The sequence below is a fragment of the Pristiophorus japonicus genome, chromosome 13, assembly GCF_044704955.1.
Source record: "Pristiophorus japonicus isolate sPriJap1 chromosome 13, sPriJap1.hap1, whole genome shotgun sequence".
NCBI classification, from domain to species: domain Eukaryota; kingdom Metazoa; phylum Chordata; class Chondrichthyes; family Pristiophoridae; genus Pristiophorus; species Pristiophorus japonicus.
Genome location: NC_091989.1, coordinates 167,994,868 through 168,066,956, shown reverse-complemented (window position 1 = coordinate 168,066,956; position 72,089 = coordinate 167,994,868). Strand labels below are relative to the sequence as shown.

At 43.2% G+C, this 72,089-nt stretch overlaps 1 protein-coding gene across 1 annotated transcript; it reads left to right on the top strand.

The window, feature by feature from the left end:
• The first annotated feature begins 16,442 nt into the window (after positions 1-16,442).
• cotl1 (coactosin-like F-actin binding protein 1) lies at positions 16,443-34,882 on the top strand. Its single transcript, XM_070897014.1, has 4 exons — positions 16,443-16,743; positions 16,855-16,937; positions 18,734-18,891; positions 34,424-34,882. Exons 1-4 carry the CDS (start codon positions 16,667-16,669, stop codon positions 34,532-34,534), a joined length of 429 nt encoding a protein of 142 aa, XP_070753115.1. The 5' UTR covers positions 16,443-16,666; the 3' UTR covers positions 34,535-34,882.
• Positions 34,883-72,089: the final 37,207 nt, after the last annotated feature.

Genomic DNA, 72,089 nt, shown 5'->3' with positions numbered 1-72,089 from the left:
AGTTCGTGAAACGCAACGGCATAAAGCATGTGAGGTCAGCCCTGTTCAAACCCGCGTCCAATAGTCAAGCGAAGCGGGCAGTTCAAACCATTAAACAGAGCCTGAAACGTGTAACTCACGGTTCCTTGCAGACACGCCTGTCATGCATACTGCTCAGTTACAGGACAAGGCCACACATGTTCACCGGGGTCCCGCTTGCGGAACTATTGATGAAGAGAGGCCTCAAAACCAGGCTCTCTCTAGTCCATCCTGACCTTAACGATCATGTCGAAACCCGACGTCGATGCCAGCAGTGGTATCACGACCACGCCGCAATGTCACGCGACATATCTGTAAATGACCCAGTGTATGTACTTAACCATGGTCAAGGGCCCAAGTGGCTCCCGGGCAATGTTACGGATAAGGAGGGTAACCGGGTATATATGGTTAAGCTCAAGAATGGGCAGAGATGCAGGAAACACATTGATTAAATCAAGCTAAGACACACTGACGAGCCGGAACAGTTGGAAGAAGATACTGCGAGTTTAGACGACCAACCAACTCACGTCCAGCCATCAGTAGAACCCACTGTGGTCAACGCCCAGCCCCAAGTCGTGAGAGACTTGGAAAGCATTGGGATTGTACTGGTATGGTCAACCAGGGAGCGAAGGGCTCCGGACCGTCTGAACTTGTAATATGGACTTGTGCCAAGAACTGGGGGGGGGGAATGATGTAATGTATGTACATAAGGTCTACCCACCAACAGGGGACTCTACCATCGGAGGTCCTAGGATCATTGGTACACTCATGCTGGGCCCGGTATATAACCTGAACTTCACCTTTGTATCTTCACTTCTGGAAGCCATTAAAGACTGACCAGGTTACACCTAGTCACTGGCTCACAGTACGGAGTTCATTGTATCATTTCATACACCACAATACCCTGTACAGTTGTAAAAGGGCTGCAGGTGTTCATGATATATTTTCTGAAGAGCTACAGGAGAGGGAAGAAGCTCAGTAACAAATGGGATAAATTCAACTATTAGATATAAGCCAGTGCCATCAAAAGGTACTATTAATCATATTAGTTCAATATGATCCAGGAATGAGACATACCATTGACAGGTAGGTAGGTAAGGCAGTCCCCCGGAGTCCAGGATGACTTGCTTCCACACTAAAATGAGTTCGAAGGTGACTGATGAGACCAACGCGGGATCTACAGTCTCTGTCACAGGTAGGGCAGATGGTGGTTGGAGGGACGGGTGGGTAGGGTGCTTGATTTGTCGGACTCTCCTTCCACTGTTTGTACTTGCCTTCCACGTGCTCCCGGCGAAGAGACTCGAAGCGTTCGGTGCCTTCTCGGATGCTTCTTCTCCATTTTGGGCGGCTGTGGGCCAGGGATTCCCAAGAGTAGATAGGGATATTATATTTTTTCAAGGAGGCTTTGAGGATGTTCTTGAAGCATTTTCTCTGTCCTCCTGGGGCTCGCCTGCCATGACGTAGCTTAGAGTAGAGTGCTTGTTTCTAGAGTTTAGTATCGGGCATGCGGATACCTTTGACAAGAGTCAGGTATATAACTTTAAAACAGATAAATTCAAAGAAATGAGGGAACAAATGGACATGGTAAGATTTCTCAACAAAACTTCAGTAAATAAAGGCTGAGCATACAGGGCAAATACATGCTGAAAACCAGAAAGCTCAGACTAAACAAACATGGCACTAAATGGATTAACAAAGAAATTAAAAGTTGTAATGAATGTAATGACTCACAAGACTTGTTACTGTAAACTGCCTCAGGTGCAAACCTGATCCAACTTTATTCGTGCCCAAACTAATCCGCGTGACATGGTACCCATGCTTTGAGATCAGTGACCGCGCACGCAAGCATACAGCCCGATGACTTCCGACAGTGGCGTGCCCTGGTGTCTGGTGACCCCAAACATAAATATATAACAACATCCCCTTTCAAGATTCTAATATCAGTCCTTTTATATATTAAGACGGTCTGGGACTTTCCGTTCACGAGTTGATCGTCTCAGTTCAACTTCAGTTCTAGGCGAGTGTTCTGAGTCAGTTGTGACTGAAGGCTGAGTAACCGATCTGATGGGAGTGGTAATGATCACATCAGAGACTGGAGGTCCAGTTTCAATAATGACAGAAAAGTCCTCTGATGAATGAACATTGGTTGGTTGGTCACTGACTGCACCTTCCTCAAACGGTTCCAGTTCATCCGTGTGTCGCAGTTTTATCTGATCAACATGGTTCCTGCATGTTTGCCCATTCTTGAGCACAACAATAAACATTCTGTTACCCTCCTTGACTGTAACAGTACCGGCGATCCACTTTGGACCTTGACCATAGTTCAGTAAACCGGATCGTTGACTGAGATGTCACGTAACATAGCAGCACGATCATGATACTCTTGTTGACTTTTGATACGTCCTTACTACACAGTATAAATGCACACGAGGCCCATGCTTGAGAGAAGGTCAGTCTGTGACCTGTCCTTTATTCCTTAGCACTCAAGTGATGAAGGTGGGTGGAGCTTCCCCTTTTATACCTGAAGGTCCAGGTTAGGAGTGTCTCCCACCTAGTGGTCAGTGTTCTCACGGTGTACAACTTAGGTCAGTTTATACATGGGTTACAATGCTGGTTGAATACATGACATCACCTCCCCCCCCAAAGTCTTATTGGGATCACAGGTTGAGTCTCTCTGGTGGTTTACGCTCCCTTGTAGAGCACCTGAGTTGGGGCTCCGGTTGTTGGGCGCTGGCCTGAGTGTCTGCTGTTTGCAGTGCCTCAGGCCTGTCTGGACTGCCCACAGTGACTGGGCTCTCCTCCCTTTGGTTCCGGTGTTCGGTCACCTGTGGTGGAGTGAACTCTATATCGTGTTCTTCCTCTGCTTCTTCTATTGGGTTGCTGAACCTCCTTTTTGTTTGATCCACATGTTTGCGGCAGATTTGTCCATTGGTAAGTTTAACTACCAGAATCCTATTTCCCTCTTTGGCAACCACAGTGCCTGCGAGCCATTTGGGCCCTGCAGCGTAGTTGAGGACAAAAACAGGATCATTTACATCAATACATCGCGCCCTCGCATTCCTGTCATGGTAGAGATATTGTGACTGGCGCCTGCTCTCGACAATTTCTTTCATGGTGGGGTGGATAAGGGATAATCGGGTTTTGAGCGTCCTTTTCATTAGTAGCTCTGCGGGTGGAACCCCTGTGAGCGAGTGTGGTCGGGATCTATAGGCCAACAGGAGGCGTGATAAGCGGGTTTGTAGGGAACCGCCTTGGAATCTGAGCATCCCCTGTTTGATTATCTGCACTGCTCGTTCTGCCTGGCCGTTTGAGGCCGGCTTGAACGGTGCCGTTCTAATATGGTTAATTCCATTGCCTGCCATGACGTCCTGGAATTCAGTGCTTGTGAAGCACGGGCCATTGTCGCTGACCAAGATGTCCGGTAGACCGTGGGCGGCGAACATTGCCCGTAGACTTTCTACCGTGGCAGAGGATGTGCTTGAATTTAAAATGTCACACTCGATCCATTTGGAGTAGGCGTCTACTACAACCAAAAACATTTTCCCCATGAAAGGACCTGCGTAGTCCACATGGATGCGTGACCAAGGCTTGGCGGGCCATGGCCAGGGGATAAGGGGGGCTTCCCTGGGCGCATGGCCCAGCTGGGCACACGTGTTGCACCTGCGAACACAAAGTTCCAGATCTGCGTCTATCCCTGGCCACCAAACGTGTGACCTGGCAATTGCCTTCATCGTGACAATGCCCGGGTGCCCATTGTGGAGTTCTCTGATGAACACTTCTCTGCCCATCTGGGGCATGACTACGCGGTTTCCCCACAGTAGGCAATTGGCCTGAATCGAGAGTTCATCCTTGCGCCTGTGAAATGGTTTAAATTTCTCAGGGCATGCCCTGTACGTGGCTGCCCAGTCCCCATTCAGGATACATTTCTTGACTAGAGACAATAGCGGGTCTCTATTTATCCAGACTTTAATCTGACGGGCTGTCACGGGTGAGCCTTCGCTTCCGAAAGCTTCAACAGCCATGACCATCTCAGCACCATGCTCGGTAGCCCCCTCAGTGGTGGCTAGTGGGAGCCTGCTGAGTGCATCGGCGCAGTTTTCGGTGCCCGGTCTGTGCCGAATTGTGTAGTCATAGGCAGCTAACGTGAGTGCCCACCTCTGTATGCGGGCCGATGCATTTGCATTTATGGCCTTGTTGTCGGCCAAAAGGGACGTTAGGGGTTTGTGATCTGTCTCCAGCTCAAATTTCCTGCCAAACAGGTACTAGTGCATTTTCTTTACCGCAAATACACATGCGAGCGCCTCCTTTTCTACCATCCCGTAGCCCCTTTCTGCCTGGGACAGACTCCTGGAGGCATAAGCTACCGGCTGTAACTGACCCTTGGCATTGACATGCTGCAACACACACCCGACATCATAGGACGACGCATCGCACGTTAACACAAGTTTCTTACATGGGTCATATAGCGTTAACAGAATGTTGGAATATAACAAATTGCGTGCTCTATTAAAAGCCCTTTCCTGGCTGTCCCCCCAGATCCATTCACGACCTTTGCATAGGAGCACGTGTAGCGGCTGTAGAGCGTGCTCAATTTGGGAAGAAAGTTACCAAAATAGGTCAGGAGCCCCAGGAACGAACGCAGCTCCGTCGTGTTACGGGGTCTGGGTGCTCTCTGGATCGCTTCCGTCTTGGATGCAGTAGGGCTGATCCCGTCTGCTGCTACCCTCATCCCCAGGAATTCTACCTCTGGAGCTAGGAAAACGCACTTCGCCTTTTTCAGTCGCAGACCTACCCGGTCCAGTCTGCGGAGCACCTCCTCCAGGTTGTGGAGGTGTTCTTCAGTATCGTAACCCGTAATGAGGATGTCGTCCTGAAAAACCACCGTCCCTGGAATCGACTTGAGGAGGCTTTCCATATTTCGTTGGAAGATTGCAGCGGCCGAGCAAATCCCGAATGGACATCTGTTGTACTCAAATAACCCCTTGTGTGTCGTGATGGTGGTCAGCTTCTTCGACTCACTCGCCAGCTCCTGGGTCATGTAAGCTGAGGTCAGGTCCAATTTTGAAAAAAGTTTGCCACCGGATAGCGTCGCAAAGAGGTCCTCCGCTCTCGGTAGCGGGTACTGGTCTTGGAGTGACACCCGATTGATGGTGGCCTTGTAATCGCCACATATCCTGACCGACCCATCCGCCTTGCGCACCGGCACAATCGGGCTCGCCCAGTCACTGAATTCGATTGGCGAGATGATGCCTTCCCTCAACAAGCGGTCCAATTCGCCTTCTATCTTTTCCCGCATCACGTACGGCACCGCTCTGGCCTTGTGGTGTACTGGTCTGGCATCCGGGTTTATGTGAATCACTACCTTGGCCCCCATGAAAGTGCCAATGCCGGGTTGAAATAATGAGTCAAATTTGTCCAGGACCTGTGAGCATGATGCTCGCTCCACAGAGGAAGTTGCATTGACATCGCCCCATTTCCAGTTCATGACAGCAAGCCAACTCCTCCCCAGTAGTGTGGGACCGTCCCTGGGACAATCCAGAGTGGCAACCTGTTCTCCGAATCTTTGTGGGTCACGACTACCGTGGCGCTGCCTAGCACCGGAATGATCTGCTTTGTGCAAGTCCGTAGCTGTGCGTCAATCGGCGATAATTTTGGCCTCCTGGCCTTGGATGCCCACAACTTTTCGAACTGTTTGATACCCATCAGGGACTGGCTGGCACCCTTGTCTAACCCCATTGATACTGGGATGCCATTGAGGAGCACTTTCATCATTATCGGTGGCGTCCTGGTGTATGAGCTGTATACGTGCTCCACATGAACTCGCTGAACTTCAGCTTCCAGTGATTTCCCCCAGTGTCCATTTCTGCAATTTCTGCAGGTATTTTGCTCATCTCTGCAAACTCCGGCTGAATGTATGCCTCCACGCCTTCAGCATGAGTTGCGGTTTGAAACAAAAGATCCCTTGCCAGTCGATCGTCCCTGACTGCCCCTGTTATTGTCCTTGAGTGCACCATTAACAGGTGTTGATGGCCCCATTACTGGCCGCATTGTCCCTTGCAATGGCGTGAATCACTGTTCAGCTTGCCATTGTCTCTGTCGAACTCCCCCTCTGGGTTCGACTACATGTTGGGGCATGCCTGACTGCCCTTGTCTGCCTGGAGAACTGTGTGCTGCTTTAACAATGTTAAATCTCTGTCCCAACCATTCCTGAACACAGTACCTCTCGTCTGTTCTGCTAGTGGCCATGCTCGCGTGGTTTAAATCCCAGTTTCTTGTCGCCATTGATATGCCCTTACTACACAGTATAAATGCACACGAGGCCCATGCTTGAGAGAAGATCAGTCTGTGACCTGTCCTTTATTCATCGCACTCAAGTGATGATGGTGGGTGGAGCTTCCCCTTTTATACCTGAAGGTCCAGGTTAGGAGTGTCTCCCACCTAGTGGTCAATGTTCTCACGGTGTACAACTTAGGTCAGTTTATACATGGGTTACAATGCTGGTTGAATATATGACAACTTTGATGTCTGTTTTCAACACAATCATTCAAATCGGGATGAACAAGAGAGAGCTTGGTCTTGAGTCTTCTCTTCATCAGTAGTTCAGCAGGGGAGACCCCAGTAAACGTATGAGGTCTGGTCTGTGTAACTGAGCAGTATACAGAACTAGCGAGTCTGCAGTGAACCCTGAGTTACACATTCATACTCTGCTTGATCGTTTGAACAGAACACTCAGCTTGACCATTAGAAGCAGGTTTGCATTAGAAGCTGATCTCACATGTTTAATACCATTGAGTTTCATGAACTCTTGAAACTCAAGACTTGTGAAGCAAGATCCATTGTTGCTCACAACAATGTCAGGCAAACCATGAGTAGCTAAACATGACACAAAGGCTCTCAATAGTAGCTGTAGACATACTGGATGACATAATAATACACTCTATCCACTTTGAATATGCATCCACCACAACAAAAAACATCTTTCCCAGGAAAGGGCCCGCAAAATCGATGTGGATCCTCGACCATGGTTTAGATGGCCATGACCAAAGACTCAGCAGAGATTCCGCTGGTACTTTACTTAGCTGCATGCAAGTGTTGCGCTGATGCACGCATGATTCCAGATCAGAGTCAATTCCAGGCCACCATACATGAGCCCTAGCAATGGCTTTCATCATGACAATACCAGGATGAGTGCTGTGTAGTTCACGTACAAATTTCTCTCTACCTTTCTTAGGCATGACAACACGATTGCCCCACAGTAAACAATCTGACTGAATGGACAGTTCATCTTTGTGATGGTTGTAAGGTTTGATCTCATCACACATTTCCATTGGTATTGCAGACCAATCACTGGTATATAAGCACGGGTACCATGTCACGTGGGTTATTTGGGTGCGAATAAAGTTGGATCAGCTTTCTACCATGCTGTAAGCTCTTTCTGCCTTTGACAAATTTCTCGAAGCATATGCAACAGGTTGTAGCTTATCCGACTCATTTGCTTGTTGGAGTACACAGCCAACTCCATATGATGAAACATCACAAGCCAATACAAGACGTTTACATGGATCATAATGAACAAGCAACTTGTTTGAACAGAGCAGATTCTTAGGGTTCTCAAAGGCTTTAACAAAGTGCTCAATCTGGATAAGAAATTACCAAAGTAGTTGAGTAGCCCAAGGAATGAACGCAACTCTGTCACATTCTGAGGCTTGGGTGCATTTTTAATGGCCTCGGTTTTCAAATCAGTAGGCCTGATGCCATCAGCAGCAATCTTTCTCCCCAGGAATTCAAATTCAGGTGCCATGAAAACACACTTCGAACGTTTTGGCCTGAGCCCCACTTTGTCCAGACGATGTAGGGCTTCTTCAAGATTGTTCAGATGTTCAGTAGTGTCGCGACCTGTGACCAGAATGTCATCTTGAAACACGACAGTTCTAGGAACGGGCTTCAACAGACTCTTCATATTCCTCTGAAATATGGCTGCAGCTGAACGAATTCCAAAAGGACACCTGTTGTAGACAAACAGTCCTTTATGGGTGTTGATGCAGGTGAGTTTCTTCGAAATGTCGACAAGCTCCTGTGTCATATAGGCCGACGTCAGATCCAGTTTAGTGAACGACTTTCCACCAGGTAGCATGACGAACAGGTCATTAGCATTTGGTAATGGGTACTGATACTGTTTCAAAAATCGGTTAATTGTAACATTGTAGTCTCCTGACAAATCCTGACAGTGCCATCACTCTTCAACACAGGAACAATAGGACTAGGCCACTCATTAAACTCAACCCCTTCACGTTGGAATCTGTCAAGCTCAATTTCAACCTTCTCCCTCATCATGTAGGGAACAGACCGAGCCTTATGATAGACAGGCCTTGCATCCGAATCTATGTGAATCTGCACCTTGGCTCCAGTAAAATTACCACTGTCCGGTTCAAACAAAGAAGGAAACTTCTTCAACACTTGAGCACAGGAAATGTCATCCACAGATGACAACGTTTGATATCATTCCAATTCCACTTGATTTTCTCAAGCCAATTCCTGCTGAACAGCTTTGGACCATTACCTGGGACGATCCATAATGGTAGATCATGAACCACATCATCATATGACACCTTGACTACTGCACTGCCAATCATCGGTATGAGTTCCTTGGTGTAAGTACGCAACTTGGCATTGACTGGACTCAGCTTAGGCTTCACAGCCTTAGTGTCCCATAGCTTGTCGAATATCGAATGTCCTTTGGCTCATTATGGTCCCTGCACTGTTCCTTGTAGGACATCATGGCCCACCTTCTGCCACAGTGAATAAGCTACCCTTTACCCATACTCTCTGCTTTCTGTCTTGAAGCCAGCTAGCCATCCATTCTGCTACTTGTCCCCTGACTCCAAATTCTCTGATCTTTTTATCAGTCTATTATTGAAGGCCTTTTAAAAATCTAGATAGATTACATCTGTTGCATTACCATTGACTACTCTCTCTGTTACCTCTTCAAAAAATTCAAAGAGGTTGGTCAAGCAAGACTTTCCCTTTTAAAATCTATGCTGACTATTCATTATTATATTTTTGGTTTCTAGATATTCTTCTATTTTCTCCTTTAGTAGGGATTCTATTTTTTTTTTTCCTACCACCAATGTTAAGCTGACTGGTCTATAATTTCCTGAACATGTTCTATCCCTCTTAAAGCTGTTAAGAAAGTACAGTGCCAGGGAAAGGGGGCAGGGAAAAAACAAAAGTGAAAGGTCTGTGATAGGGTGGTGGGCAGGAGTGATTAAATGAGGATTCTAAAGTTGGGAGAAATGGTCTGCTGTGCAGGGGCGGGGGAGGTGGGGGGAGGGGGAGGGGGTCGGGGGGAGCCTCCTTGCTGAAGAAGTGGGCATGGAGGTGAAGGTGGCAGAAGAGCCTTTTCTGTGGTGTTCTGCCTCAGTTGCCACTTCTGTTGCAAAAGTTAGACAGACTTTTTGGTGTCTGACATTCCGCTTTATTTCTTGACTATGATCATCATCTAATTGAATGGCGCAACTAGCTTGAGAGGATGCTCCTGTTCCTATGTTCCTATAAAGAGATCAAAAACCTCCCAACACAAGGGGTGTGAGGTGTTTTATCAAGTATGGAGACAAACCATTGAATTGCTTATCATTTACAATCTATGATTGAAAAAAATCTCAAGCCTAGCTTATTAGCATTTTAACTATACATCTGAGAACCCCTTTTATTTTGTAACTTAGAAACATAGAAAATAGGTGTACGAGTAGGCCATTTGGCCCTTTGAGCCTGCACCACCATTCAATCTGATCATGGCTGATCATTTTTACATCTTTAGTACCCAATTCCTGCTTTCTCTCCATACCCCTTGATCCCTTTAGTCGTAAGGGCCACATGTAACTCCCTTTTGAATATATATGGCTTCAACAACTTTCTGTGATAAAGAATTCCACAGGTTCACAATTCTCTGAGTGAAGAAGTTTCTCCTCATCTTGGTCCTAAATGGTTTACCCCTTATCCTTAGACTGTGAGCCCTAGTTCTGGACTTCCCCAACATCGGGAACATTCTTCCCGCATCAAACCTGCCCAATCCCGTCAGAATGTTATATATATTTCTATGAGATCCCCTCTCATTCTTCTAAATTCCAGTGAATATAAGCCTAGTCGATCCAATCTTTCTTCATATGTCAGTCCTGCCATTCTGGGAATCAGTCTGGTGAACCTTCGCTGCACTCCCTCAATAGCAAGAATGTCCTTCCTCAGATTAGGAGAGCAAAACTGTACACAATAGTCAAGGTGTGGCCTCACCAAGGCCCTGTACAACTGCAGTAAGACCTCCCTGCTCCTATACTCAAATCCTCTCGCTATGGAGGTCAACATGTCATTTGCCTTCTTCACCGCCTGCTGTACCTGCATGCCAACTTTCAATGACTGATGTATCATGACACCCATGGTCTCGTTGCACCTCCTCTTTTCCTAATCTGTCACCCATTCAGATAATATTCTGCCTTCCTGTTTTTGCCACCAAAGTGGATAACCTCACATTTATCTACATTATACTGCATCTGCCATGCATTTGCCCACTCACCTAACCTGTCCAAGTCACTCTGCAGCCTCTTAGCATCCTCCCCACAGCTCACACTACCACCCAGCTTAGTGTCATCTGAAAACTTGGAGATATTACATTCAATTCCTTCATCTAAACCATTAATGTATATTGTAAATAACTGGTGTCCCAGCACTGAACCTTGCAGTACCCCACTAGTCACAGCCTGCCATTCTGAAAAGGGCCTGTTTATTCCAACTCTTTGCTTCCTGTCTGCCAACCAGTTCTCTATCCACGTCAATACATTACCCCCAATACCATGTGGTTTAATTTTGCACACTAATCTCTTGTGTGGGACCTTGTCAAAAGTCTTTTCAAAGTCCAAATACACCACATCCACTGGTTCTCCCTTGTCCACTCTACTAGTTACATCCTCAAAAAATTCTAGAAGATTTGTCAAGCATGATTTCCCTTTCATAAATCCATGCTGACTTGAACCGATCCTGTCACTGCTTTCCAAATGCGCTGCTATTACATCTTTAATAATTGATTTCAACATTTTCCCCACTACCGATGTCAGGCTAACCGGTCTATAATTCCCTGTTTTCTCTCTCCCTCCTTTTTTAAAAAGTGGGGTTACATTAGCTACCCTGCAGTCCATAGGAACTGATCCAGAGTCTATAGAGCGTTGGAAAATGACCACCAATGCATCCACTATTTCTAGGACCACTTCCTCAAGTACTCCTTAAGTGTACTAAAAGTACACTTTTAACATATCAATTAGAACATGGCAGAACAGCTTGAGAGGCTGAATGGTTTACTCTTGTTCCCATGTTCCTACCGATATAATTTACAGTAATGTGCTGTTAAATCACAACATTAAAAGTAATAATTTTTTCCAAATCCTTTGGAAAATCCTCCCTCTGGAGTGTAGTCAGACTTCCTCATCTGAATCCATGTTAATTACTGTTTACTGGGTTATTGCAATACAGGTAACTCTTTGGTTTAATCTTGATAATTGAGACAATGCTAAACCTTTATAAAACAGTGGTTAGGCCTCAGCTGGAGTATTGAGTTCAATTTTGGGCACCACACATTAGGAAGGATGTCAAGGCCTTGGAGAAGGTGCAGAAGATATTTACTAGAAAGGTACCATGAAAGAGGGATTTCAGTAATGTGGAGAGACTGGAGAAGATGGGATTGTTCTCCTGAGAGCAGAGAAGGTTAAAAGGAGATTTGATAGAGGTATTCAAAATCATATATGGTTTTAATAGAGTAAATAAGGCAGAACTATTTCCAGTGGCAAAAGAGTTGATAACCATAAAACACAGATTTAAGGTTGTTGGCAAAAGAACCAGAGGCAACATGAGGAAAGTTTCTCTACACAAGGAGTTGTTGTGATCTGAAATGCACTGCCTGAAAGGGCGGTGGAAGCAGATCCAATAGTAACATTCAGAAGAGAATTGGATAAATACTTGAACGGAAAAATATTATAGGGCTAAGGGGGAAGATCAGGAGAGTGGAATTAATTAGATAGCTCTACTAAAGGACTGGCACAGGCATGATGGGCTGAATGGTCTCCTTCTGTGCTGTATCATTCTATAAATTATTTTACATGCTATTAATGCAGTTGCTTCCATTTTGAAAATAGTTACTTGGCCCCAATCATTCGGGACTTCCCAGTTTTCACTGACTCCTTCATAACAACTATCACAAATCTATTCCCTTGTCTTTTTACTACTTGTAGGTAAATACTATTCATCAATCGGTATTCGTTTTTGCTTTTCATCCTTTTAACCTGTCTGGGACTTCCATTTCATTCATGACAGTCATTTATTTTGCTTGAATTCTTGCAGTTTGGGTGGGGGCTTATTGTTCAAGTTTTTCATAGTGAATATCTGAAGGAAGTAATCATTTAATGCATTATCTATATTCTGCTTAACCTCGGTTTTAGCTCTATTAGCATCTTTTAGGGTCCTCCCCTCTGACCGCTCTGTTACTGCTCCTGAGCTAGAGAGGAGACAAAGAAATCAGCTGGGATTCTCCAGGCTGATTGGTGTATCGTGACTCTTGCTGGAACGTATGTATTTGCGGCTTTTGGTTGATGACAGGATTGGGATTGGTTGTAATGCTTCTACATGATAGGACAGCCTGTCATCTCTCAGCATCCATGGAATATAAAGGGGTAGATGTTATGGTACAGTTGTTATAAGGGTCTAGTTAGACTACATCTGGAGTACTGCATTCAGTTCTGAGCAGTGCACCTCAGGAAGGATATACAGGTACAACATCTTGAATCCGGCTGTCCAAAAACCGGAATTGTTCAAAAACCGGACATGTTTGAGGCGGCCAAGGTGACAACATCAGGCGGCGCGAGATGAGGAAATCGCTAAAAACCGGTAAACAAATACAGTGCTGGGGAGCTGTGGGCGGCGAGAAGTGGCAGGAATCGGCGGGCGGCAAGGAGCGGAGGAGTGGCATGAATCGGCGGGCAGCGAGAAGCAGAGAATCGACGGACGATGAGGAGCGCCAACAGCGAGGTCCAAAATCAGGCAAAATCCGAAAACCAGCACGATCTCGGTCCCAAGATTGCCGTATTTCAGACGTTGTACCTGTACTGGCCTTGGAGGGGGTGCAGTGCAGATTCACCAGAATGATACTGGGGATATAATGGTTTAATTATGAGGACAGGTTGCATAGTCTAGGCTTGTACCTTTTGAGAGTCAAACAAATTACTACTGCTTCATCAGTTTCCAGCTCACAACTCTTTTTTTAAATAATAAAGGGGCACAACCACCTGAACCCGCAAATTAAAAAAAAACACATTAAAAGGAACCTTAACGAATCAAATTAAAATTCTCTTCCCTGTTGTAATGATGCACTCCAGTCCCTCCAGGGCCCACTGGTCGTGGAAAACCTCGAGCGTACCGGTAGACACCGCGTGCTCCTTCTCCAGGGACACCCGGGTGCAAACATAGCCACGGAAGAGAGGCAGGCAGTCGGACAGAATGATCCCCTTGACTGCCCACTGTCTGGACCGGTTAATGGCCACCGTGGCCAGGCCCAGGAGCAGTCCTACGAAGAGGCCCACCGACCTGCCCGCACCCCCCTGCACCAGGAGCCCAAAGATCAGGAACATGAGACTGAAGTGCAGCCCCTTCAAATAATGGAAGAGGGGCTGCAACCTCACACATCCTAAAAAAACATGGAACATGGACTCCTCCAGGCCACAGAAAATGCAGGCGGCCTGGGAGTCTGTGAACTGACTTAAAAACTTATTGCACGGGACTGCCCCGTGCAACACCCTCCAGGTCAAGTCCCCAATAAAAAAAGGGAGGACTCCCACATAGAAAGCTCTCCATTGGGGTCTCCTGCCTCCTCCGGATGGCAAGATGGTGCACCAAGGCGTGTCCGGATGGCAGACGAGGATGGCAAAATGGAGGGGTCCAAGAGCTTCCCATACAGGAATCCCCTCCGCGCAGAATGAAAAGGCACGATTTCCTGGAGGAGGCTCAAGTTGAGGCGCCAGCTCCCAAGGGAGGTTTTAGGGTTTGGTGCCGATGAGGAATTCTGTCCAGATTGGGCTCAGTTTGGACCTGGTCGCCCCACGTGCTTGAGCCTCCTCAACACACCTAGTGGAGTCAGGGCCCAGTGCCACTTTTAGCAACTCGATGGCTTTGGCCACGAGCCGGACGTTGGCCCAGGACAGGCACTGCACCAGCATCTCTGCCGCTATCCAACCCGCCCCTCCGCCATCAAATAGGTCCCTGATTCTGGTCACCTTGCCAGACACAGCCCTGCCCTCCGCCTGCCTCCTAAAACCACGGTCATGGAGGTGTGGATTCCTGAGCAGCAGCTCCCGAAGGACAGCCGCCACTCCTGATGGGGGAGAGCTGCGTCTGGACCTTGTTCCAGACCCTGATCAGTTCTTGCTAGAAGACAGGCAGCCCCCGCAGGGAGGCCCTGATGCCCCCCAGGTTTGTCTAGGCTAATATTCCCTTGAGTATAGAAGATTAAATAATGATCTAGTTGAGGTATTTAAGATGATTAAAGGATGTAATAGGATAAAGAAAGACCTCAGGAAACCTCAAAGCGTTTTACAGCCAATGAGGTACTTTTGAAGTGTAGTCATTGTTATAGGAAAAACGACAGTCAATTTGTGCACAGCAAGGTCCCATAAACAGCAATGAGATAATGACCAGATAATCTGTTTTAGTGATGTTGATTGGGGAATAAATATTGGCCAGGGCACCCGGGAGAACTCTCCTGCTCTTCTTCGCAATAATGCCATGGGATCTTTTATGCCCACCTGAGAGAGCAGATGTCTCATCCAAAAGACGGGCACTTCTAACAGTGCAACACTCTCTCAGCACTGCACTGGAGTATTCCAGTCTCTGGAGTGGGGCTTGAACCCACAACTTTCTGGCAGAGGCGAGAGTTCTAACACTAAACTATTTCCTTTAGTGGGAGAGTCCAGAACAAGAGGCTGTAATCTTAAAATTCGAGTTAGGCCGTTCAGATGTGATGTCAGGAAGCACTTCTTCACACAAAGGACAGTGGAAATTTGCAACATTGTCCATCAAAAAAGCTGTTAAGGCTGGGGGTCAATTGAACATTTCAAAACTGTGATTGATTGTTTTTTTTTAGGTAAGGTTATCACGAGGAATCAAGGTGGGTAAATGGAGATAAGATACAGATAAGCCATGATCTAATTGAATGGCAGAACAGGCTGGAGGGGCTGTATGGCCTATTCCTGTCCTATCCAGATTCTGCGTGCAAATTGCCAGTTGGGTGAGGTTCCAAAGGGCTGCTGGCACCCGTGGAATCATACCCAAACATGAGCCACCACCTTTGGGGCAGAAGGAAACAAATTGCCAGAAAATGGTTGGTTCATTAGTCTGCAACTATTTTAATTAAACTATAAATCAAGTGCCCCCTAAAAAAAGGGGCACTAGAACCGACAAATTAATCAAATTAACTTTTACATTAGTGGTTCAAATTAAAATTTGGTTGCCGAGGGTGATGATGCAGTTCAATCCCTCCGGTGGAAGGCCACGAGCGTACCGATGGACACCGCGTGCTCTATCTCCAGGGACACCCTGGCTCGAATGTAACCGCAGAAGGGAGGCAGCCAGTCGGACTGAACAACCCTCTTAACCGCCCGCTGCCTGGACTGTTTAATGACTACCTTGGCCATGCCAGGATCAGTCCTACGAGGAGGCCCTCCGACCTGCCTGCTCCCCTCCGCACAGGATGCCCAAAGGTCAGGAGCGTGGGACTGAAGTGCAACCAGAATTTGAGGAGCAGCTCCTTCAAGTATTGGAACAGGGGCTGCAATCTCACACACTCCCCATGAACATGGAACACGGACTCTTCTCGACCGCAGAAATTGCAGGCGGTCTGGGAGTCTGTGAACCGATTTAAAAAACGATTGCACGGGACTGCTCCGTGCAACACCCTCCAGGCCAAGTCCCCAATAAATAAAGGGAGGACTCCCATGTAGAGAGCTCTCCATTGGATTCATTAGTCTGCAACCTTAACATTCGATGAAACGACACCAGCCTTCCGCGAATGATGGGCACCGGAGGGGCCGGAGTGCATCATCGCAACAGGGAACAGAATTTTAACCTGATTTTTTAAGGTTCCCTTTAACGTTTATTTGTTAATGTGCGGATTCTAGTGGTTGTGGCAAGGGGGCACATGGTTGAATTGTATTATTTTTAAAAGAGAAAAAACCGATAGCAACTTGCTCCAAAAACCGGCGTCCTCCCTACTGAATTCCGACAGGGGGAGACAATCCATTTGGCGACCTGCCTTTAGGAGGCAAAGTGAGTGGATCACGACAGACGGAAATACGACATCACCAACGCCCAAAAGCCGGTAAAAGGGGCTGAAATGCATCCGCTAAAGCTGCTTGCATTTATCTGCAGCCTCATAGCGGGTGCTTCCTAACGCATGTCTGAGATCTGCTATTAGATATTGTGCAACCCGCAGTCCAACCTGAATTAAAACGTCTACAGCAATCTGTAGTACCGTGTTATTTTTTCTCACCGTTCATCCATTGATTCTCGGATCAGGGATTTATCGTACAGAAGTTCGCCAGTTGATTTACCTATTGCTCAAATGGCCACGACGATTGATAAGGATGCGTGCAGAGAGTCGTATAACCTGGTCCGGGATGATAACAACGATGTCAATTGGTTTGTTTCAGCCCAAATCCTTCACTTTCTTGCAATTATGCAAACTTCGTCCTTTCAGACCATAAATGTTTATGTACCTATATCTTGTGTGTATTTGTCTCTCCCTTCCAGGGTTATTTTTAAATACGATGGACACCGCATTGTTCCAGACTCACAAGGCACAGCGTACGAGGAATTTAAAGTTCAATGCACAAGTAAGGTTTGGGGCTTTTCTGACTGTAAACGCCATTTGTTTTATTTATTCTTGCAGCATCTATCTAGTGGGAGTGGGAAGTCGTCTGCTCCCAGCTCACCTCCCCACAAAATTCCCTGTACACTCAACAGACCAGCTCGACATGTGATGGTTCCTTGCGAGGCACTCCCCGTGGAAATGTTCCTGGCTAGCGATATTTGCTATTAATCTATCAGCGGCTCACATTCTCTTCCCTCCCCCCCCCCCCCCGCAACATTAATCCACCCAAAGGAAACTATAGATGAATTGGATTGTAACGATTTGACAAGGCTGTGCTCAGTTTTACCATACAGACTGGAGAGGTGGGGGAACGAACATTTTTGCTAACGGAAAGGGAAACTAATTGATTTAGACAGATCTAAGCTACTAGCTAAATTTGGCTTGAACATCCGCAGTATTTTGCTTTTGTGGCCTGATTTGGTTACTGGACTGCATTTTAAAAACTAACTGAACTGAACCCTGGTGCATATTGCAACCATGGAGGGGCGGGGGGAGGTTTGTAAACGACTTCGTTAATCATGACTGCAAGTGCTCAGTGTATTAAGTTTAACACGCTGCTACTTGAATCTTTTTCGACATAATTTTGTGTTGCCAGCTGAAAGCTTGTAACAAAATGTAACTTTTTTTTTTAAAAAGATGTGGCACTCGACTGGGAAACTACCTTGTTTGACTGACTACTTTCTTTTTGGTTCCCTATTTCTGTAGATTGTAAACTCGAAACATCAATCGCCCGCCCGCAAATATTTAACACATGTAATACATTTAAAAAAAAACTAAAACATTCTAACTAGCAACTGACTTCTAGCTTACAATTCCCCAGAGACTTCTTAAAAATATTGAGTGATAATTGGCTGTCACTGAACTGGGTTAGTCCCAATGCATTGCAAACGGATTTCACTGTCGTCACTAGCCAACTTGAATCTCCTAAAGAGAACTTTTTTTTTTGTTTTGAAGACAAATTTGAAGCTATTTTAATAGAACGCTTTTACTTTTAATCTCGAAATTGTGATTTTGTATTTGCAAAGATTCAGCAAATTTTGTATTTGAAATTCATATATTCGTTTTTTTTTACTGTGAAGAATAGATTTTAAAATCTATAACTATAATTGAATGTTTCGCGTTGGTTCCAAAGATTGGTGGGTACATTTTTTGGGGATTTTGTTTCCTTGTTTTTACACCTCTGCACGGCTCTCCTCGTGTTCCACCAGTCACTGGTGGGCGTGGGGAGAAAAGGCGAGGATCTGCCATTGCTTTTCAACCAGTAGGTGGTGGAGTGAGAACCCAGTTTCTGCTCCTCCCTTCTGGGAATTGCTTCAAATGCTCAAATGCCCTACCCTCTGCTGGTGTAGCGCTACACCAATTTTGAAATGCTTCTGGAAGTATCTTAAACTTCTCCTGTTTATTAGAACACAACTCTTTTTTTTTTTTACTTTTTTAAAAACTCGTTTGACTTTCTTTTGGTGTATACCACTAATTAATTTGGAAGCTGTACATTGCACCCTGGGTTAGATGCAGGGACTGATTCAGTAGTGAGCATGTCTGGTCTCCTGTTGAAGTAGATGCTGGAAAACTGGAAGCGGTCTCTATCTATAGAGAGAACAGACAAGTTAATACTTTTAGGTGTGGAGACCCGAAGGGTCTGGTGGGTCCACAGCTGAAATGTTAACTCATTTGTTCTCTCAGCAGATGCTGACTGACTTCGAGTGTTTGTATTCAAAGGTGCCCTAATTCTAATTGACTGCCATTCTGGTTGTTCAGATGACTGTATATTGTTTGGGTTTCATCGGATCATCACTGGAGATGCCATGAGCAAACGTGCCAAGTTTGCTCTGATCACCTGGATTGGAGACGGAGTTGCTGGACTGGCCCGAGCCAAAGTCAGCACTGATAAAAGTTTGGTAAAGGAAGTAGTACAGGTAGGTCATTCTTTCTTGCTGAATTTATTTTCTTATCAAAACCCTCTTTTTTTTTAATAGGGTCTTGTTTATTATGCTCTTGATGATGAACTTGCAATTGCAGTTATTTCTATACTTCCACGAGCCAATCAAATGTTGTAGAGCCAATTGGAGAGTTTTTAAAATTGGTATGGTTACTAATGGTTCTAGTTGTTAGTCACTAATTGTCTTAAGTTTAAAAAAAAAAAAAAAAAATTTTTTTTTTTAGTCCTAGCCACCTTCATTATAGAATCTGATCTAAATTTACAAGCTGCTTTTGTCATACAAGGAGTCACCAGATGTTTTCAATAATATTTTTAAATGTTCTATGCTCCAAGATTTGTAGATACCAGGAGAAATTTGATTTTGAAATATTCAGCAGTTGTCTTTGCAATAACAGTATTGGGGGACTATTCAAATACAGCTGCATTTTACTAGTTTCCAGGGTGTCCATTCCTATTTTGGGGATGACACAGGTCAGTGCATATGTACCGTAGCTATAAGCTGTATATTCCTATTAGTGTGTTTAAAACCCATTTACAGTGAAGGTCAACATTTTCATAGCTCAATCTTTCAGGTTGGTTGGAAATAAATCGATTTTCACCCCAGCAGTTTGCTTGGTTACTTTAATTTGGAATTGGATGTGCAAGATGTTGCTTGAGATGGTATAAATGTGGGAGGAAGTGGTGTGTGTATAAGTATGCTTTCTCATTTTTGAAGATGTGGCTGCATGCTCCACATTGAAAGTAAATCACTTGTCTAATAAATACTGTACTACTCGGTCTTTAAAAATGACACCTTAAAAAATTAAGCTTCCATTCATAATTACAATTAATGACTGCTTCAGGGCTAAGGACTCCTACAGTGACTCCATCTTAAAAAGTAATCTGTCTTGCTGCTCATCCTCAGCGAAGTTCACAAGATGGGGTTACAATTTAGGCTTTCCAACACTTGACTAGTATCTACGCAAGAAAGGCAGTTTCCATTAGCAGACAGTCTCCTATGAATCAAAATATGCTCCCTTGTGCAGCTTGTATGGGATAGCAAGCTATGGGAATAATTAACTTTATTTATAGCATAACCCACTAAGAGATTAAATAGAATGCTTATCACCTTGTGTCTATTCGTACACTTAGACCATTTATAAGAACATAAGAAATAGGAACAGGAGTAGGCCATATGGCCCCTTGAGCTGGCTCCACCATTCAATATGATCATGGCTGATCTGATCATGGACTCTGCTCCACTTCCCCACCTGCTCCCAATAGCCCCTTATCCCCTTATAGTTTAAGAAACTGTCTATTTCTGTCTTGAATTTATTCAATGTCCCAACTTCCACAGCTCTCTGAGGCAGCAAATTCCACAGATTTACAACCCTCTGAGGAAATTTCTCCTCATCTCAGTTCTAAATAGGTGACCCCTTATTCTAAGATCATGCCCTCTAGTTCTAGTCTCCCCCATCTGTGGAAACATTCTCTCTGCATCCACCCTGTCAAGCCCCCTCAATATGTTTCGATAAGATCACCTCTCATTCTTCTGAATTCCAATGAGTAGAGGCCCTACCTACTCAACCTTTCCTCATAAGTCAACCCCCTCATCCCTGGAATCAACCTAGTGAACCTTCTCTGAACTGCCTCCAAAGCAAGTATATCCTTTCGTACATATGGAAACCAAAACTGCACGCAGTATTCCAGGTGTGGCCTCACCAATACCTTTTTTTATATAGCTGTAGCTAAGACTTCCCTGCTTTTATACTTGATCCCCTTTGCAATAAAGGTCAAGATACCATTGGCCTTCCTGATCACTTGCTGTACCTGCAGACTATCCTTTTGTGTTTCATGCACAAGGAACCCCAGGTCCTGCTGTACTGCAGCACTTTGCAATTTTCTCCCTTTTAAATAATAACTATGCTCAGGTTAACACTAATAGATATTAAGGTGATTGCACAGCAAGTTACTGATGGGGCAAATGCTTAAGGGTACTATGTCCACAAAAGGTGAAATGTATATCTTCAGTATGTATTTCTTGCACCATCTGATCTTAAAAATGAGTTCTGGAAATCATCTTAAATAATTGTCCAGTTGCAATTAGTACATGAGCAATACATTTCCTGTCCTATGCTAGCCCAAGAATTTCTCATGCCAATTTCAGAAACTGAAAAGATGTGGTTAAAAGTCTGCAGTGTGTAGTTAAGCCGATGAAGCTTACAAATAGAGCTGTCAATTGATCAAAGATGCGAACAGGGAATTTGATATTCACCATCTTTTAAACCAGGACTGGCTAGTACTATAAACAAACTCAATGTGGATGAGGGAGGCATTTTCGCCCCTTTGGCTTAATTCTTTAATTCCAGCTCTCGCTCTTGCTCTCCTTCTTCCCCCCCCCCCCCCCCCCCCCCCCAGGCTGGACACAGTCCATAATATCTCTCGAACTCTCAATATAGTTGTGCATATTGAACTTTTAGAACACAGTCTACTTGATGGTTCAGCCACTTGCCAGAAATTAAACCCATTCCTTGTGTCTGATATTGGACCCTTTTTTTAAATAAATACTTGTTTAGGACAAGCTGGAAAAAGTCATGCTTCTGCATTCTGTCTAATCTACAGAGCAAAAATATGACTGTCTCTTGCAGACAGCTTCTGTCTCAATTTAAATATGGGTGAATAAAGATTGTTTTCAGTTAGCTGCGCCTCTCTCCTGGACAAAGGAAAGCCTTCTCCAAGTGACAGCTAGTTGAAGTCTTGGCTTTGTGTTCCTCAATTTTTTTTTTAAACAAGTCTCTCTTCCAACCTCTGGGCAGGTGGAAGAGTGCTTAAGGTCATGTTCTGTCTCACTCACCTGCACCTCTTCCCTATTTCTCTCTCTTCCCCCCCCCCCCCCCCCCCCACACACATTTTTCCCCATGGGCCAGTCTTGAGCAGAATGTGCCCACATGTGAGTGAACATATGAAAATTGCATGCAAATTAGGGGAACATGGCTTCTATTGTTTCCTGCCATTTGTGCTGAATGCAAGGGTTACTTATTTGGCTTGGGTGCCCACTATTAAAAGGAGGAAATGTTTTCTTGCTGACCAGAGCCTGTGTAAGTACATGGAGGGTTGCATTCCACAGGCCCAAGAAGGAAGTTTTTTTTGATGGAGTGGTGGAAATCCAGCAATCTAGATGGCATGGAAGCTGCCTGCATCCAGAGCCTGTTGTAGGCCTAGGAGTGTTGGAGCTTGGCTTCATAGAAACATAGAAAATAGGTGCAGGAGTATGCTATTCGGCCCTTTGTGCCTGTGCCACTATTCAATATGATCATGCAACTTTAGTACCCCTTTCCTGCTTTCTCTCCATACCCCTTGATCCCTTTAGCCGTAAGGGTCACAAACAACTCCTTTTTGAATATATCTGGCCTCAACAACTTTCTGTGATTGAGAATTCCACAGGTTCACAATTCTGAGTGAAGAAGTTTCTCCTCATCTCGGTCTTAAATGGGTTACCCCTTATCCTTAGACTGTGACCCCTGGTTCTGGACTTTCCCCAACCTCAGGAACATTCTTCCTGCATCTAACCTGTCCAAACTTGTCAGATTTTTATGTTTGAGATCCTCTCTCATTCTTCTAAATTCCAGTGAATGTAAGCCTAGTTGATCCAGTCTTTCTTCATATGTCAGTCCTGCCATCCTGGGAATCAGTCTGGTGAACCTTCGCTGCATTCCCTCAATAGCAAGAATGTTCTTCTGATTAGGAGACCAAAACTGCACACAATATTCAAGGTGTGACCTCACCAAGGCCCTGTACAACTGCAGTAAGACCTCCCTGCTCCTATACTCAAATCCTCTGTCTATGAAGGCCAACATGCCATTTGCTGCCTTCACTGCCTGCTGTACCTGCATGCCAACTTTCAATGACTGATGTACCATGACACCCTGCCAACTTTCAATGACTGATGTACCATGACACCCAGGTCTCATTGCACCTCCCCTTTTCCTAATCTGTCACCATTCAGATGATATTCTGCCTTCCTGTTTTGCCAGAAATGGATAACCTCATTTGTCTACATTATACTGCATCTGCCATGCATTTTCCCACTCACCTAACCTGTCTAAGTCACCCTGCAGCCTCTTGGTGTCCTCCTCACAGCTCAGTGTTTATTCCCCCAAGCCACCAGTTATGCAAATTACATTGATGCTGTAAAGTCGGATGGGGTCAGGGTGACATTTATGGCAAGTGCAAGTCTTGCTCTCACCTTTTGCCTCCACCCTCCCAGAGATGTACCTCACACAATTGGTGTAGGAGTGGGAAAGTCGAGGCAGATTTCCTTATTGAATCCTCGAGTGTTCATTATTTTGTGAAGCTATTGGTTGAGTTCTACACAAGATTCCATTATCTACACTCTTGTACTGCCTTCAGGGTGAAATTTGAGCCTCGAAGCTGCATATGAATGTGGGAACTGTTTGGTGCTTTAATGCAAGATGTTTGTGTTAAGCGCTCAACCTTATTTGATAAATCCCTTGACAATTAGCAAGTAATTATTTTATGATCTCCACCCTTGTACTTTACAGATAGAGGTAAGACATGTTTTCAAAGGGTTAATTGACCAAAATCTCTTCCACCTAACCTTTCTTTAAATTTTCTCTGCCCTTGTGTGTGACTATTACATCTTGTTGGGGAACACTACCAAAACACATTACCTGGTCACTTATCTCTGCTTTTTGTGCCAATTGGCTACTGTATTTGCCTACATTGTGACAGTGACTACATTTCAACATTACTTCACTAGCTGAGTGCTTTGGGACATCCGGAGGAAGTGAAAGGCGCTATAAATGCAAGCTCATTCTTCCTTTCTACTCTTTCCCTTCCTCAAATCTACCACCAAGCTCATGGCCTACAGGGCTGTAGTAATACCTGCCCTCCTGTATGGGTCTGAGGCATGGATGATGTATAGAAGGCACCTCAAGTCGCTGGAGATATATCACCAACTATGTCTCCGCAAGATCTTGCAAATCCCCTGGGAGGACAGACGCACCAACATCAGTATCCTCAATCAGGCTAAAATCCCCAGTATTAGTGTGGTCAGTGCTTCATCAGCTTTGCTGGGCAGGCTACATAGTTCGCATGCCAGATAAGAGACTCCCTAAGCAAATGCTTTATGCGGAGCTCCTTCATGGTAAACGAGCCAAAGGAGAACAGCAGAATCATTAGAAGGACACCCTCAAAGCCTCCCTGGTAAAGTGCGACATCATCACCTGACACCTGGGAGACCCTGGCCGCAGACCGCCCGAGGTGGAGAAAGTACATCTGGGAGGGCGTCGAACTCTTCGAGTCCCACGCAAAGAGCGAGAAGAGGTGAAGTGCAGGCAGCGGAAGGAGCGCGCGGCAAACCAGCCCCACTGACCCCTTCCCTCGACGAATGTCTGTCCCACCTGTAATAGGGTCTGTGGCTCTTATATCGGACTGTTCAGCCATCAAAGAACTCTCTTTGGGAGTGGAAGCAAGTCTTCCTCGATTCTGAAGGACTGCCTATGATGATGATGATGCATATTATACAATGTTTTGCACATCCAATGATGCCTAAAGCAATGGAGAGCCTGGATGGCTGGCTAGATTCTTGTGGAAGGTCTCCAGCCCATGTGCTTCACTTTTATTTAAAAAAAAATGTAGTTGGGGATTAAAGTAAATTCAGCTCATGAAATGTCATCCATCTAGTTTCACATCATAGTAATCAACTGTATATTTTTTTTTAAAAAGGGTCTTGGTTTTCATGACCACCAGACATACCAAAGCACTTTACAGGCAATGACTGTGTAGTCACTGTTTTGTAGGAAAAGCAGCAGCCAATTTGTGCACAGCAAGCTTTCACAAACAGCAATGTGATCATGGTCAGATAATCTGATTTTGGCCGAAGGATAAATATTGACTCTGACACTAGGGATAAATTCTCTGCTCTTCAAAATAGTGCTGTGGGATCTTTTATGTCCACCTGAGGGAGCAGATGGGACCTCTGTTTAACGGCACCTTTGGCAGCACTCCCTCAGCACTGCACTGGAGTATCGGCCTAGTTTTTTGTGCTCCAGTCTCGCAAGTGGGACTTGAACCCACAACCTTCTGACTGAGGCAAGGGTGCTACCAACTGATCCATGGCTGACACTTACTTGTATCTTGAACAATCTCAATATATTTGCTTCTATTCTGCTTGACCGATTAGTCAAAAGACTGAAATGTTTAGGTAAAGTACTTTCTGATATATAATCCATTAATATATTAATTTTGGGTCTGCATGTGCTTGCCCTTCCAGGCCAGGCACCTGAACTTGAGTTAGTATGGAAATAAATTATTAAAGATTTGGAATCAAGTGATCACTGTTTTGAAGGGCAAATTTAATTTTCCAGGAGTTTAGTAGCACAACGGCATTCCATCTGATGTGCAGCTAAAACATATTTGTTGAAATAATGCAAGACCGTTTCCTAACTCAACATGTCACTGAGGAAACCAGGGTAATTGTTTACCAGATCTAGTATTTAGCATCAAGCCTAACTCACTGACCTCCATGTGGGGTAACACAGGAAATAGTGACCATAATAACTGGCTAATGGAACTGAAAATCTACAGTTAATTTCAGATTTTAAAATGGTTAACTTCAATAAAATTGTCAAGACTTGACAAGACCCTACTGAATATAAATGGCATGTTTTTTTTTTTTTTTAAAGAGTGCATGTCCCCAAGAATGGTGTGTGGCAAGAATAAGCCAAGCTGGCTGGTTATGTACAAAGACGAATAAGACTTTAAAATGTTTTCACAAATTAAAAGCCGATCATTCTCGGGAACATAAAGACATGTACTGTGCACAATTAAGGGACACTCAAGCTATTAATCAGTTAAACGGTTAATAGAAAAGAGGATAGTGGACAATTGTAGCAGTAATGCGAACCTTTTTTAGCTACGTTAAGAGTAAGTGGACCATGAAATACTGGGCCCAAGTTTCCACACGATGAGCTGGGCGCCCTTTTTTCGCGCCTAAAACGGCGCCAGAAAAAAAAACTCGCAATTCTCGAGCGCTTTGCAGCTCCTTGTCTGTTTGGTGCGACGCCCAGGGGGGCGGAGCCTACACTCGTGCCGATTTTGTAAGTGGGAGGGGGCAGGTACTATTTAAATTAGTTTTTTTTCCTGCCGGCAATGCTGCGCGTTGGAGCGTTCGCGCATGCGCAGTGTGAAGGAAACATTGGCACTCGGCCATTTTTGTAGTTCTTTGTAGCTGTTTAATTTTTGAACATTTTGTTCGGGCAGGCCCTTCCTCCCGCCGTCAGGAACGTCTTCCTCCCCCCCAACCCCCCACCCCCCCCCCCCGCTGCGTTCGGGCGGGAACGTCTTCCTCCCACCCCCCCGCTGCATTCGGGCGGGCAGGCCCGCACTCCCTTCCTCCCGCCGTCGGGAACGTCTTCCTTTCCCCCCCCCCCCCCCTTGCTGCGTTTGGGCGGGCGGGCCCGCACTCCCTTCCTCCCGCTGTCGGGGGCGAACTTGTGAGGCTGGCTGAAGCACTTTCACACAGGTAGGAAGATGGTTTATTTAATCTTTTCTTTGCTTATAAATGTTTATTCAGGTTGGATTTATTTGTATAAGTATAAAATAAGGATTTATTGTCGAATTTAATGACTTCCCTTCCCCCCACCTCGTTCTGGACGCCTAATTTGTAACCTGCGCCTAATTTTTTTAGTGTAGAACAGGTTTTTTCAGTTCTACAAAAATCTTCACTTGCTCCATTCTAAGTTAGTTTGGAGTGCATTTTCACTGTGGAAACTTTCAAATCAGGTGTCAGTGGCCGGACACGCCCCCTTTTGAAGAAAAAATTCTGTTCCAAAGTAGAACTGTTCTACCTGACTAGAACTGCAGAAAAAAAAATGTGGAGAATTGCGATTTCTAAGATAGTCCGTTCTCCACCAGTTGCTCCTAAAAAATCAGGCGCAAATCATCTGGAAACTTGGGCCCACTGTATTGGGCCAGTGAAAGATTCTCAAGACTCTGCATTGTGGAGATGTTAAAGGAATGCATCAATTGAAGACAATAGTTGTGCTGTTAACAGTAAAATTGTTTAAATTAAAATGGATGAGGATACCATCTTGGAATAAGGAACCTGCTGACCCAGATGAGATGCACCCAAGAGTCCTTGAAGAAATGGGACAGATGTGATTGAGCCCCTGTCTCTTGGCTTGCTGGGGTCGGGGACTGTATGTTCAAACTCGAAGAATGTTAATATAGTTCAATTTCTAAAAAGGGTATTGAGGCAGATTCGGCCAATTGTAACCCCATTAATTTGACTTTTTGGTAATGGGTAACCTTTGAGCGGCTTACCTTGCCTATCCTGAAGAGATGTCCTATATGACCACTCGGATAGAGATGGTTTCTGTAAAAGGAAGTCGTTTCTTAAAAATGTGCATTTTTGGAAGAAATTACTAACTGGTGGATGAGGGTATTGTCTACCTGGACTTTCAGAAAGCTTTTGATGCCTTAAGTGGCTACTCTACCCTGTAATTGGAATTGGAGATAATTTGCTGCAGTGAATTAAGAATTGTTTGAAAACCCATAGGCAGAAAGTTGTTGATGGATTTAGATTTGCTTCATGACTAGTTACCACTAGTGTGCTGCAGGGATCGGTGTTGCTCTTTACTATTTTTATTTATGACCTTGGTGTAGGTGTTGTGGGGGATGAGCTGCAAGTTTGTGGATCACAAAGCGATTGTGGGAGTGTTGGGACTGCAGAGATGCTAAAATACTGCAAGCGGATCTTGATGTATTGGGAACATTGGCCTGTGTTTGTTAAATGATGTTTACACCCCCCTGCCCAAGTTAGTATTATGCAAGTGGGCAGGTCTATATATACACTCTCCCTACAGGGAATACAATCTAATCGTGTTGAAGGAAAAAGATCTGGGTGTTAGTGATTCTCAAGGTTCACAACCAATGTGGTGAAGTTGTATCTAAAGCAAATAGGGTACAGAACAATTCACTCCAAAATACAGCAACTTGTCTTTATACAAGACCTTGTTTGGCCTCATTTAGAATAGTGTGTCTAATGTTGGTCTGCTCACATGGTGGGAATATTGGGTACTAGATTGTGCAGACAAGTTATTTAAACTGGATAGATTCGGGAGCACTAGGGCTCACACTTGGCAAGTTACACAAGAGCAGAGCTATGTTGGGTGGTTCATTTCCCCCAGAGAATAGTGGAACACGTTGCCAGCTCAAGTGGTCAATGCTGGTTTGCTGTACACAGTGAGCTTGACCTCTTTCTAGCTGGTGTGGAGATCACATCGTACAGAGGATAGGTACTTTAATATAAATGGGGGTCAATGTGGTCTCCTGGACTAGTTTTGATTGCCTCGAGGGGTTGGAAAGGACATTTCCAGACTTTAAATGTGATTGGTCTGGTTATTTGCCTCTCCCAGAAGACTACATGACTCAGGATAGGTAGGGAGTGTCTAATCATGATGCACCATGACTGTGGACCATGGTGGATGGGCTAATTGGTAGTTGGAATATTCCTGTCCAACATTTTCATATGTTCTATTCTAAATTCCTATTTATAATTTCCTATTGTCACTGCAATTGCATCCTTCTGGCTGTGGAAGCATTACAGTGACACCACTAATGGGAAGGTGTAATTACAGCATGACTGGATTAGAGGCAGTTTCCATTAGAAGTGTGAACATAGGAATTTATAATGGTAATATAGACTGAGTTATATTATGCACCCTAGTCCAATTATCTCCTACCCTCGAACATTGCTTCACCTGAAGACTACACTTGGTCATGATGCCATGTACGAAGATTAATTTTTTTTTATGAACGAGAAATAGGAGCAGCAGTAGGCCATTTGGCCCCTCGAGCCTTCTCTGCCATTCAATAAGATATTGGCTAATCTGATCTTTGCCTCAACTCCCCTTTCCTGCCTGCTCCCCATAACCCTTGACTCCCTTATAGTTCAAAAATCTGTATCATCACCTTTTGAATATATTGAATGACCCAGCCTCCAGCTCTCTGGGGTAGAGAATTCCCAAAGATTCACGACCCTTTGAAGAAATTCCTTCTCATCTCCATTTTAAATGGGCGACCCCTTTTTATTCTGGAACTATATTTCCCCATGAGAAACATCCTCTCTCTATCTACTGTGTCAAGCCCCTTCAGAAACTTTTTTCAATAAAATCACTAGTATAGGCTCAACCTTAAGAACCCCTTCATCTCTGGAATCAACCTAGTGAACCTTCTCTGAACTGCCTCCAATGCAAGTATATCCCTCCTTTTTAAATGAGACAAACTGTATGCAGTACTCCAGGTGTGGTCTCACCAACGCTCTGTACAGTTGTAGTAGGACTTCCCTACTTTTATACTCTATCCCCCTTGCAATATAGACCAACATTCCATTTGCCTTCCTGATTACTTGCTGTACCTGCATACTAACTTTGTTTAATGCGTGAGGACCCCCAGATGCCTCTGTACTGCAGCATTTTGTCATCTCCATTTATTAAGACTCAAAAAGCAATTTTTAAAAATTTCTTTGCCCTATTTCTGGCTTTTAAGTAATGTTCTGTTGATTCCTCCCTCCCCCTCCTTTCATCATAGCTGATGCCCTTTAGCTGTGGGATCAGTTTTGTTGATCTCTTATGTGACCTAAATTAAACAGTGGGGTCTGCTCACTGATTTATATTATCTCTCTCTCTCTCTCTCTCTCTCTCTCTCTCTCTCTCTCTCTCTCTCTCACTGTTAATTCAGTTCCATTTGTATGATCCAAGTTGGATGGATAGTGCTGACCACTTGACATTAATTTTGGGTTGCTTAGGAGCTCCATTTGACACTAATTTGAAGTAGTTCCATGACCCTTACCAATATGGTTTCTCTTGCTAGTCCTGGGTGGTGGATAGACAGGTCTTGTGAAATCTGCTGGAGAGCAGCTGCCAGAATGTTTCCAAAGCTGAAGATCTGTTGGGAGGCTGGAAGAGAAAGTAGGACCTTCGAAAGCCTCAGGTGATTATCTAAAATCAAAGTCTGGTCTTTTATACATCAGTACATTGAGTATTGTCTCCATAACAATTGTAGTTGTTGCATTTTGTAAAGCATAAATCTTTGTCTGATACAATTTCAGTGGAGATCATTTTTGAGTAAAATGTTTACATTCTTGTGAAGATTTAAAAGTTTGAAAAATAGGGTTTCTGTTTTTTAAAACCAAATTCTCCAAGAACAATTTTAGGGGGAAAATACATTAATCATAGAATGCTAAACTTCAAAACAAGGTGAACTCAGTGAGCTGTTCATTTTGTTTTTATTTGTCAAAGTAAGCCATTGTTTGTGAATGACATGAATTGGAGGTTCAAACAATAGTAGACTGGCCAACCAAATACAAAGGGGCCTGGATAGGGTGGGCTCAAGAGTGGCAAATGACATTTAATGTGGACAAATGATGATGGGTAATATGACTAGAATGGCATTAAAATGGCTACAACATGGAAGAGGGATCTAGGGATATTGGAGGATAGTTCACTAAAACCAATTGTGCAGTGTGTAGCAGCTGTAAGGAATGGTAATCTGATCTTGGGATGTTTAGCCAGATGGATAAAACAAATCTCGGGAGATAAGTCTGCACAAGGCATGAATACAGCCACACCTAGAGACGGTGTGCAATTCTTGTCTGTGTACTACAGCAGAAATATCCTGCATGGGATTAAAGGCAGTGTAGAAAAGACAACCTAGCTTAAGATAGCTGAGCTATGTAGAGGTTGAAGAACCTGGGATTGTTTAGTCTAGAGAAGAGCAGGCTCAGGAGATGTTGATTCAAGTATTCAAGGTTCATGAGGGAATTTATGAATTGAGCCCTGATGATTTTTGAGCTTGCCACAAAGTTGAGAACCAGCAGAGACTCGCTCAAGCTTGGAGGGTGGGAAGGAGCACAGATGGTTTAGATTTAAGTATTTCACATACTTGAATGTGTGGCATTAACTGCCAAAGAAGGAATGGAGGCAGATTGCAGGAAAAAAAAATTGGATAGTGATTTAAGCAGTGGGTGATTTAAGGAGTATTAGTTTTTGGAACTAGCCAGGTCTGCAGAGTCTTTTCTGATCCTGAATTTTTCTGTGTTCATGTACAACTGATTTTTCTCGTTCTCCTGCCTGGCCCCTCATGGTGTTGTGACAGCAGGTTGGAGGATATGCTATTGTAAAAACACAAGCATTACACCAAGTAAAATTCTGCTACAGTGCTGCTGACTGTAAATTTAATAGCCTGGAATTTGCAGTCAGTGGCAAACTAACTGAGCTCACCATTCATTGAGCTTGTATTTATCCACCGACTTGCTGTGGGATTTTATATTCCAATAGAGCGGTGCCTTCTACAGGGGGTTCAAGACCTGTGAGCAGGGAAAACAATGGCGTGGCTCTGCAACCAATTTAGATTGAAGAATCTTTACTGAGACATAGTCTAAACCAGGAAGTGCAAGTTAGAATATTTAATTCAATGTACAGAAAGCAAAATAAAGTAGATAAGAAACAGAAAAAGTAAAAAATTGCCAATAATTAAAATCTGAAATGAGGTGCTACACTTGTAAAAGTAAATTCAGTGCCAGAGAGGTTGTTTGGCAATAAATGAGACTTGCCACACCAAAAATTCACTTGCCATTGAATGGACACGTCTGAACTTTTTTTTTTTTTCCCCTAGTGTGTTTAGCGGGTAAGTACCTAACTTCAGGCTCTTCCTTGTATTTCAATGTTGAGCCTTGAGGCGAGGACCAGTGTAGTGAAGCTTGTGGAGGAACAGGGCAACACAATGATGTCATGATTCCCACATTTAACTGCTCCTGTGTTGGGAGCTGTCTGATTTACTCAATAATGGTGAGCGCTGCTGGTGTCATTGGCCCATATTTTGTAGCAAGAATAATGATGTGTCCTGTAAGACCACAGTGTGATTTCTGTGCATTGTCAATTAGAGGGGGATTGCACTTGGATGTTGAGGCAAATTAGAGATCAGGCTGGATTTCTTTATTGTTAAGGTGACTCCAGAAGTCAATTCAGAAGTATTTTTATTGGGGCAGTTTCTTTCTATTGGAAACAATAGGCTTTTTTTCTCGTAAAGTGATAGAAATTTTCATGTGTAACATTTGAACTGTGATGGACATGTCTCAACAAATGGACATTTTACTCCATGGTGAAGTCTTAATTGTGATGTAATTAACCAGCACCCTGGTCAGTTTTCTTCGGATGTATAATTGCTTTAGTGGTGAGTGAATAGTATTATTGAAGCTTTAATATGTAACTAGGTATGAAAGGGAGGGGATTGTAATGGGGTGTTTATGGTTGTGTAGGATGTGCTATAAGCTTTTATAGTGGTACCATTTTAAATGCCAAAATCACACCTTTCAATAATGTTGTCACCTTTCTCGTGCCACTAGATTTTTCCAGTATTAAATTTATAATGTAATTAGAGTACTCTAATCTAAATTTGGCTTAGAGAACAAATGGACACTAATAATTTTTGGAAAGTAAATTAATATAGCCAGTAATAAAACTTGTTTCTTGGAGCTTAATAGTGAGCTGGTTATTGTACTGAAAGAAGCAGGGTACATGCTTTCTGCTGTCAGGAAATCATCTGTATTCAGTGTCCAGAGTAAATTAGAAAGAATGCCAGGCCTCTGCGAGCAAAACACAGCTATTCTGGTTCTTACAATACAGCTTTTGTAACCAATAATAAACTAGTCTTAAAAACAGATGGCCTGAACTTTTAAAACACTAGGCTTCACTAAATACAGAAAACCCTTGCCCTAAATGCTGTTATTTCACCAGAGTTTGGAATGCTTTTCTCCAAACTCTGAACATTTGCACAATATGACTGCAAACTCCATAACACTGCTTCATGCTTTAACTTACACAATACATGAAGGAAATTTTGCTGTGAAGTAAAAGCACTGTTTAGCCCACTTTTATTTCAAAACTATGTGTAAATTATTTTTACATGTATTTTGGGATTAATTTTGCTTTCCATCTAATCGTGTTCAAGACTGTGACAATGTGGCTATTAATAAGTGTTGCCTTTGATTGGAAGAATGATAACCAATGTCCATTAAAGGAATATATTCATATAATCTATGAAATATTTCTGAAAATTGTGTATTGTCCACAGAACTGTACTGATCTAATTTTTATGAAGTGAATTTCACTGACCTTCATCCTCTAGTGCAATGTTCCTACCTGCTTTTTTGAGTGAGCTAGTGAAGGTTTCATTTTGTTAGAAACCATATTGAGGAAATCTTCAAACTGTCAAGTTATCAAAAAAACTCATTACATTGGGGGCACTTGCATCATTATACAGAAAGTGAGCTGACCATTGGATAGCTGTACTAGAAATGGGAGATGAAGTACTAAACACAAGTTGAGTTACAATTAATGTTCAAGAATGGCACAGAATACCTGTGATGCACAAGTGGTTTAATGTAATGCCCTGTTTTCAAAAAATAAGTTTCTTGTGATAGCCATTTGCATTATTTTATTTCTTAAACACACACATAATTTATAAAAAGCTGACTAAGAATTGCTCTGGTCACTCTATTTGGATGGTTGGTATACTGGTCAACCATTGGCCCCAAACTACTGCACACAATCTTTTTGGTGTGCCATAACATTCCACCAAGTGTACACTATCCAGTGTCACTGATTCCCAAAAGCAGTTTACCACTATAGGCTTGATTATAGTGGAAACATGCTTTTGGGATCAAATATTTGTTCCCAATGGTATTTTAGCCAGTCATTGTATTTCTGCAGTGTTAACTTGTAATAATACTCAACTGGCATTGTTCAGTATAATTTTGCTATCTAATGGAAACCTTTTCAGGCTTTCCTTGTTTGATAGTGTGATGTTCTATAGAGATGGTGCATTTTGTGTAATATTTTGTTAAAACATAGCATCTCAATTTAAATAATTTTGTGTACATAATTAAACTCTGGACCCTGTTCTGTCTTTCCTCATACCACCCAGAACAGGGTTTTTGAAAGTTGCTTGTTTTAAACTTAAATGTTGTGCTCTAATTTACATTTCATAATCTCTTGCGCGTACACGCCATTGTTGTTTTTCTGTTTGTACTACATATCTGCCTGGCATCTGATTTTATAATGGCATAAATTTATAAAAGCATCTGCTTTTACAGATTAATGCTTGCTCAAGAAATATGAAGTGTCCATACTTAATTTTTTTTAGAACTAACTTATTGCAACTACTTAATTGTTTTGTGAAGCCTTTCTGTTCATGTATCAGTGTTTTTTCAGAGCCTTGATCCTGAGGTTATTTAATTCCATCTAAATATATTGCTCTTGCATTTTGACAGTTTCTTCGCTTTTTTTTTGAAAATGTTGCGAACAGAATTGAAAGAGTACAAGGATTGAAATGCTTTTACAGTGGGATTTTTTGGGGGAATAAACTTGTGCCAAGTGCGTAAGTCACTTTTTAAAATCTTTCATTTCAAAACTGAGCAAGAGTTTCTCTTTTTTTTTGTCTTTTAGAACTTTGCAAAGGAGTTTGTCATCTGTGAGCAGCAAGAATTGGCTGAAGAATGCATCAAACAAGAACTAGAGAAATCTGGAGGAGCCAATTATGACGCACAACTTGAATGAAGTATATGAGCAACATGCCATCTGCTGCTTGGCTATAGGGTGTGGAGAAAATGGGATGGCCATATAGCTGCACTTCCACCCACATCAACCCCAAGGGACTTGTACTCATTCAGCATCGTGAATGCCCTCTTTAATTTAGTTGGGAGGTGCATGTAAGAGTCCACAAGCACAGTCAAAAGCTTTTCATCGATTTTTATTGGTTTGTCTTTTTTTTTGTTTAAATTGTGGTTGACATGACTTTTTTTTCAAATGGTCCCAGGAGAAGATTTCTTTTGTTTCAACTTTTCTATGCAAGTTTGCCAAGGCTCCTTGTTCTGGAAAAAATGTTGTGGGGGGGGGGACAGATGAAGCATTCTCAAATAAATTTTTTTTCAAAAATGAAATCTCTGGTGTTTGTTTTTTTTTAATCTGAAGCAACTTTTGACGAACTAACAACTTCAAACTATTAACCTTCAGGATTGTGCTTGAGACGTTAGTAAGTGTTTGTATATTTTTCCACTGGCAATGGTTGCTGGAGCAACTGTAGCCTGTCGTTGGGAGGATTGAGCTTTCTGGAATGTCCTCTGGATGGTAACTATCAACATCACAACACTTTTTAGTGATTTCCTTTTGCTCCTGCACCATGGTGGAAATATTTCATGCCCCTGTGTGCTCTTTTCAGTAACATTGTTGAGAGAATTGATAACATTCCAAGGATTGCAAATTCAAATTCCCTCCAGTAATGTGCAGAAGTGAATATTGTAAGTAATTGCCTGAATATTAGATATAGATTGTGTGGTGCATGGGAGATTTTGTGTTCATAAATCCGCTTCCATTTAAAATCGAGCAAGCATTTAAGCTGAAAGATGGTTTTATTGGTAGTTATGAATGTGGTTGTGCTAATGCCCAATGGATAGTGTAAAACACTTGTTGCAGACAAGTGTTGTTGTCGGTGAGGTCGCAGGCATTGTTTTTAGCTTTTTCAATGGCACTACAACTGCATCAACTGAGAACTTTAGCCCTTAAAACAAAAAATGTATACAGCCTTAAAGGGATAATTGCAATCTGTATTTAATTGATTAAAAACTGTTTGAATTAGCACTGTTTACCAGCTTGTGTTTGAGTATGTATGCAAGGGACTCTGGTTTTGCTTCTCTTTCTTCTTCTTCTCTCACACCCATCCCACCCCTTTACAAAAACTCCAGTCATGCAAGGGACAATTCACAGCCGTCTTGGTTGTAATTTACCAAAATTCCTTGGATTCTGGGGAGGTCCCAGCAGATTGGAAACTGCAAATGTAATGTCCCTATTTAAATAAGGAGGCATACAAAAAACAGGAAACTATAGCCTAACATCTGTGGTTGGGAAAATGTTGGAGTCCATTATTTAAAAAAAAAAAAGCAGTAGCAGGACATTTGGAAAAACACTTCAGTCAGGCAGAGTCAGCATGGATTTATGAACGTGACGAATTTGCTGGAATTGTTTAAGGATGTAATGAAGAGGGTGGATAAAGGGGGACCAGTGGATGTGGTGTATTTGGACTTCCAGAAGACATTTGACAAGGTGCCACAAAAGGTTACTGCACAAGATAAAAGTTCATGGGGTTGGGGGTAATAGCATGGATAGAGGATTGGCTAACAGTCGGGATAAATGGTTTATTCTCTGGTTGGCAACCAGTAACTAGTGGGATGCCGCAGGGATCCGTGCTGGGACCCCAACTGTTTACAATCTATAATGACTTGGAAGAAGGGACCGAGTGTAATGTAGCCAAGTTTGCTGATACAAAGATGGGAGGAAAAGAAATGAGGACACACAATTGTGCAATAGAACATAGACAGGCTAAGTGGGCAAAAATTTGGCAGATGGAGTATAATGTTGGAAAGTGTGAGGTCATGTACCTTGGCAGAAACAAAAATCAAAGAGCAAGTTGTTTAAATGGAGAAAGATTGCAAAGTGCTGCAGTACAGTGGGACCTGGGGGTACTTGTGCATGAAACACAAAAGGATCGTATGCAGTATGATCAGGAAGGCCAATGGAATCTCGGCCTTTATTGCCAAGGGGATGGAGTATAAAAGCAGGGAAGTCTTGCTACAGTTATACAGGGTATTGGTGAGGCCACACTTGGAATACTGTGTACAGTTTTGGTTTCCGTATTTACGAAAGGATATACTTGCTTTGGAAGCAGTTCAGAGAAGGTTCACTAGATTGATTCTGGAGATGAGGGGGTTGACCTTTGAAGAAAGGTTGAGTAGGTTGGGCCTCTACTCATTGGAATTCAGAAGGAGAGTTGGTCTTATTGAAATGTATACGGTTGAGTGGGCTTGACAGGGTGGTTGCAGAGTTGATGTTTCCACTGATGGGGAAGACTAGAATGAGAGGGCATGATAGAATAAGGGGCCACCCATTTAAAATTGAAATTTCTTTTGAGGTTTGTGGAACTGTGGAATTTGCTGCCTCAGTTGTGGAAACTGAGACATTGAATACATTTCAGACAGTGATAGACAGTTTCTTAAGGGATTATGGGTAGCGGGTAGGAAAGTGGACCTGAGTCAATGATTGGATCAGCCAAGATCGTATTAAATGGCGGAGCAGGCTCGAGGGGCCATATGGCCTACTGCTCCTACTTCATTTCTTGTACAAAATAAGGGGTATGAAAATAAGGCTGGCTAAGCACACCAGATCCAGATAATGGTGCAAGCTTGTGCATTGTAGCAGCAACACAACTTTCTTTTATATTTATCATAGTAAAAGTTCCAAGGCACTGCACAGGAATTGCCAAACAAATTTGACCCCAAGCCACACGAGCTATTAAGACAGATGATCAAAAGCTTGGTCGAAGAGATGGGTTGTAAGGAGCATCTTGAAGGAGGTGGAGAGGTTTAGGCAGGGAATTCGAGTGTTGGGCCTCAGCAGCTAAACGAGCGGCCGCAAATGTTGAAGTGTTTTAAAATTGGGGATGCGCGAGAGGCCAGAATTGGAGTACAGAGATCTGAGGGTTGTGCAGCTGGAGGAGGATGGGGAGGGGCGAGGCTACACTGATTTGAAAACCAGGATTTTAACATTTAGGCCAATGCAGATCAGCAAGCACAGAAGTGATGGATGAACGGGATTGGTGAGTTGGAGTATCGGCATAAGCTAGTTTATAGAAGGTGGGAGGCCAGCTAGGTGAGCATTGGAAGTGTCAAATTTAGAGGTAACCAAGGCATAAATGAGGCATGATGGCAGTGCTCACTTCAATCCATAGCCACTCTGGAAAAACAGCAAGAATTATAGAATCATCACCGACTAATATAGTCACTGGTAGGTGCTGTATAAATATATTGCAGTGCTTTAAAATGAGCAATTTTTGTTTTAAGTGACCAGTCAATTCAAGTTTGCAGAAGGACAATTAATCAGCTGATGCAGTAAAGCAAAGGTTAATATTCAGCTGCGATTGGTAAGCAAGTGGTTCCGTTGATTTTTTTTTTGTTTAGCTGCAGTATTACAAAGGGTTAGGTGTTTTGGTTAGCCAGCTATGTGAGCAAGAATGACATCACAAACAAGTTGTCAACAGCTAGTGATGCCATTTGTCACTGCACATCGCATTGCAGTTCCTCATCCTGGCAGGATGCCAGCTGGTTTTACCATCCTTGCAGCTTTGAGTGGGTACCTGCATGGACTTCAGTGAGCATTGCTACAAATGGTGACCATGAAATGAGTTTAAAATGTGCAACATTTTTGCCAAGATCAGATTTTGTGTTTAGACTTGTTTTTGAATCTGTACAATGTTTAGAAATTCTAAAGCTATACAGTCTCCACTGGAGCATTCCTCCCTATTAATCCAGCAACTACAGATCTAATTCAACATTTTTACAGAATCTTAACCAACTTAAAGCTGATGCACTTGAGATGCTTGTGGATGTTTTTAAGCATTTTGGTTGCCACCCTATTTCAATCTAGTTTGGCTCAACATCTTGACCTACAAAAGATTGCAGTTTTATTTTGTCTTCATTGTTATTGCTGAAAGAGGGCTTGGGACTGCATTATGGTCAGTATGTGCTGTCTGAAGTGAATGTGCTGACCAGACCTTGTGTTCAAAGGTGACTACAAATTTGCTCTGCTCTTCTGTTGTCATTTGTCTTTGGTTCTGAAATGGTACCGTGCCAGTACATTTAGAAATTGTCAGCAATTTAGTGATCTTGGCATGCTGACCAGGCAAATTTGTTTGGCAGTTGCTGGTTTTTGTTCTCTTTTTGAACAATATTGATTGCACTGGATAAAAGCATAGCAGTCGGATACAGAATAAATTTGTACCATATTTCATAAAGATGTAAACCTTTCTCCTTTTTCTGTCCTCGGGACCTAATCTGCTTGAGAGCAACCAGTTGTAGGGATGAACCTGCGCGAGCTTATTCTGTGGTATAGTTTCTTAAATTGTGTTCACACATTCCAACTTTGAGTGAAGTTGGATGTCAAGTCCCAGTTTTCCTACCCGTTTGATTTCCTGTTGGAATTTAAGCATAATTTATACTTTGTCTTCCTGAACAAATTGTTCTTGGATACAAGGAAAGAATTGCATATAATTTACAGCACAGAAATGGGTCATTCGGCCCAACTGGTTTGTCTGTGTTTATGCTTCACACAAGCCTCCTCTTACTCTACATCTAATCCTATGTGCATAACCTTCTAAAAGAGTATTTATAACCTGCTTTACTACATTTTTGAAAAGTCTCATTCACTACATCTGAGATGAGGAGGAATTTCTTCACCCAGAGAGTGGTGAACCTGTGGAATTCTCTACCACAGAAAGTTATTGAGGCCAATTCACTAAATATATTCAAAAAGGAGTTAGATGAAGTCCTTACTACTAGGGGAATCAAGGGGTATGGTGAGAAAGCAGGAATGGGGTACTGAAGTTGCATGTTCAGCCATGAACTCATTGAATGGCGGTGCAGGCTAGAAGGGCCGAATGGCCTACTCCTGCACCTATTTTCTATGTTTCTATGTTTCTATGTTTTTTGGATTGCAGTGACTATTCTGTAGGCAAAGATGTGTTCAGTAAACATGATGCAAGATTGTCAAACAATGACACCAATTCATACAAAAGCAAAATACTGCGATTGCTGGAAATCTGAAATGAAAACTGGAAAGTGTCAGCAGGTCAGACAGCACCTGTGGAGAGGAGAAACGGTTAACCTTTCAGATCTGATGAAACTATTGTTTCTCAACTGTTTCTCTCCTCAGATGCTGCCTGACCTGCGTAGTTTGAGCGTTTTCTGTTTTATGCCAATTCACAGTTAACCTCAATCTAACAAGTGCAGCTGTAGTTTATAGATGAATAAGACTTTTAATCGAATTCTGAGGGCCAGAGTGAGTTCTACTGTTGTCTGTTTAGCTTGTGCATGTATCAACCTGGTGGCAATACAATACCCCAGAGCAATCCTCTAATTTATCTAAACTTGTCACGCTTGAAAGAACTGCACCAATTAGAAATTAAACCTCCATTTGCTTCAATACTCTTACACAATGCTAATAAATCAGGTATAAAACAGTTTTTAGCTTGTGTAAAACAGCTGATCAAGTTCATCTTTTAAAATAAGAACATAATAGGAGCAAGAGTAGACCATTTGGCCCCTCGAGTCTGCTCCACCATTTAATAAGATCATGGCTGATCTGATCATGGACTCAGCTCCACTTCCCTGCCCGTTCCCCATAACCCTTCACTCCCTTATCGTTCAAAAATCTGTGTATCCGCCTTAACTTTAAGAACATGTATGCGTAACATACCAAGCAGTTTTAAGTGTTGTACAATGGGGAAACGTGTGTCCTTATTTGATATCTGCCACAGGCGAATAGCAAACTACGGGGAAGAAAAAAAATTCACAAGGGACACTTGCCCCCTTTAAGAAAACTTTGCACTGGATGCATGCATTTCCTATTTCTACCTCTGCTGTGAAACATCTCACATGATTGGCTGTAGTTCTCTCCAATCATTAAAGGCATTTAATAAGACTTATAATGCAAAATTAAGTCCAGGTTAAACATGAGAAAAAACTTGAGGGTGGGATATTGTGGTGTCTTGGGATTAGATTTCCTACTTTATGCAGCTGCACAACTCGAATGAGAATTTTCTCCTGGTGGATATAATTGGTTGGCAAACAGTGACTAGTGGGGTGCTGCAGGGATTGGTGTGGGATCCTCAACTATTTACAATCTATATTCATGACTTGGATAAAGGTACCGAGTGTAATGTAGCCAAGTTTGCTGATACAAAGATGGGTGGGAAGCAAATTGTGAGGAGGGGACACAATGTGCAAAAGGATATAGATGGGCTAAGTGGGCAAAAATTTGGCAGATGGAGTATAATGTGGGGAAATGTGAGGTTATCTACTGTGGCTGAAATGATAAAGCAAGTTATAATTTAAATGGAGAAAAATTATAAGTGTTGTAGTAGCGAAACACAGTTAATATGCAGGTACAGCAAGAGATCAGGAAGGGAAATGGAATGTTGGCCTTTATTGCAAGGGGAATGGAGTATAAAAGCAGAGAAGTCTGACTACAACTGCACAGGGTATTGGTGAAGCCACATTTGGAGTATCGCATACAGTTTTGGTCTCCATATTTAAGGAAGGATATACTTGCATTGGAGGCTGTTCAGAGAAGGTTCACGGGGTTGATTTTGGAGATGAGGGGGTTGACTTGAGGATAGGTTGGGCCTATACACACGAGTTCAGAAGAATGAGAGGTGATCTTACTGAAACTTAACATAATGAGGGGACTCGACAAGGTGGCTGCAGAGAGGATATTTCCACTCATGCGGGGGGGGGGGGGGAAATAAAACTAGGACAGGGACATAGTCTTAAAATAAAGGGCTGTCCATTTAAAACTGAGATGAGGAATTTCTTCTGGGGATTGTAAATCTTTGGAATTCTCTGCCCGAGAGCTGTGGAGGCCGTATCATTTGAGTATATTTAAGGTGACGATAGACAGATTTTTGAGCGGTAAGAGATTAAATGGTTATAGGGAGCGGGCAGGGAAGTAGAGTCAAGACCACGATCAGATCAGCCATTATTAAATGGAGCAGCCTCGAGGGGCCAAATGGCCTACTCCTGTTCCTATTTATGTTCTTGTGTCCTTAATTTATGTCTTGCATAAAAATTGTTCAGTAGATAATGAGTAAACTTATTGAACAGAGTTGTGTGAAAAACCACAGGCAATGCCTGAGAAATAGAAGTTGGCTTGGCCTACAGGCTCAAGTCATGTGATATCAGTAGTTCCAGATTCTGGAAAAAGTAATGGAATGTATGATTCAGAGAACATCTTATCTTTAGAAATTTTAATTGGTGACTTTTTTTTTACAGTCCATTACATTTTTTGTTTGTTTTATGTCCTACCCTCCCACCCCTCTAACTCTTGACATCCTTATTATTCTCTCTTCAGAGTAGGCTGGTGCCATGGTAGACAGTGATGCTTTAGATTGTTGCATTGTTTGAGTACAAATAGATTTCAGTTTTGCATTTCTAGCTAGATCTTATCTTGTGAAATTTACATTTTTGTAGATCAATAACCAGATCAATGTTTGCATATTGTGGTGATCTGGATCCTGCTGTAATTGTTCCCATTGGTCAAGAGTTCAAATTCATTCATGTCTAAAACCATATTCTGGTGCCATACAGTAAGCACTATCCATATGTCTGCATTTCTCTATGCTCCATGGACATCTCTGAAATGTCCAAATAAAAGTGAAGGTCGCTGAACATTTTTTTTTAATTAACTTGGGTGCAAAACTATAGCTAAGTTTAGAAGGACTGGAATGAGACTAATTTTTTTGGGGGGGGAAATTGCACTAAGGCAATCTATCCTGTTAATTAACAATCTAAGGTGGGGGAGGAGCACAGATTGATATTATGGATAAGAACATTGCTGATCCTTAGAATTTTAATTCTGGCCTATAATTGTTTGCATTTAGAGATCCTCTGTCTAACCCAGTTACACTTCTATTTCAGGAAACTGTTGTGGAGCTGGGGGGGCAGTTATAACATCAGCTAGGAGAATCCCTTTGGATTATCTGCTTTACCGAATGGAAATCTCCTTTCTGGTTCTGTAGAGTTTGTGACCAGCTTTCTTTCAATTCTCTGCTAGGTACCTCTCTTTCTAGCGTTCCACGACTGAACCCTAAATAAAAGTGCTCTCAAAACCAGTCCAGCCAAAAACTGATCTGACTACAGTGTGTAAATCTTTCGATGATGCTGTTCATTTGAAATAACCATTTAATTAACTAAATTCAAAATAAATTGAGGACTGGTAGAACACCTGGACTGCAATTCAGAAAGTCTGCCTTTTGAATTCTGGTCTCTAGTCCGATGCCACCTTAGCTTTGAGTTCTCTAGACCTCGAAGCCGCTTGGAATAGCGGAGCATTCGATATTGGAGGAAGGGAAATTACAGGGACAACCAGTTCCACATTAAATAACCTGCTTGTCAATACTAAATGGGATTGATGGACTGTTGTAAATAGTTACATTGGAGGTGGAACGAGAGAGAAATGGGACTTCAGAAATGTTTGAGTGATGAAGACATGAATTCAAATTACTACAGGTTGAACCTCCCTAACCACCCCTCGTCCGGCATCATTCCCGGCTGAAGCCCCTTCTCGCTACCAACTCCCGCAAGCGCTGGCCTGACCTTCCCCCGCCCCATCTCCCCCCCCCCCCCCCCCCCCCCCCCCCCCAACGCGTACACACCAATCTCTCTACTGCACTCCCAGCCTCGTGGCAGCCAGCCCTGCTATCCCCTTGTTCAGTACCTGTGCCATCCAATTTAACGTGACCTCCCCTCTGGCAAAATCCCTTATCTGGCACAGGCCAGGTGGTGGATAAGAGAGTTTCAACCTGTACTTAAAGAAATAAAGTCTACTCTTATGATTGTGCTGTTTCCATTGTTTAATACAAATTATTGGATAACTCAAACCTTTTGGTGCAAAACTCAATACCATCATGCCAGCAATTCTTAGATGTAGAGACACCGAGAGGGTGATTTTCATTTTGTGTAAATTGGGCAGCTGTGGAGTGGGGACATGCTCAGTGAATGGCCAACTCATATCCCAGCCCTACTGAAGAGAACAGGCTTTCAGGACCTAGCCTTTAAAAGAAAGATGATTTCTGTGTACCAATAATTGCTGAATGGATTGGACTGCTTGTCGAGGAGCTTCCATGACATCAACACTATGCAGTCAACTATGGAACATGTGGTCACTTTGATGCAGGAGTCTGCAGCACTAGTAAAAGCATCTCTCTGCGATGTTCAAAATGAGCCTATGCAGGCTTTGGGCTCAACCCTCTCCATTGTCTTGGATAGACTGGGAGACTAAATATAGAGGCTTCAATTGAATCATGGATGGTCTAAACTGCTAGAGGTCACTAACCAACAGCATCTCATGAATCCTTGATGGAGCAACAGCAGCTTTCCACAGCCCATGCTATGGAAACTTCATAGAAACACGAGTAGGTAAGAGAACACTTGGATAGGCACTAGGGTCTCACACCAGTATGGTGATGTGTAGGCATTTGTGTATGCCAGTTAAATTATATTGTTTTGAGGTCCTGGTCTACTGTATATGGTCCACGTCTGAGCCATATAGGAGGGCGGATATCACTACCAGGACCTCGAATCTGGCACCAAGCTTGTGGTCTACAGGGCAGTAATGATATCCGCCCTCCTATTTGGCTCAGACGTGGACCATATACATTAGGTACCTCAAAACGCTGGAGAAGTAACATCAGCGCTACCTCCGCACGATCCTGCAAATCCACTGGGAGGATAGATGCACCAAAGTCAGTATTCTTGCTCAAGCCAGCATCGAAGCACTGACCACACTTGACCAGCTCCGTTAGGTGGGCTACATCGTCCGCATGCCTGACATGAGACTCCCAAAGCAAGCGCTCTACTCTGAACTCCTACACAGCAAGCGTGCCTGAAATGGGCAGAGGAAACGTTTCAAAAACGCCCTCAAAGCCTCCTTGATAAAGTGCAACATCCCCACCGACACCTGGGAGTGCCTGGCCAAAGACTGCCCTAAGTGGAGGAAGAGCATCCGGGAGAGCACCTTGAGTCTCGTCGCTGAGAGCATGCAGAAATCAGCGCAGATAGCAGAAGGAGCATGCAGCAAACCAGACTCCCCACCCACCCTTTCCTTCAACCACTGTCTGTCCCACCTGTGACAGAGACTGTAATTCCCGTATTGGACTGTAGTCACCTGAGAACTCACTTTTTGGGTGGAAGCAAGTCTTCCTCGATTTTGAGGGACTGCCAATGATGATCATGATTGTTTTGAAATCGTTCTGTGCAGAGTTTTCCTGTAGTAGCCAATGATACTGAAATACTAGTTGACATGACCATCAATGTTGGTTTTTGGGCAGATACAATTTATTTGGGGGTGGGAGGATTGGGACAGATGTTGGATGTAACTTAATACAGCTGTAATGCTCAATAAGCTGCTGCTAAAGAATTGTGACTGCAGGCAACTGTTGGAACTTTCCCGCATCCCAGCCATCCTCTGTCATCATTGTCCTCTCCCTCATCCTGCTGAAGCTCCACATCCACTGCTAGCTCTGTGTTGTCCCTGTTCCAAAGCAAAGCATTCTTTCTGGGCTATATTGCAGGTGACACCAGACCTGTCTCGGCATCAGAATCTTTGCTTTAGGATGCCAATGGTCTGCTCATTGAGGGCTCTCGTTGACCTTTGGGTCTTGTTGTAGCTCGGTTTGCTTTTGAGCGTGGGTTACTGAGATAAGCGCACGGGATAGCCCTTGTTCCCAAGCAGCCAGTGATTATTGCAGGGGTAAAGAGTGGGGAAAGGGAGGATTGTGACAATGTAAAAGCTTCATGGCAGCTGCCAGGAATGCAGACACAGATCTGAGACACGTACTGGTCGTGAACACACACTAGTTGGACATTTAATGGAGTAGTAGTCCTTGCAATTCATGAAGGCAGCGAGACCATGTGAAGGAGGTTGTAGGATGACTGGGGGGTCAATGCTTTTGTAAGTGGCTCATTTTTAAGTTCCGTTCTGGAGTGAAGCTGAAATCTGATTTTGACTATTGTAAATCCAACACCTCTTGTAGATTAAACCAATTGAGCCTAGATGGTGAGTGTTAGTAGGCCATGGGTCTATTTTATTGCCCACTAGTGCAAAACTTGAGGTGGCTCTGACTTGTGAAAACATGCTTTGTCATTGTATAGTTTAGCAGAAAGTTTGACACCTGTGTAGGCTAAACCTGAGATTGATTTGGTGCTCTTCTGACATTAGATATTCCAGCACTGATCAGCCTTTAAGCCTAGGACCTTCTTAGCCTTGTATTTCTCAGTTTCGCACCTTGTGGTATACCTAGCCATTGACTAATTGGGTTAGTCCAGGGATTCTCAATTGTGGAGTTTAACCACACACCAATAAGGTTTATATATATTTTGGCCAAGACAGCTAATGGCAATCTCATTGTGTACAGTTTTGACCCCCTTAGCTAAAGGAAAGATGTGTTTGCCATAGAGGAGTGCAATGAAGGTTCACTAGACTGATTCCTGGGATGGAGGGATTGTCCTGTGAGGAGAGATTGAGTAGACTAGGCCCATATTCTCTAGAGTTTAGAAGAATGAGGTGTGATCTCATTGAAACATACACAGTTCTTACAGGGCTTGACTGGATAGATGCAGGGAGGATGTTTCTCCTGGCTGAGGAATCTTGAACCAGGGGTCACAGTTTCAGAATAAGCGATTGGCCATTTAGGACTGAGATGAGGAGAAATTTCTTCACTCAGAGGGTGGAGAATCTTTGGAATTCTCTACCCCCGATGGCTGTGAAGGCTCAGTCGTTGAGTATATTCAAGACCGAGATCGATAGATTTTTGGATATTAAGGGATATGGGGATAGTGCAGGAAAGTGGAATTGAGGTAGATCAGCCATGATCATGAATGATGGAGCATGCTCGAATGGCCGATGCCTGCTCCTAATTTCACTGTATTGTTGCTTTTTGTTTAGAAGAATGGACTTGATGGATCAAATGGTCTTCACTCATTCCTTGCTTTCTCAGGCAGTTAAGACTCCAGAGATTTGTAGCTCAGCAGCTCATGGGAATGGGTTCTTCCCCATCAGAATGCTGGATGTACACGGCGGTGGGTATAGGCAGGCATCCCAGCATGATCAGTTAAAAATAGATACTGCAATAAAAATAATCTGGGAACAACACTCGGGCGAAATGATGGGTAATATAATAATGGCCTATTATTCCCGTTAAAGTGTATGAGTACTTTCTCCTTCTGAATTGCCCCTTTAAAATGAGTAAATGTACAAGATGCTGGCAGGATATGATTTTGCATTTCAGTTCAATCATTTGTTATTGGCAGAGTCAAACAACAGCATGTTATTGTCTCCCTGGTCACAGATGGTGCCAAACAAAACAAAGTTCACTAAAACACAAGCAAGACTCCATCTACAAACAAATAACAAGCTAGTTAGACAGTTAGTGCTGAGAGCAAGGGAGCAAGTGTTGCCATTTAAAACAGTATTACATTATAATGTACAGCTATTTTACTTGCTTTGAAAGAAATATAGGAGTATATTTGTGCAAAGATAAAGGAGAATTTTAACATACTTTATTATTTGTACCAGTGTAAACATAATGCATTCAATTGAGAGGAAATTTTAATGCATATTTAAGAATTAATCCTTCTTAATACAAACATAATTAGATGGAGAACACTAGTCAACATTTGATGTCACTGGCCCAAGGATATAATGACGAAGAGTTATCGGCCTGAAACATTAAATCTTTCTCTCTCCACAGATGCTGCCTAACTTGAGTTTCCAGCATTTTCTGTTTTTATTTCAAATTTGCAGCATCCGTGGTATTTTGCTTTTGTTGTCTTAATACATCTGGAAAGAGATTTTCTTAATTTTATGGTAATAATGCTATCCCCTGTGTAACTGCAAAGGCAAAAATAATATAAGACACCACTTTGATATATGGTACTTCTGTACAAAAGCAGAGCATTTGCTCTGCATCAGTGTTCTTGCTCAGCCCAACATCCCCAGCATCGAAGCATTGACCAAGCTCAATCAGCTCCAGTGGACGGGCCACATCGTCCGCATGCCTGATACGAGACTCCTAAAACAAGCGCACTACTCAGAGCTCCGACACGGCAAGTGAATTAAGTCAAGTGTCAGAATATGAATACATTCATCCACAATAAGGTTATGGATGGAAAGGGCCTGGTGCATGAATAAATGAATTTTCTAGAGGTTTGTGCGGAGGGTGAGGTGATGGGAGAGTAGGGCAAGCTGGGAGGGAGGTTGCTGAAGTTTGGCCCAATGTTTGGGTTGCTGTTAGTAAGGAGGTGATGGATGTCTTGTTGGGCTCTTTCGAGGATACCAAAAGAGGCACCGCTCACAACCTGAAAGTCCAGGACCTGAACAGAAATATTTGGTCTTCTGAATATTTTGGAAATTTGATTCATGAAGAAATGACTTAAATAAGGATCCCATCTGAAAACTTACAGAAAGTTATGATTTATGTACTTTTTGTGTTACTTTTTGATGATTTTTGTCTAAACAATAGGGACAAATGACAATGAGATGAAATGGCTTAGAAGGTTTATTCAGCAGAAATGTAATTATTAACTCTGCATTCTTCAACAATTACATTACTTCATCTGTTGCTAATTTAATTCCTTTGGATTGTCAGCATCTTGGCTCAGTCAGTTTGCTCCAATTATATGATCAGTTTGATAGTTCAAAAAAACTCAATATAAACAGACAGGAAGGAAGTTGATCAGAATTGTTTATAATTTGATATTCCTCCCAACAATTCCCTCTCCAGCTGAAGAACAGTTCCATGGGGACCAGTAGCCCTCTGGTAGATAAGAACATACGAACATAAGAAATAAGAGCAGGAGTAGGACCTCGAGCCTGCTCCGCCATTCAATAAGATCATGGCTGATTCAATCATGGACTCAGGTCCACTTCCCTGCCCGCTCCCCATAACCCCTTATCGTTTAAGAAACTGTCCCTTTCTGTCTTAAATTTATTCAATGTCCCAGCTTCCACAGCTGAGGCAGCGAATTCCACAGATTTGCAACCCTGAGGAAATTCCTCCTCATCTCAGTTTTAAATGGGCGGCCCCTTATTCTAAGATCATGCCCTCTAGTTCTAGTCTCCTCTATCAGTGGAAACACCCTCTCTACATCCACCTTGTCAAGCCCCCTCATAATCTTATATGTTCCGATAAGATCACCTCTCATTCTTCTGAATTCCAATGAGTAGAGGCCCAACCTACTCAACCTTTCCTCATAAATCAACCCCCTCATCTCCGGAATCAACCTAGTAAACCTTCTCTGAACTGCCTCCAAAGCAAGTATATCCTTTCCTAAATATGGAAACCAAAACTGCACGCAGTATTCCAGGTGTGGCCTCACCAATACCCTGTATAGCTGTAGCAAGACTTCCCTGCTTTTATACTCCATCCCCTTTGCAATAAAGGCCAAGGTATCATTGGCCTTCCTGATCACTTGCTGTACCTGCATACTAACCTTTTGTGTTTCATGCACAAGTACCCCCAGGTCCCTCCTCCTCACATCACTGTTTTTAATGTATGTTTTTAATGTATCTGCTGGGGGCTGGGACAAGAGCTGTCAGCAGGTTATTTCACTATGGAGGGCATGATTCTATCCTTGCACAACATCCCGACTCCCACTTTCCAGTACGGTCACTGGATAGCTATCAGGAACCCAGGCTGATTGTTCCTCCCTCGAGCCCAGAAGCACTGAGGTGGGTTTAGCATCCCAAATAAACACACACAATGCTGGAAATACTCGGCAGGTCTGGCAGCATATTTTGAGAGAGAAACCGAGTTAACATTTCAGGTCAATGACCCTTTGTTAGAATTGAATGGATTCATAGACCTCGTAGAATGGCTACTGCACAGAAGGAGAGCAATCGGCCAGTCGGGCCTGTGCCGACTCTCCAAGAGTCCTTCAGCTCGTCCCACTCCCTACCCTTTCCCCATAGCCCTGGAATTTTTTTTCTTACAGGTATTTATCCAATTCCCTTTTGAAAGCCACAATTTAATCTGCCTTCACTACCCTTTTATAGAATTATAGAATATAGAAATTTACAGCACAGAAGGAGGCTATTTCAGCCCATCGTGTCCATGTTGGCCGACAAAGAGCTATTCAGCCTAATCTACTTTCCAGCTCTTGGTCCGTAGCCCTGTAGGTTATGGCACTTTAAGTGCACATCCAAGTATTTTTTAAATGTGGTGAGGGTTCCTACCTCTACTACTCTTTTCAGGCAGTAAGTTCCAGACCTTCATCGGGGTGAAGAAATTTCCCCTCATGGCTTCTTCAAACCTCCCCCCAATTACTTTAAATCTATGCCCCCTGGCTGTTGACCCCTCTGCCAAGGGAAACGGGTCCTTTCTATCCAGGCCCCTCATAAATTTTATACACCTCAAGCAGGTCCTCAGCCTCCTCTGTTCCAAAGAAAACAGACCCAGCATTTCCAATCTTCTCCAGTCCAGGCAACATTTTTGTAAATCTCCTCTGCGCCCTTTCCAGTGAAATCACATCTTTCCTGTAATGTGGTGACCAGAACTGGACATAGTACTCCAGCTGCAGCCTAATCAGTATTTTATACAGTTCAAGCATAACCTCCTTGCTCTTGTATTCCATGCCTTGACTAATAAAAGCAAGTATTCCATATGCCTTCTTAACCAGCTTATCTATCTGGCCTGCTACCTTCAGGAATCTGTGGACCTGCACTCCAAGTTCCTCTATACTTTTCAGTGTCGTACTATTTAATGTGTATTTCTTTGCCTTGTTAGACCTCCCCAAATGCATTACCTCACACTTATCCAGATTGAATTCCATTTGCCACTGTTCTGCCCACCTGACCAGTGCATTGATAACTTTCTGCAGCTTTCTTCTTCTTCATCAACCACAAGGTCTATTTTAGTGTAATCTGCAAACTTCTTAATTTAAGTCCAAGTCATTGATATATACCACAAAAAGCAAGGGACCCAGCACTGAGCCCTGCAGAACCTCACTGGATACAGCCTTCTAGTCACAAAAACACCCATCATCCATTACCCTTTGCTTCCTGCTTCCGAGCAAATTTTGGATCCAACTTGCCACTTTGCATTGGATTCCATGGACTATTGCTTTTGTGACCAGTCTGCCATATGGGACCTTATCAAAAGTTTTACTAAAATCCATATACACTACATCATATACACTGCCCTCATCGACCCTCCTAGTTATCTCCTCTCAAAATTCAATCAAGTTAGTCAGACACGACCTTCCCTTGACCAATCCATGCTGCCTGTCCTTGATTAATCCGTGTCTTTCAGGCAGTGAATTCCAAATCCTAAGCACTCACTGTGAAAAAAGTTTTCCTTATGTCGCCATTGGTCCTTCTACCAATTATCTTAAATCTGTGTCCTCTGGTTCTCGACCCTTCTGCCAATGGTCTACTCTGTCTGAACACCTCCTCTCAACCTTCTCTGCTCTAAGGAGAACAACTCCAGCATCCTCAGTCTATCCACGTAACTGAAGTCCCTTACCTCTGGAACCATTCTTGTAAATCTTTTCTGCACACTCTCTAAGGCCTTCACATCCTTCCTAAAGTGTGGTGCCCAGAATTAGACACAGTACTCCAGTTGAGGCCGAACCAGTGTTTTATAAACGTTCATCATAACTTCCTTGCTTTTGTACTCTATGCATCTGTTTATAAAGCCCAGGATCCTGAATGCTTTTTTAACCGCTTTCTCAACCTTCCCTACGATTTGTGCACATATACCCCCATGTCTCTGTTCCTACACCCCCTTTAGAATTGTACCCTTTAGTTTATATTGCACAAGTCATTGACCTGAAACATTAACTCTGTTTCTCTCTCCACAGATGCTGCCTGACCTGCTGAGTATTTCCAGCATTTTCTGTTTTTATTTCAGATTGCCAGCATTCCACAGTATTTTGCCTTTGTATCCGCATCCCAAATGTTGGTTTGACTCAGATGAGCTAATTCAGCAAAGGCCAGGAATCAAACTCGAGGCCTTTTGGTCTGTGTAGCTTTGCACTGTACCAGTTGACTGCCAAGTCATCTGGGGGGCTTAGAATTTGATTTTGAAAGGAATAATGGTGCTGGGACTTCCTCTTTGAATAGCTTCATGGCACCAGTCAATCATTTTCTCTCTCAAGCTTTGTGGATCTTTCCTGTTTGCTTCTTTTATCTCAGTGAGTGAGTTTCCTACATACTTTTTACCTTTGTCTTGCTGATCATATTCATGGTACTGACTGCTTCTAGTACAGTAAACTACCTTTTTTAGAAAACCATATTTATACCCCATTGTCTAATTTGATTCATGTGATAGCATAAAAAAACACCAAGACAGATAAGGTTTTTCTAATGCAAAACAAATACATTTTAAAATGAAATATTTGGAGTTTATTTAAAAATGAAAAATGTAATATTTTAATGTTTCATGCAAATATTATGATGCACATATCACAGGACCTTCTGAGCTTTGATTATGTTGCTGAATATACCTAATTGCCTCAATTTTCCTTTGTGGGTAGGTGGAGTAATGTTGTTTGTTGCATGGCAACAAGATCTATGGTTGCTGAAGCAAAATGAATACGTTCCAGTTTCCGCCCTCCTAAAAGCCATAATGTAAATTGCTCTCACTCCTAAAATGCCGAATGCCCAACTCAAGGTACTTAAAAGATCTGTTTTTATGAGTTTGGTCATTAAAGATTTAAAAAAAAAACTAGCAAATGGAAAGTAAAAGTCAAACATTTTCTGGTGATGGACATTCTATACATGAGTGAAATTTTTCTGTTTATAACAGGCCAAACCACATATTTTTAGCAATTCTAATTGATTCCTTTTCATTCCTTTCAAGTTATAAAATAAACTGAGGTAAATCAAAACTAAGGGCATGAAAGCAGAATGCAGTAAATCAAGCAGCACTGTGCCAAATTAATATTGCTGTTCATAGCGTCACATCATTTGCCTGACCTGTCAGAGACAAATGTAAAACTGTGCAAATGGACCAAAGGACAAAGAAATCCATGACAGCCAAATCTCAAGCAGACACTTAGGGTACATTTGGAAAGAATGGAAAATCAAGAAGGTGCTCCCATGCTTGAGAGGTCTCCTACTGATGATGTGGGGGATTAGAATAAATAGCTAAGATGATTTTTTACAGATTTAACTGTTACAACTCAGCCCACCCCCCAACATTTCTTTCTTTTTACCTACCCACTAACAGTCTACTCTATCATGCTGGATTATACCGATATACTACAGGTTTTTCATATATAGGGCTCAAATTTGGCCAGGAGTTGCTGTTTTTTTTTTTGGAGCAACTTGATTTTTCTGGAGTATCTTAAAAATCCTCATTTTGGACATTCAATTTGCGCCAGTGTAAGTGAGTTATCTAGGATTTTTTTAGTTTTATTTTTTTTCTCAAGAGGGGATGTTACAGGCATCTATGCCAGTTTTGGCCATTTAGCTCACTTTGGCCAGCTAATAGTTACTCCAAATCTACTTAGGCCAGCGTATGTGGCCACTTCAGAAAACCCTTGTGGAGAGTTAAGAAATCAGCGCCAGCGTATCGAAGGCCAACAGAACTTAATGTCTTGACTAAAGAATGTGAATAGGATCAAACACCTATACAGGACATCATATGACAGACTTCGCAAAGTTAATTTACTATACAACAGAAGCATTCTTGGAAGCTTAATCTACAAAAATAAAAGATAGTTGAATTAAATTGCTCTAATGTCACAACTAATTTAAACAACTATTTGTTTGTAATGATTATACTGGGCCAAAATTGAGCTCATATTATCTAAATAAAGTCTACTTCAATAAATAAGATATTCTCAGTGTTCCTCCGTCACTTGTGTTCTTTCACAATAGCACCAGATGAGTAGGCTTGAGAAATGGTCACCACTATTCACAAGAGACAAAACATATTTACATTATTGTTTCAAAATATCCAATGAAATTTTTTGATGAGCTTTTACATAAGTTCACACCTTAGCCCTCACAGAATTCTATCTAGCTGCAATGACCTGGAAATATAATAGATCTAAGTGAACCCAGGAAATGGCCAACAGCTTATTTATCTCAAGCTCAAGCGGCCTCCAAGCACAAGACAACTTCAAAGTATAGCATCGAGAGCAGAGGTACTTGATGAGTAAATGTTTACACAACAGATACGCAGGAAATGCTCGCTGCTGAAGACAATGTGCCGCCTGCCCTGTATACGATTAATTATCAGATCAAACAATCTGGGCTGCTTTGTCACAAGCAACCTGACCCCATTCCCAGACTGATCTCATGAGGAAAGACAATTTCCATATTGACCCTATTGCAAATTCAAACACATTTCCCTGTATATAATTAAAACTATACATGGAAAAGCATAATGCCACGACTTTATAGTGTGTAGTGCAGCAGAACATGTTATAAAGGACAAAACCGTGCTCTATCACACTGCCCCTATTTATACCACAAAGTACTTCCAGAAAATATAGATCAACAGATCTTTATTTGGGATGTGAGCCATATGTAATCTTTCCAGTGAATAAAGTATGTACGGGCAACAAAGTTATTATGGTGAACATTTTTATTCATTCATGGGATGTGGGGTCGCTGGCAAGGCCAGCATTTATTGCCAATCCCTAATTACCCTTGGGAAGGTGGTGGTGAGCCGCCTTCTTGAACTGTTGCAGTCCATGAGGTGAAGATACTCCCACAGTGCTGTTAGGCAGGGAGTTCCAAGATTTTGACCCAGCGACGATGAAGGAATGGCAATATATTTCCAAGTCAGGATGGTGTGTGACTTGGAGGGGAATTTGAAGGTGATGGTGATCATAGGTATATGATCACTTACATTGGTGTAGAAAATATTGGAAGAAAAATCTTACATCTAAATAGCACTTTATCATATCCTCTGGATGTTCCAAAGCAAAGCACACCAACTAAATTACTTTTTAAATGTAGTCACTGTTATTACTCATTAGCCAGTTTCCAAACAGTAAGATGCCACAAACAGCAAGTGAGATAAATAACCACTTAATCTGATTTTGGTTAAGAACATAAGAATTAGGCGCAGAAATAGGCTTGCCTACCATTCAGTAAGATCATGGTTGATCTTTGACCTCAACTTCACTTTCCCACCCAATCCCCATATCCCTTGATTTCCCTAGAGTCCAAAAATCTATCTATCTCAGCCTTGAATATACTCAACGACTCAGCATCCACAACCCTTTGGGGTAGAGAATTCCAACGATTCATAACCCTCTGAGTGAAGAAATTCCTTCTCATCTCAGTCTTAAAAGGTCAACCCCTTATCCTGAGACTATGCCCCCTAGTTCTAGACTCTCCTGCCAGGGGAAACAACCTCTCAACATCTACCCTGTCAATCCCCCTCAGAATCGTGCATGTTTCAATGAGATCACCTCTCATTCTTCTAAACTCCAGAGGGTATAGGCCCAACCTACTCAAGGAACGAACGAACTTGCTATTCTCCAAACAGTGGTCAGGGATCTTCTAGGTCTACTGAAACAAGCAGAGCTGGACTATCAACCTAGATTTTGTGCTGAAGTTCTGCAGTGGGACTTGACTTAGAGGGGAGAGTATCATCGACTGAGCTGATTATTAAAAATTTGTTCTTGGGATGTGGGCAACATACAGGAGCCAATATTTATTGCCCTTCCTTAGTTGCCTGTAGTCACACATAGGCCGGACCAGGTAGTTGCGTCATGCTCCCTTCCCTGATGGACATGAATGAACCAGTCAGGTTTTCACAACAGTTTTCATGGTCAATTTTTGGTACTGGCCCATCAATTAGCAGATGTTTTAAATTCAACTTTACAACATGCTATGGTGTGATTTGGGACCTCTGGGTTCCTGGTAAAGTACCATCACCACCAAACTATTGTACAAGCATTGAATTACAAAGAAAGAACTTGTATCTTTATAATGTCTTTCACAACATCAGGAGGTCCCAAAGCACTTTACAGCCAATGAAGTACCTTTGAAATGTAGTCAGTGTCACGTAGGAATGGCGGCAGCCAATTTGTGCTTCACTTGTGGCTTTATTGGACACAGCACGGAAAACCTCACCTGGCCCGAACATGGAAAGGATCAACAGATTGATAGCCTCAAATTTGCAATCTCCAGTAAACAATAATGACCTGATAACAATTTTAAGTGATGTTGGTTGACGCATAAATATTGACCATGCACTGGGGCGAATTCCCCTGCTCGTCTTCGAATAAAGTCATGGGATCTTTTACGATCTCAGTTTAACGTCTCATCCTTAAGACTGTACTGTACTGAAGTGCCAGCCTAAATTTTGTGCTCAAGTGTCTGGGGTGCTACCACTGACACAAGGCTGACACATCATGCATGACAATTAAGTGCATAACTACTATGTGCTCAGCATTAAAACAACATCTTGTTCAGTCAAAGAAGAATAAAAAAAAGCACAAAACATAAATATAAGTAAAAATGCAAAACTCTTGGTAAGTGTATAGAGCCTGAAGATGGGTTGGCTCAAAGAAGGTGCAGTGCAACCATACAAACAGTGAAGTTTCCATCCCATACTGGAAACTCATCTAATAAGCACAGAGAAAATGTAACTGTATCTTTTACTGTACATCAGCTTGAGCTATATATTTTTTAACTGAAGTCCAAAATCTCAGGCACAGGACCTCCGTTAATTTACTGCAACTACTTTTATATTATAATTTAATTTTACTGCACTTTATTTATATAAATACATTCCAGTAAAATGAAACAGAATTACAGCACAACAAATTTCTTATCCTATGAAATGAGTGGCTTGAAGCAGAGCGACAAAATGGTGAGTCAGCGTGAAACCTCGAGACGCAGTGACTGACAATATGTGACAGGATGATTTGACACATGACTCTGGAGGGACCCGCCATTATGACATGATAGGACAGTGTAGTAAAGGGAAGTTAAACTATGTGCTTACCTTTCTATGCGATGTTCATGTGCTGTGTGTGTAACAACAACAACAATTTGTATTTATATAGCACCTTTAACGTAGTGAAACGTCCCAAGGTGCTTCACCAGAGTATTATGCGCTAAAAATTTGACACCGAGTCGCATAAGTAGAAATTAGCACAGGTGACGAGGTATGTTTTAAGGAACGTCTTGAAGGAGGAAAGAGAGGTGGTTTAGGCAGGGAGTTCCAGAGTTTAGGGTCCAGGCAACAGAAGGCACGGTCACCAATGATTGAACAATTATAATCAGGGATGCTCAAGAGAGCTGAATTAAAGGAGTGCAGACATTTCGGCAGCATGTAGAGTACAATTGCACTGTGAGCGAAGATATACCAATACTAGATCTTTTACTTTGTAAAAGACTTGGAGATCTTGCTGAAACTAAGCTGTGGAGATTCTGGCTTAATCCTCAGTGGTTAGGCAAATATGACGATTGATTGAGTAGTGCACCCTGTGTGAAAAGAATGGAGACTTGGGAGGTTGACTATATATATAGCGACCTCAAACCTCCTTGGCTCAGTGGCAGAACTCTTGTCTGAGTCTTACTAAGCTGTGGTTCCAAGACTTGAGCACCTAATCTAAGCTGGTACTTCAGTGCAGTACTGAAGGAGAATTGTATTGTTAAAGGTACTGTCTTTCAGATGAGATGTCAAACCAAAGCCCTGTCTGCCCTTTTGGTGGGGTTACCAACTCTGGTTGGATGTATGCTTGGAGGCTTCATCAGATGACCTCCAGCCTCTAACTACCCCACCAAGTAAAGCAGCCTTTTTCCCCATCACCAATATTTTTATATCTAATAACTGAAAAGTGTTCACAGAAATTGGAAAACACATTTTTTTACATGTCCCTATGCATTTTCTCCAGGGAAACTTGTAGCAGTGTCCAGGAGATTAATCTTCAATTCCTGGAGACTTCCCAGCAATCCAAGAAGGTTGGCAACCCTATTTCTTAGACGGATGTAAACGATCCCCTGGCACTATTTGGAGAAGAGCAAGGGAGTTTTCCTGCTGCCCTGACCAACACCATCAAAAACAGAGTAACTGGTTGTTCATCTCATTCCTGATTGTGGGACCTTTCTGTTTGCAAATTGGTTGTTGCATTTGCCTACGAAACAAGAGTGACCACATTCAAAAGTTATTCATTGGCCATAAAGCGTTTTAGGACATCCCAAGGATCTGAAAGGCACTACATAAATACAAGTCTTTCTTCTTTGTGCCATTCTATATTACCATGCCTGCAAGAAGTTGAAGCCAAGTTTCAAGCTCGAGCTGACCATTACTCTCACGCACTGGGGCAGCTTTATGCTGTATCCATGCCTTTGTTACCTCTAGACTTGACTATTCCAACCCAATCCTGGCTGGCCTCCCACATGCTACCCTACATAATTCCCATGCAGGTTGGGGCTGCCACACTGCTCCCAGGCTGCCGCTCGCCATTCCTTTTAAGGCAGGTGGGGTCTTAACACTGGGAGAGATGTAAAACGGGAAGCTGATTTAACATTTCTTTCTTCCTTCTTTAGCCTTCATGCTTCTAGAAGGAACTCTTGTATTTTGAGATTAAATAGCTTGGTTAGGACACTTCCTGTTTGCCGAGAGCAAGGTTTTGCTTAACACATTTTTCTTGTGCAATCCTGTTTTCTAATGCCATTTCAGTTTTTTTTCTTGGTCATATCAAAATCTTCTTGTAACACAGTTTCCTGTTGATCAATATTTTGCACACTGTTATTGTACGGGCATATTACTTTTCCCATGTGGAATCTTAATGGCTACCTTTGAGTCAGGAATAGAGTGAGAAACACTCTAGCCACACTAAAATGAGGAAGGTAAATCTGATTGAGAAGTCACACTATCATGGAACTGGAGCCTCTTAAGATATGTGCTTGTGGGCTAGCAACAACAATGAATCTGCTTTGTACCAATACAACAAAGCTAAGTTAGAAATGCTTTGGGAACTGAGTGGGTTAGCAAACTATCCTTTCACTGCACTATCAAACTTGTGTTTGAATCCAACTGAAAGTGAAAGATTTCCCTTTCTGCTGGCTGTAACGTTTCTGAGCAAAATGAATTTAAGCAGTCAGCTTGTCCTTGGCGGATGGTGGGCATGAGTTCGGAGACCAACAATGTTGTGTTGGTTCTAGAAGCAATTTTAATTCTACTTTATTTTCGTCTCTGGAACTCCAGATTTAGTCTTATTTTATTTATCGACTTCAAATAAATGTAGTCCTACTTTTAGTTCAGTCGTTTGATCCCAAATTATAATCGTACAATTATAGGGGGTGAAATCACCCCATTTTTAGAGGCCTGATAGCACCTCCCGGGGGCGCTAATGGGGTAGTGGAGACTTTTCTCCTGGGGCGCGGGGGTGTGGTGGGGCGCACTGACTCCCGGGAAATTGCCCGGAGTTTACAGGCCTCACAGTTAGCGCCCCAGGCCGCCACGAAACCGTCGATGATGTAATCACCGAGCGTAGTGACCCCTCACTGTGCCAAGCCGACCCCTTATTGCCCCGGTGGTGGGGGGGCGGGGGGGGAAATGACCCCACAGGCTGCGAGGCTGGCCGATATCCGCTCTCAGGGCACTACTTAAAGGGGAGGGCGCCAGAACCCCAGGCGGCCATTTTTTCTGGATTGCCGACTCTGGGGTTGGCTCCAGGATGGCGGCCCTAGCATGGCCCTAATGTGAGATTTCACTCCTTTTCCTTTGAGAGGCGGTAAGCCCGATTTAGCGGCGGGGACGGGACTTCAGCGCCGGGTGCAGAAAGTCCCGGTCCCAGCTGGTTACCGCCCCCAATTGGGGCGCAGGGTAATTTCACACCCAAAGAATCTTACAGAATAAAAGGAGGCCAATTGGCTCTTTAAAAGAGCAATCCCCTGGTCATTCCCCATTGCGCTGCAAATGTTTGCTTTTCAAATATTTATCCAGTTCTCTTTTGAAAGTTACTATTGAATCTGATTGCACCACCCTTTCAGATAGTGCAGTCCAGATCATAACATCTCACTGTGTAAGAAAAATCTCCTTATCTCCCCCTGGTTCTTTTGCCAATTATCTTAAATCTGTGTCCTCTGGTTACCGACGCCTCTGCCAGTGCAAACAGTTTCTCCTTATTTACTCCATCAAAACCCCTCAAAATTTTGAACACCTCTATTAAATCTCCCTTAATCTATTAAATTTCCCTTTGCTCTAAAGAGAACAATCCCAGCTTCTCTAGTCTCTGAAGTTCCTCACCCCTGGTATAATTCTAATAAATCTCCTCTGCACCGTCTTCAAGGCCAATAATTTGAATAAAAAAACAGAAGGAGTTAGTGATGAGAAAAGGCCATTCAGGCTACTGAATGTCTCAATGTTCAATGCCTTAGCTCTTATATTGGCTTCTGGTGCCCAGAATAGTGAATAGCAATGGCTCCATCCTAACTGCTGCAAGTGGATTTTTAAATTTGGACTATTTTTACTGATACCACTTGTTATGTATGTAAACCTGTAAATACCATGTCTAGCCACCAGAGGGCTTATCCCCTGGAGTACCAAGGGATCCCACAATCTCTTGGGAGCACCTGTATATAAGGAGGCCTCACAGGCTGGAGAGGCACTCTGAGATCTGCAATAAAGGACTACGGTCACAGTTACTTTGAGCTTGCAGTATCTAGTCTGACTCTTTATTCAAGACATAACAACTGGCGACAAGATACAGATAACGAACCCCAATTCAACAATGCAGAGAACCGTGGGCATCCTGGAGAAATTTTCAGAGGGAGATGATTGGAAAACCTTCGTGGAGCGACTTGACCAATACTTCGTGGCCAACAAGTTGGAAGGAGAAGCAAAAGCTGCCAAACGAAGGGCCATCCTCCTCACCGTTTGCGGGGTATCAAGGTATTGCCTCATGAAAAACCTGCTCGCTCCAGCAAAACCCACAGACAAGTCATACGATGAGTTGTGCACACTGGTCCGGGAGCATCTAAAGCCGAAGGAAAGTGTTGTGATGGCGAGGTATCGGTTCTACATGTACAAGAGGTCTGAAGGCCAGGAAGTGGCGAGCTACATCACCGAGCTTAGGCGCCTTGCAGGACATTGCGAATTTGAAGGACACTTGGAGCATATGCTCAGGGACTTCTTTGTACTTGGCATTGGCCATGAAGTAATACGTCGCAAACTTTTGACTGTAGAGACCCCAATCTTGAGTAAAGCCATAGCAATAACACAGGCGTTTATCTCCACCAGTGACAATACCAAACAAATTTCCCAGCACTCTAGTGCTGCTGCACCTACTGTGAACAAAGTAATGTTGCTTTTGAATCGAAATGTACATAGCAGGACTTACACGCCTGTAGCTGCACGTCTGCAGATGACTCAGAGTCTGCCATCAAGGGTGGTGAATACAAGGCAATTAACACCTTGTTGGCGCTGCGGGGGTGATCATCGATTCCATTCGTGTCGCTTCAAAGGATACGTTTGCAAGGGCTGTGGTACAATGGAACACCTCCAACGTATGTGCATGTGAGCTGCAAACCCTGCTAATCCTGCAAACCACCATGTTACAGAGGAGGACAGATCCACGGTGGATCATGACGAACCAAAGCCTCAGACTGAGAAGGCAGAGGTATAAGGGGTGCACACATTTACCACAAAGTGTCCCCCGATAATGCTGAAGATTGAATTAAATAGTGTCCTGGTGTCCATGGAGCTGGCCACGGGCGCAAGCCAGTCCATAATTAGTAAAAAGACTTTTGATAAGTTGCGGTGCAACAAGGCTTCAAGGCCAGTCCTGACTCCCATTCGTACCAAACTTAGAACGTACACAAAGGTGCTGATTCCCGTAATTGGCAGTGCTACCGTAAAGGTCTCCAACAATGGAGTGGTGCACGATTTACCACTCTGGGTGATACTGGGTGATGGCCCCACGCTGTTTGGCAGGAGCTGGCTGGAAAAGATACGCTGGAACTGGGACGACGTCCAAGCACTTTCGTCTGTCGACGACACCTCATGTGCCAAGATCCTAAGCAAGTTCCCCTCGCTGTTCGAACCAGGCATCGGGAAGTTCCAAGGAGCAAAATTGCAGATCCATTTGCTTCCGGGGGCGACCCATCCATCACAAGGCGAGAGTGGTACCTTACATGATGAGAGAGAGGGTGGCGATCGAGCTGGACAAGCTGCCACGAGAGGGCATCATTTCGGCGATCGAATTCAATGAGTGGGCCAGTCCAATTGTTCCAGTCCTCAAGGGAGATGGCACTGTCAGAATCTGTGGTGATTACAAAGTAACTATCAATCGTTTTTCGCTGCAGGATCAATACCCGCTACCAAAGGCAGACGACCTATTTGCGATGCTGGCGGGAGGGAAAACGTTCACGAAGCTGGACTTGATCTCAGCCTACATGACATAGGAGCTGGAGGCATCAACACGCACAAAGGTCTTTTTGTTTACAACAGATACCCTTTTGGGACTTGATCGGTCGCGGCGATATTCCAGAGGAACATGGAAAGCTTGCTGAAGTCGGTCCCACGCACCATGGTCTTCCAGGACGACATCTTGGTTACAGGTCGGGACACCGTCGAGCACCTGCAGAACCTGGAGGAGGTTCTTAGTCGGCTTAATCGTGTGGGGCTCAGGCTAAAACGCTCGAAGGACATTTTCCTGGCACCTGAAATGGAGTTCCTGGGGAGAAAAATCGCGGCGGACGGCATCAGGCCCACCGACTCGAAGACGGAGGCAATCAAGAATGCACCGAGACCACAGAATGTGACGGAGCTGCGGTCGTTTCTAGGACTCCTGAACTATTTTGTTAACTTCTTACTGGGTCTTAGCACATTGTTAGGACCCCTGCACTCTTTACTGCGAAAGGGAGATGAATGGGTATGGGGTAAAAGCCAAGAAAATGCCTTTGAGAAAGCTAAGAAACTGTTATGTTCAAACAAATTGCTTGTGTTGTACGATCCATGTAAACGTTTGGTACTAGCATGTGTTGTGTCGTATACGGGGTCGGGGGTGTATTGCAACAAGCTAATGAATTTGGGAAATTGCAACCAGTTGCCTATGCATCCAGAATCCTGTCTAAGGCTGAGAGGGCCGACAGTATGATTCAAAAAGAAGCGTTAGTGTGTGTTTACGGGGTAAAGAAAATGCATCAATATCTGTTCTGGCTCAAATTTGAATTGGAAACGGACCATAAGCCACTTATATCCTTCTTTTCTGAAAGTAAGGGGATAAATACGAATGCATCGGCCCGCATCCAGAGATGGGCGCTCACTTTGTCTGCATACAACTATGCCATCCGCCACAGGCAGGCACAGAAAACTGTGCCGATGCTCTCAATAGGCTACCATTGCCCACCACCGTGGTAGAGATGGCACAGCCTGCAGATTTAGTTATGGTAATGGAAACATTCGAGAGTGAGTAATCACCTGTTACAGCCTGACAGATTAGAACCTGGACGAGCCAGGACCCCTTACCCTCCGTAGTAAAAAACTGTGTGCTCCACGGGAGTTGGCCTAGTATCCCGTTAGAGATGCAGGAAGAAATAAAGCCGTACCAGCGGCGCAAAGGTGAAATGTCTATACAGGCAGACTGCCTCCTATGGGGTAATCAGGTAGTTGAGCCAAAAAAGGGCAGGGACACTTTCATTAGTGATCTCTACAGTACCCACCCAGGCATTGTAATAATGAAAGCGATAGCCAGATCCCACGTGTGGTAGCCCGGTATTGATGCAGACTTAGAGTCCAATGTGCACAAATGTAATACATTTTACCAGTTAAGCAATGCACCCAGGAAGGCGCCACTAAGTTTATGGTCTTGGCCCTCCAAACCGTGGTCTAGGATTCATGTCGACAATGCAGGCCCATTCTTGGGAAAAATATTTTTAGTGGTTGTAGATGCATACTCCAAATGGATTGAATGTGTGATAATGTCGATAAGCATGTCCGCTGCCACCATTGAAAGCCTATGGGCCATGTTTTCCAAGCACGGCCTGCCTGATGTCCTTGTAAGTGACAATGGGCCGTGCTTTACCAGTGCCGAATTCAAGGAATTCATGACCCGTAATGGGGTCAAACATGTCACGTCTGCCCCGTTTAAGCCAGCGTCTAACGGTCAGGCAGAACGAGCAGTTCAAACAATCAAGCAGAGCTTGAAAAGGGTAACTGAAGGCTCACTGCAGACTCGCCTATCCCGAGTGCTGCTTAGTTACTGCACAAGACCCCACTTGCTCACCAGGGTCCTTCCCGCTGAACTCACGAAAAGGGCACTTAAGACAAGGCTCCCGTTAGTCCACCCTGATCTACACGAACAGGTAGAGAGCAGACGGCTTCAACAGAATACATATCATGATCGCGCAAATGTGTTAAGCGAAATTGAAGTAAATGATCCTATATTTGTGTTGCACTATGGACAAGGTCCCAAGTGGATTACTGGCATTGTTTTGGCCACAGAGGGGAGTAGGGTGTTTGTGGTCAAATTCGCAAATGGATTCACCTGCAGAAAACACTTAGACCAAACCAAACTCAGAGTTATGGACTATCCAGAACAACCCACAATAGACTCTATCTTTTTCGACCCTCCAACACACACACAAGTGGGAACCAACCCAGCGGTTGACCATGAAGCAGAACCCAACACCCGCAGCAGCCCAGCAAGGCTCACCACCCCCAGCAGTCTAGCAAGGCCAGCTACGCAGCAGCCCAGCGAAGGCTCAACAAACGACTCACCAGCACCAGCATTTGCACTGAGACAATCAACCAGGGAAAGGAAGACCCCAGATCGACTCACATTGTAAATAGTTACACTATTGACTTTGTGTGTGGGGGGGTGGGGGGGGGGAGGAGTGTTGTTATGTATGTAAATCTGTAATTACCATGTCTAACCACCAGAGGGCTTATCTCCTGGAGTCCCAAGGGATCCCACAATCTCTTGGGAGCACCTGTATATAAGGAGGCCTCACAGGCTGGAGAGGCACTCTGAAATCTGCAATAAAGGACTACGGTCACAATTACTTTGAGCTTGCAGCATCTAGTCTGACTCTTTATCCAAGACATAACAACAACAATGTGACGATGACATGTATACCATTGCACAATTGTGCAATACATTCCATGGCAGGCAATTTGGAATTAAAATCAGCTTGGTCTTATACCACAGGACAGTATCCAAACATCTGGGCCCAATGTGCTGATTCTGCTTATTCTGTTCTCCACCACTTTATAAAAGTGATACTATAGATTTGGGACAAGGTTACAGCTGACTTTGCTGCTGTTCCAGTACCCACTGCGCTCTATAATTGGGTCTACAGAAGTGTGGTGTGTCAACTGAAATGGTAGCACCAGCCTCACAGAGAAGATAAATAGAGCAATGGCGAATAACTTAAACTAGTGGGGAGGGGTTAAGAATGAATACAGTGAGGGATAAAAACAGTCTGAAATAGGAAGCACCTCATCAATGTTTAATGGAAGGAAGAGGAAATAAAGAATAAGAAAATAAAAAGGGCAAAGTACTGAGGGGTGTGAGTGTTTATATGTCATGTGCAAAGCATAAAGTTGGGGAACTAGAGGCACTTATTAGAATGGAAAGATATGATGTTGTAGTCTGGACAGAAACTTAAGAGTTGATGTTAACCCAGCTGGCCTGGTGAGAACAGTGCGGGCGGTGAGTCAAGATGGCAGTGTTGGATGGTTTGTGCCATGTTTCTAAGGTGTTCCCGCGCCCCAACATTATGACTTGCCTGAATTCAGGCAAGGGAAGATCGCTCACCCCAGCGGAGCAGGGGCCTAATTTCAATGGGTGTTTTAACCGTGGGCCCAACTAAGCACCGCCCAGTCTCGAACCCTCCAGCGAAAGTTGGTGGCAGCCAACATCCTGACCACAATTTTTAACGGCTCCTTTTGGGCCAGGAGGACCCTCCCGCAATATGGCGGACTTTCTGATTCCCCCTTATTTACTTATCTCGGGACCGGTTCCGTGAGTCCCGGCAAGATGTGAACCCCCTCCCCCCACCGTCCATGAATTTTGACTTCCGCCTGCCAGGGGTGACATCATTCCCTTTAGCTTTGGATGGGAGTCGGAAGTCAGCATCGAGGCATGTAAATGAGGCCTGGGAGTTAAATTAAGTAACCTGGCCAATTTTAGTTGCTCATCTGCCAAGTTTCCACTGGGGGGTGTAGTTATAATTGCCTTCTCCTCCCCTCCCATAAAGGTGGGAGTGCAATCAGGAAAGGACATAAAAACAAAGACAAATAGATTCTAGGTTTTACAAATGGGGCACTGAATATAAAAGCTTGGATGTGATGTTGAATTTGTACAAGACATTGGTTCGGCCTCAGTTGGAATACTGCATGTAGTTCTGGATGTATTAAATTTAAATTCTCTGTTCTTATTGTCAAATCCCACCTGAAGCCTTGCTTCAGGTTACCTCTGCAACTTTATACCTGATTATAACTGTTATACACTGTTTTCTTTAAATAAAAAGAAAGAAATGAGATACCATGACATGCATTATCAGGATCACAGTATTAGGATCACATGACTCACAGAAGGTTATTATGGCCCTTTGTAAGATAATCACTAAATATTCCGCCATTATATGGTTGACAAAGGGATTTTACACAGTTGATTTTCAGTAAATTGTGGGGTTATTTACTGAAGGACATAGAAACATGGGAACAAGCAGGGGCCATTCAACCCCTTGAATTTGTCCTGCCATTCAATTAGACCATGGCTGATCTATATCTTAACTCCATTACCACCCCTTGGTTCCATACCCCTTAAGACCCTTACCTAACAAAAATCTATCAATCAAATTATGGTGATGCTTTCCTTGTGTCACTTGAATAATGAACAAAGGGAAATTCTGCCTGCTGTGTTGTAAAGGCAGCTGGCAGAGCTGATAATGTCAACTCCGCACATGGCCTTCTGTTAGCAGTGGCCTCGATAACCTCGCTGTATTGGTGTATCATACTGATGCAATGCTCTTAACAGGATATGATGATGCAAAGTAGATAGTTCAAAATTTAGCTTAATATGTTGTTTCTGTCCCAAGTTTTACAGTGGAAAAAAATTTCTTTTTTTTTTAAAGAGAGCATTGTTTTATATTACTAGTTATTTGTTAGGCTATGTAGCAAAATATATTTTGTTTGAGTGAAAAGCTTCTCATTGAATTACAGTATATCCTGCCTTTGAAGACTCATCTCAGTTATTGTTTTTTTTAAATAAGGTTGGGAGGGAATGAGTAAAAGTTCCAGCCGCAACACTAGAAAGTAAAAAGAATCACTTTAGGTTTCGGAGGATCTCGTGGAAGTGATGGAGTGGGGGGGGCGGAGTCTGGAGCATGGGAGGCTGTGACTCTTTCTATGGGGCTCGGAGGACTATTCCTGCTCCTCCTGGCCCCACAAAGATAACTTTTTTTAACTTACCTGGGGCGGGGGGGGGTGGTGGTCTCTTCATCCTTCTGACCAGCTGCCAATCTATTTCAGCCTGGCAGAAAAGCCACAGCGGCGTAACTGTTCAGGCCCCGGTTAAAATTCCATTTGGGTCCTATTCATATAATACGAGATCGATTTGCAAAAATTCACGAGGCCCCTGCCTGCTTTAGGTGTGTGCTTCATCTGGCTGCAGAATCTTGGGGACGATGAGAAAGGTCGAGGTCCAAGCTGGTAAATAACCTGCCCGTTTTTAACCGCCCACCAGCCTGGTTTTAGCCTGGTGGGTAGGTGGATGGAGGTGAGAGGGTGGAGGGGGGGGGGGCGGGGTGAGAGTTAAAATCAACTTTCCAATTGAATTATTTCCAGTTAAATATGAACCCGATTGAAAACATAAGAACATAAGAAATAGGAGCAGGAGTAGTCCATTTAGCCCCACGAGCCTGCTCCACCATTTAATAAGATCATGGCTGATCTGATCATGGGCTCTGCTCCACTTCCCTGCCCGCTCCATAACCCTTCAGTGCCTTATTGTTCAAAAATCTGTCTATCTCTGCCTTAAATATATTCAGTGACCCAGCCTCCACAGCTCTCTGGGGCAGAGAATTCCACAGATTTACAACACTCTGAGAGAAGAAATTCCTCTTCATCTCAGTTCTAAATGGGCGACCCCTTATTCTTAAACTTTGCCCCCTAGTTCTAGATTCCTCCACGAGTGGAAACATCCTCTCTCCATCTATCTTGTCGAGCCCCCTCAGTATCTTATATGTTTCAATAAGATCACCTCTCATTCTTCTAAAGTCCAATGAGTTTAGGCCCAACCTGCTCAATGTAAAAATAAACACATTCTGTGTTGTACAGTTGGGTTTTATATACTAACTCCAGAATAAACATGGAAGTGGATGGCGTAAAATAGGACCAGAAAGATAACTATTTTGTGAAGCTTACTTTCTGTGGTGTTCTGCCTTATCTCGTGTGGTAGTTTATTTCATAGCTGAAACTTGAGACAAACCACAAGAAAATTAGAAAAGTATTTAACTCTTTCCCAACGGGTGATTTTTTTGACATATCTTCCTGGCCACACAAGATATCTAATAAACTACAGTCGTAGCATAGTTAGTAAATAGCAACTCTCAAAAGGATTACAGCTCCCCAAATATCCAATTATCACATTCAAGACAAAGCTATATTGCACAATAACATGAAGGTCAAATTATCCCTTTAAATTACAATACACAACCCCAACTGTCTATGGTCATTTTGTGGACACGTGCTCAGCTGTACTGTGGGAAGGCTCCACATTCAGGTAAGTATTTTTTAAAAGCTCATCTTGGTGGTTGCGGCCTAACAGGTGGTCCCTTTAAGGACTGCTTGTTCGGTCGCATGTAAACTTGGTTTTCCTGAGGACAATCCAATATATTCTTGTTGGTACCCTCCTGTTGTAATGGCAGCCAGTAGAACAATGTGTTAATGCTGTGGCCTTGAAATACGGCTGTGTAGCGCCTGTTTTTTGGGTGCTAAATAAGAACATAAGAAATAGGAGAAGTGGGAGCCTGAAACATCCTGTTAGTCCTTCACTAACATGACGGGCATCGCGCTTCCAACTCATACTGAGCATGTGATTCTTGTCCGCCATATTGAAGCATTCGGAGGCTGTTTCCCTTGGCTGGAGAGTCTAGAACCAGGGGTCATAGTCTCAGGGTAAGGGGTTAGCCATTTAGGACTGAGATGAGGAGAAATTTCTTCACTCAAAATCTTTGGAATTCTCTACCCCAAAGGGCTGTGGATGCTCAGTCAATGAGTATATTCAAGACGGAGATCGATAGATTTTTGGGAACTAAGGGAATCAAAGGATATGGGGATAGTGCGAGAAGGTGGAGTTGATGTCGAAGATCATCCATGATCTTAATGAATGATGGAGCAGGCTTGAGGGTCCGTATGGTCTGCTCCTGTTCCTATTTCTTATGTATAAGTACAAACAGCGGAAGAAGCGTATGACAAACCAAGCACCCCACCCATCCCTCCCTTCAACCTCCATCTGCCCCACCTGTGACAGAGTCTGTAGATCCCGCAACAGACTCATCAGTCACCTTAGAACTCATGTTAGTGTGGAAGCAAGTCATTGTCGACTCCGGGGGACTGCCTAAGAAGAAAAGATTTCTTATGTTCTTACATTCTTATTTAGCACCCAAAAAATAGGTGCTGCATGGCTGTATTTCTAGGCCAGTGCAGTAGTGCATTAACTCTCGGTCCTACTGGCTGCCATTTCAATAGGACAATACCAACAAGATTATATTTGACATGTATATGAAATCATTGTATTGAAAATATTTTTTACAGGAGAAAGTGCTAGCTTTTGCAGAATTGTAAACTGGTATCATGACAGATGGTGAATTGAACTAATTAGCAGCTTGTGGAACTTAAAACCCACATGCAAACCACCAAACTAAACTCAACAGGAAAGGGGAACACTGGGCTCAGTTCCACATTTGACATTAAGTGCAGGTTTGGGTTTTATTGATGAACAAAGTTATCTAATAACAGGAAATTAACCTGAGCTAGTTAATGCAACTCGCCTTGATCAAATAACCAAGTTCAAGTAAACTTGACTTTTGGACCAGCACCGTACTCACTCACACCTGGTACAAAGTTAGATGTGAAGTGCATATCAACTGCTGACGCGAATCAAGGTGAGAAGTGTCAGTCCTAGGAAATGGAAATCTTTTACAATGTGAGACTCCAGTATCTGCTTTAGGCATTGCCACGTCAAACATTCCCAGGTAAGGTGCCAAGTAAAGCTGCCTCTACTCTGTCCAAGTGATATAATTAATCCCCGAACAGAAATCCCTACTGCACTGGTCGGATTTGTTCCACTTCTTACCTCTGTTATTCTTGTGGTCTGTCAAAGGGAGACTGCCAAGCTGTGCTCAATTGTGGGTAGCTTTGTGTTTCGAGCACACAGCAACCACAACTGGGCTGAGACTGTCGAAACTCAGTTACCTCTTACAGTAAGCAGGGAAGGGAGATTGTCACCCCACCATTCTGGACTCATTCGATTTCATCTTCCAGAGTTGGTAGAGCAGTGCGCTAAACCACTGTTTTACTCCTCTCCTCACTTCTACTACTTGACAAAAAATGCTTTTGTTTAAAATCTCATTTGGCGGAGCAGTAAAACTCCAGCCAAGGTAACAGAGACAAATGTGCAGCAAATGCTACAAGATACTCACAATGAGAAAATAAATATCACACAGTGTCACACACAGTTCTGCGATATCACGATGACACATGCGCACTATTGCAACATCCACTGGGGTTCCTGAGTTACTTGCCTTACTGCAAATTGAGTGTACACCTCTAATCTTCATTGTATATCCTAATCACACTGTCACAATGACCTCCTTATTGTGTGTGTAGAATTTGGTGAGAGACTCAGTCTTGTTTAGCCAGCTCTTCGCAAAAACGTCTGGAACTCATCCACTTGCTAAAAGGAAAAGGAAAGACTTGCATTTATATAGCGCCTTTCATGACTACCGAAAGTACCAAAGCGCTTTACAGTCAATGAAGTACTTTTGGAATGTAGTCACTGTTGTAATGTAGGAAACGCGGCAGCCAATTTGCGCACAGCAAGCTCCCACAAAAAAACAATCTGAGAATAACCAGATAATCTGTTTCAGTGATGTTGATTGAAGGATAAATATTGACCAGGACACCAGGGATAAGTCCCCCGCTCTTCTTTGAAATAGTGCCATGGGATCATTTATGTCCATCTGAGATAGCAGACTTTGGTTTAAAGTCTCATCTGAAAGACGGTATCTCCGACAGTGCAGCACTCCCGCAGCACTGCACTGGAGTGTCAGCCTAGATTTTTGTGCTCAAGTCCCTGGAGTGGGACTTCAACCCACAACCTTCTGACTCAGAGACGAGAGAGTGCTACCCACTGAGCCACAGCTGACACTGTGCTACATTGTGAAAGATCCATTCTTCAAAAGATCGGAGCTGGTAAATTTGGAGAAGCTCTTTAAAAGAAAGTTCTGCTATTGCCAGTCTTCTGTTGTAACAAACATTCTGTCTGTTCTAAGCGCTTACCGGTTTTGCTGAGCTTTAAGAATTTGTAAGAATGATGGCCCAGAATGTACGGACGGTGCACTGGCAGTGTTCGGTGTCATTCGCCTGTGAAACTGACCGCAGCTTCGGGATTTGGCGCATCTGCAGGCGCATGCGGAAATCCTGAAGCTGCGGTCTATCATTCACTGCTCCGACACAGACTATGCTGTGAGAGTCCCAATCTTTGTTTTGCTCTCTCTAACATTTTTTAAAGTTCGAATTTTAAGAGCTTACCCACTACCTTTTTCTCTGTCTGTGAGAATTCTGTGTTTCGACTGGCTGTTTCCACAGCCTGTTGACGTCACAGCAGCTCGCATTGGGGGATCCCCGATATACTCCATTGATTTGATTGAACATTGGAAAACCCGAACTTTTCGACACAAAGATCGTGAGAACCTTGTGCAAAGCTTGCTTCGGGGTCAGCGGTGAACGCCTTCGCTTAGCCGCTGACCTCAAATTCCGGGCCGACGTTTGCTTGTATATCTAAAATGGGTGAGTGCACACGAGTCTTTCCTTGTCCTGGATATATAATGCAGTGTAATGTGACCTAATGTAATGTAACATTACATAACGTAACATCAGAGCTTTGATTGGAGACACTGTTGGTTATACATCATTTGTGAGTTATTCACATTCTGTGCAGCTAATACTTTTTTCTCCACGTTTGCTTAGCATTCTAGTAATTTCTGCTCCATTGGTACTGTATTTGCATAATTCTGCTGAAAATAGAAAGTACTAACCGTGAAAAAAGAAAAACATCATAATTGCAAATATAAGATGCTTTTCATTGATCGTGTTTATTTATACTGGTTAAAGGCTAAATGCTGTAGCTGAATAAATTAACGTCATTCAGAAAATAACTTCTCCTTACACAGTTTAACATAAGTCAATTAAAAGATAACAAACTTAAGCCTACACCTTATGGTATGTACAAGAGCTTCACAATTGTAACACAATAGCGGTGTTATTGGGCTGTGTACAAGTCGAGTGTTTAAAATCATT

Excerpts from the sequence above, each read along its gene's own strand:
- cotl1 (XM_070897014.1), top strand. The coding sequence starts at position 16,667 with ATGGCCACGACGATTGATAAGGATGCGTGCAGAGAGTCGTATAACCTG. Across the intron at positions 16,744-16,854 it reads GATAACAACGATGTCAATTG|GGTTATTTTTAAATACGATG; the intron begins GTTTGTTTCAGC and ends TCTCCCTTCCAG. Across the intron at positions 16,938-18,733 it reads ATTTAAAGTTCAATGCACAA|ATGACTGTATATTGTTTGGG; the intron begins GTAAGGTTTGGG and ends CTGGTTGTTCAG.